Here is a 72089-nt window from a genome sequence, read left to right as displayed (position 1 = left end):
GGTGCTGAGGGCAAGGTAGATTATTGTGGATCAAGAAGTCTCAAAGGAGAAGATAGTCTTGGGCTATTTTGGCAAAGAATGTGGCTGTTTTATGCCTGCATTCAAAAAATCTTCTAGAGGCTAAATTGAGTTTGGATTAACAGCCTTGGCAGAGGAAATTTCTAGACAGCATAATCTTGACCACAATGCTTGGTGACTTCTTATATGTAGATCAATAGTGAAAAGGAGCAAGCTAAGAAAGGAAAAATACAAAATGTACAGTTATAGAAGAAAAGGAAAACCAGAAAGTGTAATGGAGTTAAGTCCAGTGTTGATTGAAATAAAAATTTAAAGAAAAGCCTGGTGCTAAATGGAGTAAAGAGAGTGGTGACTTCAGAGCACGACCCACCCAGGTAAGCCTCCAACTTGTGAAAAGGAATTTTAAAAATAATTGGGTGGACATGGTGGTGTGTATCTTTAATCTCAGCACTCAGTAGGCAGAGGTAGGCAGATCTCTGAGTTCAAGAACAGCCGGGTCTACCGAGCAAGCTTCAGGACATCCAACCTTAGGCACTGAAGAAAACCATTGAAAACAGAAAGCTGGTGAAAGTTTATCTGTATGAGGGGGCCATGATCCAGTTCCAGCAAGCATAATAATGTGACAACTTCAGCCATATGGTTCTGGTTTTTGAATTAAGGACACAGGAATGGAGTTGTGCATTCTCCCTCTATGGCTAAGGAAAGCTGCAGAGGCCTGGTGTGCATCAGGGGTCTCCCTGAATCAAAGACTACAGACACCATTGTAAGAAGCTGTGAAAGTGAATCCTGGATTTAATTGAAGAATCAAAGATGTTGGATATGTCAGATTCCTGCCAAGGAGATCTACAGACCATCATGACACTAGCACAAGAGAGAGAAGTGTGTTGTGATCAACAATGCTGAAAAGACATGGAAATCTGAAGAAAATTTGAAGAGTGCTTTGACATCAAAATGGAAAATGTAGAGCATGGAGTTTGCCCAGCTGGTTTTTGGTGTTGCTTTGGTCCAGTATTTCCTGACAATGCTCCTTTTCTTCCCTTTTGGAATGGTAATGTACATTCTGTAACATGTGCCTTTGTGTGTTGGATATGTGTATTCTACTTGATTTTATAGGTTATTACATTTTAGAGACTGCTGTTAAGTCTCAGAAGAAACTTTGAATTTTGTACTTTTAAACAAGGTTGATACTGCTATAGGTGATGGGGACTTTTGATGTCAAACTTAATGCATTTTTGCATTATTATGTTATATGGCTACAGGCCTAAGAGGGGAGAATGTGGTGGTTTGAATAAGAGTACCTCCCATAGGCTCATAGACTGGAATGCTTGGTAACCAGGGACCAGTTACATGATTAGTAGGAGTGGCCGTGTAAGAAGAAGTGCTTCCTGGAATTGGGCTTTGAAATTTTAAGGGTCTAAGTCAGGCCCCTTCCTGGTTCCCTTTCTGCTCTCTGTGGATTCAGATGTAGCATTCTCAGTTCCTTCTTCAACACCATTCATGCTGCATACTGTCATGTTACCTGCTATGCTGATAATAGGCTAAGTCTCTGAAACTGTAAATAAGTCCAAATTAAATGCTTTCTTCTATAAGTTTTTCTGTGGTCATGCTGTCTCATTACAGCAATAGAACAAACACTAAGATAAAATCCAATAGTCCTTCACAGTCTGAAAATGTTCAAGTTTCACTTGAAAACCCCAAATCTCTTCAAGACATAAGAAAAAGTTTTAATTCTAACCCTCGTGTAAAACCAAATGGTGAATTACATATAAGCTTAGCTGGTTTATACCTCAAGGTCACAGTCAACAATTGAGGGAAGTCAGGGCATGGAGGCAGAAACTGAAGCACAGACCATGGAGGAATGCTACTCACCAGCTCACTCCCCCTAGCTTGCTCAGATACCTTTCATATATAGCCTATACTCACTAGCCCAGGGATGACTCTGCTCACAGTGGGATGGGTTTTCCCATATAAACCACCAGTCAGAAAAATACCCCATACACATGTCTTCATGTCGATGTGATTGAGGTACTTTATCAATTCAGATTCTCTCTTCCTAGGTATGTCTAGGTTTATGTAAAGCAGACAAAAACTAAATATGCCACCCGTCCCTTCCATTGTATCTTTGCTTGAAGTTTTTCTCTGAGAGTCAAAAATGTCCATTTTACTAAATGAGATTTAGTTGCTACTTGCAGCTGAGATTAATTGGCAATTTAATATCTGAGCCAATGAACCCCGACTGCTAAGTTTTATGATTTTTTCCTCTACCATCTCATTAGGCCTCCTCTCATGGTGTGCATAATTAGGTCCTTAACAAATTGCCTCATTGCTTGTTCCAGATAGTGCCTCAATCTTTAAATTAAGTTTATCCTCTTTAGGATATATGTGTTTTATTGGCATGGGAAGAGCCATTATATTTTATTAGCCTTTGGGGATAAACCTTTAATCTTTTATACTATGAAATATATATAAAAGACTTTATTCCCCAGTGATGGTTAACTAGCTAGAGTGAAAGTTCTCTTGATTATAAAGGAATTGCAAATGTAATTATGGATGTAAGATATGCACTAAATTGGTGACCAATTTCCCAATACATCACTTCTAAAATGTTTCTCTGTATCTTTTGATAAACTTTTCATACTGTATTCTCTTACCAGTCACAGGCCAACTCATGGTCATTTTGTATACTAGGCAATATACTAGGAGTGTATGCTAGTGTACAGAGAGCATTGAGACATACCTTTTAACTTATGAAGTTTATAGTAGTTAGAGAATATGATTGGCTGTTAATAAAGGTGTATATTAAGTATACTTGGCTATAACCACAGTGATCCACTTCTCACAATCCAAGACATTCCCCTTAAGTCAATAAAGGCATTTGCAATGGATTGTGATAGATGCAACTAATTGCAGTAGACAATAGGCAAAAATGATTACATTTCAAGGGCTAGGATTATATTTTCTCACAGGTGTGCCCTTCCTTTCTGCATTTTAGTTAAACTTGGATGAGTCAAGGTGGCAAATATAAATAGCCATCACAATTCCACTCTTTGTCAACTTGATCCACACTAATATCTATTTATAATATATTAGCCAGGTCATAATAATGTCGAAACATGAAACAACTATCCAAAGTACAATTGTAAATGAAATATATGTTTAAACAGGCCACAATTATGTCTGACATGATATAACTATCCCTTGACAACCACAAACACATTAGAAATTTTGAATAGTTGGCAAGGTCCTTTGAGAGACATTCTTTTAGTTCATCCCAGTTAAATACAAGAAACTGAGGGAAGAAAACACAAATAACTGCCTAAACACATTCTTAATAAAATATGAGAGAAATGCTCATAACAATTATAATCTTCTTTTCTGCAACTGGTCATGTAGCCTTAGCTTATGTTTACAAATAGCTCCCTCTACTACCCATTCTGTCCTTCACCATCAACAAAAACCAGAAAATGTCTTGGCTCTTTTCCTGGAAGGGTGATCCATACCTGCATTCCTAACATGTTTGTACCCTTTGTCACACTGTATGGATTAGGCTAAGTCAACTTACCATTGACTTTAATCACAGAACATGGTAGCACCAAGAGATTCCCTAAAGGATCTCCTACATTCCAGATATAACCTTTCTGACCTCAACTGTGGAAAAGAAAACCAAACTTGCCATCATTATCTGGCACAATGATCAACCACCCCCTCCTAATACCATTATTTATTTCTTAGACTATATGTTTAAGAGCATTGGAAGCTCAAAGTGACCAAGGGGAAGTCTGAACTTCCAGTTCAATGAAATGTTTGTGTCACATCAGGAAGGGGGCTCCCCTTTTGTATCCAAAACTTCTAGGCCAGCAGAAAGGAAGGAAAAATATCTCTTGTGGGTCACTAGGGATCATAAGGAGTGGAACTATTACCTTTGCCATCCATTGATTCCTGATCCTAGGGATTCTGACTATGGGAGAAATCATATTGGAATATGGCTCAAAGCATATACCACCTTCTGAAGTATCCTGTCCTTAACCCTCCAGGTTGTTGCCACCTAATTGACACTATAACTGTGTCTCCAAAAGGCTATTACATCTTTCTACTTCAATGTGGTGGAAGAGCATGTTAAGACCACTGGATTCCATGGCTGGGAGAAGAGGCCAACTGTCCACAGAATGGTCATTCTATCTACCTGATTACTGAACTCCTCCTCAGCTTCAGTCTCCTCTTGATTAACATTTACATGGGATACAAGCATCTTCACATTCTTCGCACTTTTAGACAGATCTCGCTGTTAGTATTCATGCATCTGTGTTGGCCTGCCCTTGGAGTTCTCACAGGATATGCTGAAGCTGCAGCCACTAAAAGCAACACCTGTGCGCATTCACTGTGCTCCATTTTAAAAGGGCCCTATCCCCCTCCCATTCTCTGTCTCTCTGTCTCTGTCTCTGTCTCTCTCTCTCTTTCTCTCTCTCCCTCTCTCTCTATCGTAGTCTTTCTGTTTCTCCTTCTCCTCCTGTCCTCAGAGGCCAGTCTCCCTTCCCCATTTTTCCATTCACTGTCCCCTAATTAAAAACAAAAACAAAAATCTCCACCTATGTTCTGTTTCATGGACTCTTTCTCTTGAGCACTGTTTCTTTTCGTTTTTTAAATTACAACAATAGTCACATGCATCTTCTCCAGATGTCTTTCACAGCCATGTTCTAAATCTCTGACCATCTAACCAATCTACTGGTTACAGACCATGAATCAACAAAAAGCAATGCACCTGACCATTTCTCCTCCAAAACAAAAGGTATGACCATGTATACTGTCCAAAATTCTGCCCACTGAACAGATTTTTCCTCCCTGGTGTCTTTCAGGGTTGCCTCAGAAACAGGTTGTTATGCTGAAGCTGTCCATTTCTGGTTATTGCCTACAAAACATGTAGAACCATCATTAAACCAGGCTCTAGTCTTCTTTAGTCAATTGATCATAGGGAACAGTCTGTACTTTTAAACAATTTTATTTTTGTGTGTATGAATGTTTTGTCTTCAGGTATGTGTGTGTACTACTTGGATGCCTGGTATAGGAAGAAGATAGAAGAGGGTTAGAGAGATCAAAAAGTTGGAAATATAGATGGTGAAATGCCATATTAGTAATGAGAACTGAATCTGTCATATCCGGAAGAGCAGCCTGTGCTCTTAACTGCTGATGCATTTCTCTAGCCCTGAAATCAATATAATTTAAACATACAGAAATCTCTATAAGCTAATCTTCATAGCTATAAATTATTCTTTCAGCGACATCACATTTTCATTATATATATGTATTATATATATGCTCAATCATATATATATGATTGAGCATTCTTTGCGTATATGCCCAAGATTAGTATAGTTGGGAGTGAAGCAAATGCATTCGCGATTTTGAAAAACCACCATATTGATTTCCATAGTGGCTGAACAACTTTGAACTCCCACCAGCCGTTGAAGTGTGTTCCCCTTGCTGCCTCTACTCTCTAGCTTAATTTCTCTCTGAAGATTTGACTCAGACACTGCTTTCAAGCACCTTGCCAGGCATCATTTCCTCTTTGCTGCACAGTTCATATAGTTTGCTTGTTTCCTCCCAGCCATTGAAATATAAGTCTATTACTTCCAGTCTTACCTAGGGAGGGCTGAGAATCGCTTAAGCTCATTCTAGTAGGTCAAGTCCAATGAGGATGTTCTTATCTGTTTGTTTGAGTAAATGTGTGTTCCTACATAGGTATATGTGTCCCAGTTGCATGACGGTGCATGTGGTAGCCAGGAGACAGCGTCAAGACCAAATATCCAGCACTAGAGTAATAAGAGTTTAGGAGCCACCTTGGATGTATGCTGGGAACTTATTCCCAGTGCTTTGTAAGAACAATAATTCCTCTAAAGCATTGAGCTTTTTCTCTAGCTCCTCTTTCAACTATCTAAAATATGCACTGGAATCTGAATAATGTCTTTACCATTACTTATTTTAATTGGATAAAAAAGTACAGGTTACACACACACACACACACACACAAAGGAATGGATTACACAGGTGTAGACAGTAAGAAAGTTGTGGAAGGCATCTAGAATTTAAGTATTGTAGTAGGAATAATAAAAGCCCAGAGACAGATGCTGTGGTAAAGCTGAAGACCAGATAATCAGAATAGCTAGTCACTAGCTACACCTCAGACTGAAAGGGCTGTCCTGTCTCCAAAAATCCTCAGCATGCCTGCAGACTGAATACACCAAGATGTGACTGAATGTCACATGAGACCCTGACTTCCTGTCTTGTATACCTGTCTAGTGTGGGATTAAAGGTGTACATCACCACTGCCCAGCCTCTATGGCTAACTAGTGTGGATGCTGGGATTAAAGTAGGTACACCACTGCCTGACTTCTATGCCTGTGACTAGCTTTGCATTTTGATCTTCAGGCAAGCTTTATTAGATCATAAACAATATATCACCACAATTAACATTTACCTTAACCTTCTGTTTTTGTTTTGTTTTTATTATATAATACAATGTAATAAATATAATTTTTTATTTTTTGAGAGTGCCATGTATGCATTCAGTGCAGTTAATTGTATTCACTATCAAATCCATTCCAGCTAGCTTTGCCAAAAAAATCATAGGAAACTATCCCATGCCTCACAATGAAGTTTTTACTTAACTAATCATGTCTTGTGGGGTCAGCATTATCCACTCATAGCAAATATCTCTCTTGAAACTGCTTTTGGTTTTAAAGTTGTATTTTGAATTTACTTTCTTACTAGTGTTTTTGATGAGGCTTTCTATGCATCCTTAGTTTAGGTTAGCCTATCCCCAAACATCTAACTCTTCCTGTGCCTGCTGAGTCCTATAATCTAAAGTATTACTCCTCTTTTGTTTGTTTGTTTGTTTTTTGAGACAGGGTTTCTCTGTATTACCTTGGAGGTTGTTCTGGAACTCACTCTGTAGACCAGGCTGGCCTCAAACTCACAGAGATCCACCTGCCTCTGTCTCCCGAGTGCTGGGATTAAAGGTGTGCACCACCAACGCCTGGTTCCTGTTTTTTGTTTATAATATAAGGAATCATAAATATGCAATCATCTCTTAAGAATGTGTTAACTTTACCCAAACACATTTTCTTAAGTTCATTTTTTAATTTTTATTTGATTCTAGGGATGGAAAATATTGCCTTTGATTTTCGCAATGTCACACTGATTTGCCATATGTGCATACCTGCAGTCCTAGAACTTAGATTAGAATGCAGAGCCATATAGTATCACATAGTAAGACCTGGCCTCAAAACTCAACACACACACACTTCAGTTTTTTACATTTACATATTTTTTAGTTTCTTTTGCTATTGATATATAGATTCATTGAACTAAGATTGACATATCATTAGAAATTCTCTTTTTGTGTTTACTCAAGCTTGATTTGTGTCCTGGAATATGATACAATGTGGAAGGAATTCTATAGACCTTATAAAGAATGTGTAGTTCGATAAAATATGTAGAAACTTCTTAAATTCATTTGGCTTATTTAATTACTAAGTTTAACTTAACTTACTACTTTTATATTTATTTGTATCTTTTGCCTATTGATGAGAGTAAGATATAAAGATTACTCACTATCATTGCACTGTAACTATTCTCTAGATAGTCATGTTCATTTTTTGAAATTCAGTATCCATGTGCACTGCATATCCAATCCCAAATATTCTGTTTTCTTGATGACTTTCACTCTGCATAACATATAGACACCTTCTTTAGTACCTACGACTAATTTTGACTTAACATTTTACAAAGTCTGCTTTAAAATTATTCTTGACTATTCTTCCTCAGTTTTGATAACCTTGTTTGATGCTTTGTTTTTTTAAAAAGTGCTGTATGAGTGTAATTATCTCTCAATCTGACAAACAGGCTCACCTGGGCTTTTTTCTTGTTGACGGAGCCTAATTTTATTCTGCTTACTGAATTTTATTGAGTTTTTTGTTTCCTGTGCGTATGTTCTATGTTAGCATTTAAATTAGCTTGGTCCCTGCTAAATTTATCATTTAAACCCTATATTGGTTCCTGCAGTTCACTCAGCTACATTTATATCATCTTTAAAGTCACTGCTCATTTTAAAAATTAGACATTTGAATTCTTCTTGTAGTATTTCACTCATGTTGAGTATCTGAGTTCTGATTGAACCACTATGAACTTTTGGCAGAGTCAACTTACCTTGATTTCTCATTCCTTTCAATATTTTGAATATTATTGTTCCATCATCTTTGGGATGGATGTCCTTCTACTTTTATATGAGGAGATTCTTATAGCATATCCTCATTATGTAACTCATGATGGAAGAAAAAATATGGCATCATCAACCTCAAAACAAACCAAACTAATAATTAGGGTGAAAGCTTTGTAAGTATCTAATATATCTACTGTAACAGAAAGAGAAGCAGCACATTTAATATAGGTCAAACTAAGAGACTTAAAAGGCATGATGTTGATAATATGATAATTAAAATAAAAACTAATAATAATAAAATAATAAGGAAAGCAAGGAAAAATAAAGAAGTAGTAAAAGAAATAAAGGATAAGCTATGATGTACATGTACAACATAAAATTTTGAGGGGAAATACAGTAATATAAACCCAATGAGTAAAAAATATAAAGAAATGCAAAAAGTTAAAAATTTCTCATTTGTGATTAGATCTAGTCATGATTTTCCCAGGGATCTGGGTTTATTGCTTACTAGGTGCTTTACTTACCTTTCTATTTCTATGATAACACCATGAGCAAAAGTAACTTGTGGGAAAATTATCCATTTCATCTACCACTTCCTGGTAGTCTATTAAGGGAAGAGGGAGATCAAGGCAAGAACCCAAAGCAGAATATTAGAGACAGGGACTGAATCATAGGAAACAGTGGCTTGCTCTGTTTTGCTTGCTCAACTTGCTTTCTTATATAACTCAGGGCCACCAGCCCAGGTTGACACTAACTCTAGAGAGCTGGTCTACTGCAATGATTACTAACCAAGACAATTCCCTACAGACTTGCCTACAAGCCAATCTTATGAAAGCGTTTTCTCAGCTAAAATCCTTCTTTCCAGACACATCTAGGTTTGTGTCAAATTCCAAGTAAGGGAGGGAAAACACTTTAGTTTTTCCCTTCTTAGTTTGTGTACAGTATGTAAAATTAAGCTGTGACAGAATGAAGACTGACTCTATTCCTTTTATGCTGCTTCCATGAGCTTTATACACATCCTGAACTTGTATATGCTTTCAGGGGGACACATCAACATACAATATTGTTTCACTCACCGAACACAAGGGCTGTTCTGTTGGGTGCCCACGTACACCCACTATAGTGTGTTACTACATGTCAGGGTATAAAATAATAAAGTAGGGGCAGCAAAGCCTCTAAATGTTTTCAAGTCTTTCGGTGTAGAAGTGAGCAAACCACAGATCTACATTGGATAACTCTCTATAGTTATTATTTATCTTATTCAAATTTATACCAAATTTATCTTGCTTTTCCTCTCAGATGTTGGAGAGTTGATTTTATACAGAAGTACCTTTGGCTTATCTCTGAAATGCAAACTGTGCTTCCTGCCATGAAGATTTATGTTTAAGAACTATTGCCTAAATCACTTTCAGTTTGTGGGTAGATGTTGGCTTTGGAGTGAGGAAAGGGACCAACTGAGTGAAGATGAGAAGGTGTTAGAACCCAAGGACATAATAAAGTCAGACTGCAAGGCTTCTTATAAAAGCTGGTGGTTATAGAACCTGTGGCTAAGCTATGTAAGTGACCTCCTTACTATATACAGGTTTACTGCACAGATGGCAGATCTCTTACCTTAGATGCATGAAGAGAAATCCTCCATTTGTGGATTTATGTTTATTTTTAAATTTTAACTTATTATTATTATGATCATTATTATTGGTGTATATATGATATTTTTGTGGGTATGTTTGTATGTATGTGCATGGCACAGAGTACACATAGTGGTCAGGCGACGAATTTTAAGACTCTGATTTTTTCCACCTTGTTGAGGCAGGATGATACTTGTTCTCTAGTGATACTCACAGCAGCTCTAGAGATTTTCCATGGTGAGCTGGGTAAAGAGATATAGCACATGACCCTCACTTTCACTACATCTGTAGTATACACAGTTGAAAAGCTCAGGTGTCAGTAAATTGTGTATTCTGACCCAGAGCTGTCGGAGACAGATAACTTCATTAAGTCATTTGAACACTTGATTAGTACCTCAATCATTTCAGTACATGTCATTATTATCTTATCAGACTTTAGGTATCTATCTGTTATGAACTGATATAAAGCCACATTCAAAATCGAAGGCCACATGCTTCTTTTCTACATTTCGTGAGAAATTTGAGTATTTCAAAGAAGAAGAAAGAAAAGAAAATGGAAAGAGGAAGGGAGGATGGTAGAAAAGCCTTTCAAGGCAAAAATGGGACTTATTTTTTCTCTTGTTATGCTCAGTTTATGATTTTGTAAAGAATTATAATTTTTGCAATTTTAGTCTAAATAAATTATAGTCAGAGTCCCACTTAAAAAATGAGGTGTTCTTCCAGACGGTAGTGGTGCACGCCTTTAATCCCAGCACTGAGGAGGCAGGGGCAGGTGGATCTCTGTGAGTTCGAGGCCTGGCTGGACCAACAGCCTCAAAACAATACAGAGAAACCCTGTCTCGTAAAACCAAAAAAAAAAATGATGTGTTCTCTTACAACAAGAGTTAATGCTGATTTCTTCCAGCCATGCTCTCTCTGTAGTGACTATCCAAAAATGTTGAGTGTTAGAAAACATACCTTCCATTCAATTCTCTTTGAAGAGGAAAGACTATCCAGATTAGTAAGAAATTTGGTTTTGATCAAGAATATCTGTAGCACTTGTAACAGTAAAGTGATGAGTGTCACACATGGGGAAGATTAGTAGGAGATTCCATGAATGTAGAGTACTTTTTTCCCAGCTTGTTATCAGTTGACAGCCTCATTTTAAGTTATGGCTGATTATATCCAGCATGAGCAGTATTCCATTTATGGGAAAGTGAGAAAAGCTTCTCATGGCCAAATTTCCATAGCATCTGTGAAAGGGGAGTCCAAGAACAACACAGTGCTCTGGGAATGCATTCTATATGCAGATAAAACAAACTTTCCTTTATTTCTTATTTTGTTGTTGTTGACAGTGTCATGTACTTTATAGATATATTTAGAAAAACATATTTATATCTTGGGAAAGCATTTCACAAGTAACAACAGTTACTTTTGCTCAGTAAACCACTTTAAAGGTCAGAAGAGTTGAGGATACTCTGACTTAAGATAATAAATGGCATTATATCAACACTGGGACTTTTGAGCGAGTTTGGTATTCTTATAAGCACCATGAATCCCTAATAGAAAGAGAATTCCCTCAGTTATTAATCTCTGAAACCCATTTTGTACAGAGCATCTGTGCTGTGAAAAAGATTCCTAGAAACATTTGAGAATTACTTTTACGCAATTTCTATAGTCACTCCCAAAGTGTCACTATTGAATTATAAATAGTAACTTCAAAGATAAAATTGGAGTTTTATGTTTGCTATAAGTTTATGAATCAGTAGATGCTGAGGAAAGCAGCAGGTATGAATTTATATAGGTATAGTTTAACACAAAGCAATTTAATCATGGTGGGGATTACAAAGCTGAGTAATAATGTGGGAAAGTTGAACAGAGCTCCAAAGAGCATAAGAAAGCCACAACTACTCAACTGAGAAAGCATACCCATGAAAGACCTCCTAAGGCTGAGAGCTTTATTTCAAAGGACTTATTCCCACTGAAAACAGTCCATTGTGATTAGGGTGTGCAAGAAAGCTGCTCCAGAGAAAGGTCATTCACAGAAATGTTCAACTGTGAAGCAGTCTGGAGGCTAGAGTTGAAGGCTTTGGCTGCTGTAAGCTGCTGGTTTGTCACGTGCAAGAATGGAATGCAAAAGAATTTGTGGGCTGCAAGAACTGGATACCACAGTTGAGAAAGTCTCTGTACCATAGTTTCTAGGGGCAAAGTCAGTCATATGAATACAAGGAAACCCAGACCAAGTAAAGCCAATGCTCTTTCTCCTGTAAAACCTCTCTAGTGTCAACAATTGACAAGGATTACCAGCAACTATCATTTCTTCAAAGTTCCAGACCTACTTTTTTATAACAAGTAATAAAAAGTGTTTCACAGTAAGGGGTATTAAATTGATAACTACCATAGGACACATATACATATATTCTTATTTAAGTTTTTAATTTTTTAAAATTTGAATTAGAAAAAAATCTTATTTACATGTCAATCCCAGTTTTCTCTCCCATGCCTCCTCCCTTGCTCGCCACCAATCCACTATCAAATGCAATTTCTGCTCCACAGGGAGGGTGAGGCTTTTCATGGGGGATCTTAAAAGTCTGTCATAACATTAAGAGCAGGGCCTAGGCTGTCCCCCTTGTGTCTAGGCTGAGAGTGTATTCCTTTATGTGGAGTGGGTTCCCAAAGTCCATTTGTACACTGGGGATAAATACTGATCCACTGCAAGAGGCTCCACAGATTACCCAGGCCATCTCACTGACACCCACGTTCAGGGGATCTGGATCTGTCATATGCTAGCTTCCTAGCTATCAGTCTGGGGCCCTGGGGTCCATGAGCTCCCCCTTGTTTTTGTGGGTTTCATCAGCCTGCTCATCATTCCTCCCTCTCTGCAACTGGATTCCACATTTCATCTTAGAGCTTATCTGTGGTATCTGCTTCTGCTTCCATCAGCTACTGTATGAAGGCTCTAGGATGGCATATAAAGTAGTCATTAATCTCTTTATAGGAGAAGGGCATTTAAGGTAGTCTCTCTACTGTTGCTTAGATTCTTAGATGGGGTCATCCTTGTAGATCTCTGGACATTTCCATAGTGCCAGATTTCTCTTTAAACTAATAATGTCTCCCTCTATTAAGGCATCTCACTTTGTGCTCTTCGATATTCTTCCCTTGACTCAATCTTCCTGCTTCTCACGTCTTCCTTATTCTCCCTTCTCTTTCTCCTAACTCCCTCTCCATTCCTGTCATGCTCCCAATTTGCTAAGAAGATCTTGTCCCTTTCCCCTTCTCTGGGGGACCATGTATGTGTCTCTTAGGGTCCTCATTGTTTCCTAGCTTCTCTGGAGGTATAGATTGTAGACTGGTAATCCTTTGCCCTATGTCTAATATCCATAAATGTGTGAATACATACCATGTTTGTATTTTTGTGACTGGGTTACCTCACTTAGGATGGTTTCTTCTAGTTCAATCCATTTACCTGCAAATTTCAAGACTCCACTGTTTTTTCCCACTGAGCTGAGTAGTACTCCATTGCATAAATGTACCACATTTTCTTTATCCATTCATCAGTTGAGGGGCACCTAGGTTGCTTCCAGGTTCTGGTTATTACAAATAATTCTGCTATGAACATGGTTGAACAGATATCCTTGTTGTATGAATGTGCATCTTTTGGGTGAAATTGCTGGATCTTGTTGTAGATTGACTCCCATTTTCCTGAGAAATCTCCATACTGATTTCCATAATGGCTGTACAAGTTGGCACTCCCACCAGCAGTGGAAGGTAGTGTTCTCCTTTCTCCACATCCTCTCCAGGATAAACTGTCATTGGTGTTTTTCATTTTAGTCATTCTGCCAGGTGTAAGGTGGTATCTCAGAGTTGTTTTGATTTGTATTTCCTTGATGACTAAGAATGTTGAGCAATTCTTAAGTGTCTTTCAGCCATTTCATATTCCTCTACTCAGAATTCTCTATTTAGTTCTGTACCACACATTTTAATTGGATTATTTGGTGTTCTGATGGCTAGCTTCTTGACTTCTTTGTATATTTTGGAAATCAGCCCTCTGTCAGATGTGCTGTTGGAGAATCTCTTTTTCCATTCTGTGGGCTGCCATTTTGTCTTGTTGCCTATGTCCTTTGTCTTACAGAAGCTTCTCTGTTTAATGAGATCTCATTTATTAGTTTTTGTGCTCAGTGTCTGTGCTACTGGTGTTATGTTCAGGAAGTGGTCCCCTATACCAATTCCTACAAGGGTACCTCCCATTTTCACTACTAAGAAGTTCAGAGTGGCTGGATACATGTTGAGGCTTTTGATCTGTTTGGAATTAAGTTTTATGCATGGCAATAGATATGAATCTATCTGGGTCTTCTACACACAAGCATCCAATTATGCCAGCACCATTTGCTGAGGATGCTTCCTTTTTACCATTGTATAATTTTACTTTTTGTCAAAAATTAGGTGTTTGTCAGTGTTTGGATTACCATCGGGGCTTTTAATTCTATTCCATTGGTCTATCTGTCTATTTTTGTGCCAATACTAAACTGTTTTCAGGACTATAGTTCTATAATAGAGCTTGAAGTCAAGGACGGTGAAGCCTCCAAGAACTTCCTTTATTGGACATGGTTTTTTGACTATCCTGTGTCTTTTGTTTTTCCATATAAAGCTAAGTATTGTTCTTTCAAGGCCTGTGAAGAATTTTGCTAGGATTTTAATGGTGATTGTATTGAACCTGTAGATTGCTTTTGGTAAGGTTGCCATTTTTACTATGTTGATCCTACCTATCCAAGAGCATGGGAGATTTTTACATTTTCTGGTATCTTCGCTAATTTCTTTCATTAAAGACTCAAACTTCTTGTTTTACAGGTCTTTCACATTTTGGTTAGTGTTACCCTAAGATATTTTAGGTCGTTTCTGGCTATTGTAAACGGTGTTGCTTCTCTCATTACTTTCTTATCCACTTTATTGTCTGTGCGTAGTATGGCTACTGATTTTTTTGAGTTAATCTTGTTTCCTGACACTTGGCTGAAGGTGTTTATCAGCTGTAGGAGTTCCCTGGTAGAGTTTTTTGGGTCACTTATGTAAACTATCATATCATCTGGAAATAATGAAAGTTTGACTTCTTCCTTTCCAATTTGTATCCCCTTGAACTATTTTTGTATTATTATTGCTGTAGCTAGAACATCAAGTGTAATATTGAAGATGTATTGAGAGAGTAGACAGCCTTGTCATGTTCCTGATTTTAGAGAAATCACATTGAGTTCCTCTCCATTTAGTTTGATGTTGGGTGTTGGTTTACTGTATATTGCTTTTATTATGTTTAGATATGTTCCTGTTATTCCTCATCTCTCCAAGACCTTTATCATGAAGGAGTGTTGGATTTTGTCAAAGGCTTTTTCAGCATCTAGTGAGATGATTATGTGGTTTTTCTTTCTCAGTTTGTTTATATGGTGGATTACATTGACAGATATTTTGTATGTTGAACCATCACTGCATCCCTGGCATGAAGCCTACTTGATCATATTGGATGATTTATCTGTTGTATTCTTGGATTTGATTTGCCAGTACTTTGTTGAGTATTTTTGCATCAATGTTCATATAGAGAATAGTGGTCTGTAGTTCTCTTTCTTAGTTTTTCTTTGTGTGACTTGGGTACCAAGGTAGTTGTAGCCTTGTAAAAAGAGTTTGGCAATAACCCTTCTGCTTCTATTGTGTGGAGCACTTTAAGGAGTATTGGTGTTAGCTGTTCTTTGAGTTTCTCCTAGATTTTTGCAATGAACATTTGTCCCTGGGTTGTTTTTTGGTTGTGACACTTTAGATGCCTGCTTGTATTTCATTAGGGGTTATAGGGCTATTTAAATTTCTTATCTGTTCTTGATTTAGTTTTGTAAGTGATATTCATCCACAAAATTGTTCATTTTCTTTAAATTTTCAAATTTTGTAGAATACAGGTTTTCAAAGTATGACCTGAAGATTCTCTGGATTTCCTCATTGTCTGTTGTTATGTCCCTGTTTTCTCTTCTTATTTTGTTAAATTGTATGTTCTCTGTCTGCCTTATGGTTTGTTTAGATAAAGTTTTGTCTATCTCGTTGATTTTCTTGAATAACCAACTCCTTTTTGCATCGTTTCTTTGTATTGTTTCCTTTCTTCCTACTTTATTGATTTCACCCCTCAATTTGATTATTTCCTGGCATCTACTCCTCCTGGGTGCGTTTGCTTCTTTTATTTCTATACCTTTCAGTTGTGCTGTTAATTTGCTAGTGTGACTGTTCTTCACTTTCTTTATGTGAGCACTTAGTGCTATGAACTTTACTCTCAGCACTGCTTTCAAAGTGTCTTATAAGTTTGGGTACGTTGTGTCTTCCTTCTCATTGAATTCTAGGGAGTCTTTAATTTCTTTCTTTTATTTTTTCTTTGACCCAGGAATGGAGCAATTTCACATTGTTCAATTTCCATGAGTTTGCAGAGTTTTTGCAATTTGTGTTGTTGTTGAATTCTAACTTTAAAGCATGGTGATCTGATAAGATACAGGGTATTCTTTCAATTTTTTGTACATATTTAGGTTTGCTATGCACTGCTGAATATGTGGTTGATTTTAGAGATGGCTCCATGTGGTGAGAAGAAGGTATATTGTTTTGTGCTTGAATGGAATGTTCTATAGATGTATGTTAAACCCAATTCTGTCACAACTTCGGTTAGTTCCTTTGTTACTTTGCTAAGTTTCTGTCTGGTGGTCCTGTCTAGTGGTGAGAGTGAGGTGTTACTGTCTCTCTCTGATGTGTATGAGGTTTTATGTGTGATTTCAGTTTTAGTAATGTTTCTTTTAAGAACATGGATGCTTTTGTATTTGGGGCATAGATGTTCAGAATTGAGACTTCATTGACAGGTTTTTCCTGTGATTAACATGAAATGATCTTCTTCATCTCTTTTGACTGTTTTTAGCTTGAAGTCTAATTTGTTAGATATTAGTATTGCTACACCAGCTTGTTTTTTGGGTATATTTGATTGGAAAATCTTTTCCCATCCTTTAACTCTGAGGTAACATCTGTCTTTGAAGTTGAGGTGTGTTTCTTATATGCAGCAGAAGGATGGATTTTGTCTTTATATCCATTGTGTTAGCTGGTGTCTGAATTTTTTTATCTTTTCCTAAAATTTAAATTAGAAACAAGCTTGCATCACATGTCAATTCCAGCTCTGTTTCCCTACCCGCCTCCCTAGCCTGTGTCTTTTTATAGGCGAGTTTAAACCATTAATATTGAGAGATATTAATCACCATTGATTGTTAATCATTGTTGGTTTGAGATTTGTTGTTGGTATTGTGTGTACATTTTTATCCTTTTTCTTTTGGTGTTGGTATAGTGGGATTACATATTGCCTATGTTTTTGTGAGTGTAGTTAAATTACCTGGGATGGAGTTTTCCTTCTAAAATTTCTATATGGCTGGATTAGTAGATATGTATTGTTTAAATCTGGTTTTGTCATGGAACATCTTGTTTTCTCCATCTATAGTGATTGAAAGCTTTGCTGAGTATAGTTGTCTGGGCTGCTATCCCTGGTCTCTTAGTGTTGGTAGAATATCTATTTAGGACAGAGTTTCCATGAAGAAGTCAGGTATAATTCTGATAGGTTTGTCTTTATTTGTTTCTCGGAATTTTTCCTTTGCTGCTCTTAATATTCTTTCTTTTTTCTATATGTTTGGTGTTTTGATTATTCTGTGATGAAGGGGTTTTGTGGTTCCCTCTCTTGGGTGTTCTGTAAGCTTCTTCATTGGCATGTCTTTCTTTAGAAAGTTTTCTTCTGTGATTTTTGTTAATAAGTTTTCTTCACCTTGAGATGCGTTTCTTCAACTTCTTCTACGTCTATTATTTTTAGTGTTGGCCTTTTCATGGTGTCACATATTCCCTGGATATTTTGTCTAAGGCATTTGTTGGATCTCAGATTTTCTTTGGTTGATGAATCTATTTCTCCTAGTGTATCTTCAATGCCTGAGATTCTCTTTTGCATCTCTTGTATTGTGTTGGTTATATTTGCTTTTGCAGTTCCCGATTGTTTACCCACTTTTCCTATTTCCATCTTCCCTCAGAGTGTGTTTTATTGTGTCTATTTCTGCTTTCAAGTCTTACACTGTTTGAATTGTTTCCTTCTCTTGTTTTGTTGTTTTTTTTCTTGGCATTGCTTGTTTTCTTGAAATGATTTGTTTATTTCATGCAGTTTTGGTTTCTTTTTTCCTGCATATCTTGAAAAAACATATTTTTGTTTGTTTTTTCTTCCATTTCTTTAAGAGATTTTCTAATTACCTCTTCGAGAATATCTATCATCTTGTTAAAGTTGTTTTTCGGGTCATTCTCTTGAGATTCATCTGCATTGGGACATTCAGGTCTTGCTGATGTAGAGTCCCTACTCTCTGGTGGTGTCATAGTGATCTTTTTGTTGTGGACTGTGTTCTTATACTGTCGTCATCCCATCCCTTCTTTCAGTGGGTGCAGGTTGGGTCTTTCTCTCTCCTCTTATGTCCCTGTGTGTTGTGGGCCAAGACTTTGATGCTGAAAACTCTGGATGATCCAGCCTTGCCTGGTGTTCTCCTCATGTAGAAGGCATAGTGGTCCAAGACTCAAGCTCAAGTTCAAGCTGAGATACAGGTGCAAGCAGACTGTGGATAATCTGGGTTGCCCTTGAAGTATGATTTTACCTAAGTTTAAAATGAGTAACTGTTACCTTTTTTCATTTGATAATTCACATAGCCATCTAAAATGATAGTCTAATTAAAAGTAGAATTTAGAAATCAAAGGTTCATATTAGCCAGTCAAGTCACTTGGATGAAATGAATGTATTAATAGAGGAAATATTAGTTAAAATCCCATGAGGTCATAATAATTGTCTTTTCCATTAGAGAAGAATCTAAAAATACTCACAGTAGTTACCAGTAAGTGGTGACTTAATCAAATATTAAATAGTACATTCAAGCATAGGTGCTTTCTTCTGTATAATTTTTTATCAATCTGCTAAAAAGGCAGGAAAATCTATTTTAAGACTTGAAAGGAGGAATTGTCACTTCACTTCTTTACTTGAAATTCTCACATTTTTTTAACCTGGTGAAAAAGAAAAGGTTTATAATGATCAACTAACACTAGATTAGTAGTTTCATTGGGGACTTAATCTCTTTAAAACATAATTAAGATATTATTGAAGGACACAATAATTTATTATTGTAGTTATAATCGCAACCATTTTTGCTAAGCAAAAGCACTGATTTTAGGAAGATAAAAGCCAGGTATGATAGTGTATTCCTATAGTCTCAAGCAACTGGGAGTTTAGGGTAGGGAGATTGTGAGTATAAATCCAGTCTAGGCTATAGAACAGGATTATCCCTAATCCAAACTATATTCAACATAGTACCAGCAATGAAATAATCAAATAATACAGTCATCGGTGGCCTTATTTCTTGATGTGTATTGTTCATGGTTGCCTTTGTCTTTAATTGTGGAAATGGCCCTGACGTATTTGACCCCCAAATCATAACCATTCAGTACCAACTTAAACATACACAAACATGAGATTCAGCACCCATGAAGAAGAAAGCTTTGCTTTCACTTCTATGGTGACATACCAGGAAATGTTTTTTTTCCATTTTATATTCTGTTTTCATTTATGTACAGGACCTTTCACATAATCACACCACCAGCTTCATCATAAGAGTAGGGAAAGCCAGTTAGACACAAGCAGAAATGGGCAGGTATAAAAGATGGGTCTTTACTTGATTGTTATTAATTATTGAATAAGAAGTTTTTCATAATTATTCCCTAAATGTGTTTAATGAAATATGTTGATATTCTTTCCTTCAGTAAAGTATATTTAGAAGACTAAAGGGAAATTTGAGACCAAAAAGCAATGCTTTAATAAAAGAAAATTTCTAAACTAATTACTTCCACACTAATAATAGTATATATTTTCCACTAACTTACATGAAAGAATTTAAAACTTAAACTCATTTGTCTAAAACACATACATTAAGACTTTCATATGATTATATTAGATTTTATTGTTAGCAGAACATGATAACAAAACAATTTAAAAGGAAATTTCTATGGTCAAATAATTAAAGTTAAGGCACCAGTGGTTGATTAATAGCTCTACTGACAAGACTAGGCTTTTTTCTTATTTCAGTCTTCCTTTGTCTTTTGCAAGAATTGTAAGTGTTGATATCTATGGAAAATGTCCAACTAACCAAAGATTTCAGTTTAGGAAATTTCATCCAATAACACTGAAGCGTGGTGATTCGTTTTCATTTCAAACCTAGTACTCATAAAAACAAGCATTAAAAACAATTTTCCAGAAACAATAAATATTTGAAAATGCAAATAATCAATAACAAAATTGTAATGGAGGTACTTCTTTCCTATATATACAAAAGTCGCTTAATGTATATGAAATGTAGTATTTTTTCTTAGCAATATGTGAGGAATGCATTTTTAATTTAAGTAATATTGCAGTGGGCATCATTTTATATTAACATTGGCAACCAATATCTTTTGTGTGATTTCTTTTTTTCCAGTTTCAGAGTAATTTAATCTTATTTACACAGTTAAAGGACAGGCAACACATTTTCCTGAATTAGAAACTGATCTTTCTATAACAAAATAGGTTTTAATTCAGTGTCATTATTACTGCTAAGGAGATCTTAGCCCTTGTCTGCTTTCAACACTTACTTATTGCTGTGTAGTCACTGCTTTCTATTAATTCAAGTCACTTATATGGTCCTGTTTTTCACTTAGTAGTCTATGGAGTTTTGAGGTTCCTATTGCCAATGGAAGGTAAATTAATAGCATTTTTGTCCTGGTTGTGACAATTATGGGGACCAAAAAAAAAAACCAAACAAATAAAAACCTAACCACAAATTTGGTTAAATTACTTAAAATGATCACCCAATTATGCTTACAGCAATAAAGTGAGTAGTAGGTGCCAATACTTCAAATAAATAGTTCAGTTCTAGGTACTTAATTGGGCATTAGCATCTAAACAACGAAGTAATTTCCCAAATGAACAGGAGGAAGACAGCCTCTATTGCTCTACACTAAACTATTAAAGACCCCAAACACTTGCCTCAGTTGTAACTACATCAGGCACTGATTGAGTACATAGAGAACTCCACCCAAGAGCTGCATCCTGTACTCTCAACTATCTCTTAGGAGGTAACACAAAATTTAATTCCTCACAATAGTGATTTTATTAAATTAGTTGCTTTATAAAACATTGCAGATGCCATAATTATTAACTGGTACAGTTTCCTGAGCATGTTTTATAAAGAAAACGAAATGCCAAAACCCTGGGTAAGTTTTTCCATTGCAGCCTAGAAGAACAAAATTTGTTTCTCAGACACTTGAATCAGGCAAATAAAAACATTTCCTTCCCCCATCTAAAGTCCTCCATCAGTAGAAATAGTTGATAAATACTTGGCCGTCAACGCACTGGAGCGTCCACCACTTGCACTGCAATAATGGAGAGGTTTACCTTCTTCACTTCAAAGCTGAAGGGTTTTGGTCATTAAAATCTTAAGTATCAAACTAGTATTTTTCAGTCACAGTATTTTCACTCTGAGATAAGCAGTCTTCTTCACATGTTTTTAATATCCTCAGCTCAATTTTAAAACAAAGACATTTTAATACTAGGTGCAACCCACATGCCCTTGCTTGCTGTAAACCGCTTTTCTTGACAAGTTATGAAGTAGTTCAAGGTGGTTTGGTTAATACTGTATTACTGAATGGTGCTGGTAAATACTACACATTTTTTTTGTCATGTTGCAACCTTTGTTTCCAATTTTGTGACTGCTGCTATGGAATCAGATAGCAACAATGAAAACATTATTAGGTTTGTTTTGTTTTTAAACTGTGATTTAGTAGCAACTGATGTTCCCAATTTTAACCCCTTGGCAACAAGATCCAAGTTCCCTCATTTGCTCTTTAGTACCTGAGTGTCAAGAGGTTAAATAACCAGCACAAAGATACTGCACTTCTGATTGTAGCATTTGGCAGAACTGAAAGGAAAGAAAGTTTTGCTACATGTTGAAGGGATTGTAGGCAACAGAAAGAAGACATCAGGACAAGATAAGAGATCACATGAAGTCTTCATAGTCTTGTACATATCCTCCATCATATCCACCATAATCAGCCAGATCGGCTTTCATGGTGGCCTTTAATCTCCACACCTTTCTTCTTATTTCTGGCTGCTTTGCTTTTCTTGCTTCTGTTTTTCACTGCAAAGCACAGTCAATGAATTTGTAATCTTTTTCAAGTCATCAATTTCCAATGAAATACAGACATCTCGAAATAGGGCTTCCAAAAATCTGGCATAATATAGTGATTTTTCCTATTGTGTGATTTTATCTTTTAGTAATTTTCCAAATTCTGTGAAGTCATCTCTTGAAGACGGGTTCATAGCATCTATTGCATAACCTGTATTCATACCAAAAGTTTCTTTTGCTAATTCAAGGTCCGATTCTTCCTTTAGCTTCTTTATCTGAAGTTTATCTGCTAATTGCTCTTCAGGTGTTAGCACTTTAGGTCCTTCAGGCTCCTCTGACCTATTTCTAATTTCTTTTTGCCTTTTCTTCTGCTGCTGTTCTTTCTCTTTTATCTTTTCTGCTATTTTTTTCATTTTCTGAAATTTTTACTTCTGGTTTTACTTCTCCTCTTTATTTTCATCATCATCATCATCATCATCATCATCATTCCAGTTATCCTTCATGTCCTCTTGCTTGTCCTTACCCTCTCAGCGGTCCCTGCCAGCCACGCCACCACCCGCGACCTTCAACATCGGGTCTCCAAGGAGAATGTGTGTGCTTCCCAGGAGTCTGAATCCCCTGACTCAGCTGCCGCAGCCTCTGCCATCTCGACTTGTGTGATTTCTTAAGCCAGAGTTTCAAAAATGTTACTTAACTTTAAAACTCTTGGGACAGGGAAAAAATGGGTACACTTTAATTTTTTTGGATATTGTGGATTGCCAACAATAACAACGATGAAGTAATATTATAAGATATTAAAACATCTAATATTATCATCCTTTGGTTCCTTGATCAAAAGGCACATTGTAGTAGAAACAAACCAATTGGGGTAGGAGATAAGAAAAGTACAATTTTTAAATGTATTAACTAAATTTTATACATTCTTGTGACTGCAGGTATAAGAGAGAGAAAAGCACACACACACACACACACACATATATAATTTACATCACTGTTGTCATCTTTCAATCTTGTGTTTGACAGTCTTTTGTCAGCTAAGGAGTTTTAAATTGATTTCAGTTTCTTACAATGTTATCTGTAGTATCCTACATTTTAGTTACCAAATTATACTTTAAAATTCTGTAAGATATCACCTCTCAACATTCCTAATTCTGTGACCTTTTAAAAGAGTTCTTCATGTTGTGGTGAGCCCCAATCATAAAATTATGTTTGTTGCTACTTCATAACTGTCATTTTGCTACTGTTATGAATCATAATGTAAATATCTATGTTTTCTAATAATCTTAAATGACCCCTATGAAAAGGTCACTATATGCCCAAAGGGGTAGCACCTCACAAGCTGAGAACTCCTATAAGTCCTACCCCTATCTGAGAGTATGACCTCATTCATTTAATAATTAAGGAGCACATGGAAATTGGGGCACTAATATCTTCATTTGAATTGCTGATACATTTAAAGCATTTGTCAGAAATAAATATCTATGACAGAGTATGTTTGTGTTATGCCATCAAACTGGAATACATAGATTGTTTTGTTACTAAATGTATGTACATACTAGTAAAATACTCTGAATGAACAATGTAGCTAAGTGTCTGTGCTACAAAAATTCATCAAATCTACAAGTCTTGACACAAAATTTATGAACTCCACAATTTTTGCCAAAGTACATATTCTGCAAATGAGAAAATTGAAAATTAGTCAAATGGACTTCACAATTCCACTTACAAGTGAAAGGTAGAGGAATTGTGGCTTGTGAGAACTATTCAAACTTAAGACCTGTCTACCTTGTATTAAAGACAGACTAATTGTGGAAGGAAATGATACATATTCTATGAAATAAATTCTAATAAAAATGAATAAATCCAGTCTTTCTTGATAAATGCTCCATTCTGAAAAGATTTTTAAGATGCAAAAAGTGTCCCTGTATAAAACACAGTAAAAATAGCTATGATAAAAAGTTACAATAATACTATGGCTGATTTCTTTTAATATTGAGAGTTAAGAGGGTCTATAAGGCTTTGAATATTGTTTTCCACAATTCCTGACACTCAAGCTATTGGGCATCTGGAGAAGAGCTCACCTGTAAAATCATGCACTCGGCTGCATGGTGTGTGCATCCACCCTGAGCCTGTCTGCAAAAGCTGAATCACATCTGGAAGGATGCCCAGAAAACATTGTCATTAATCCTTCTTCCAGTCCTTCAGGTATTTCTGTCTATATGCTGATTGGGTTGGCTATTTTAAATAATTTTAAGTCCCGAAGAAGACTGAGTATGACATATCTACTTATGTATCTTCAGATCATATATAAATGTGATTTTCATGGTATAAATTATCCGATGATATAAAGTATCCAATCATACTTACAGTTTGTCTGGCCAGTATAAAGTAACTGATCATGAGTAGATTTCATTCCCTTCCAGATTCTCAGTTGGTTATAACTCAACTTTGAATCCATCTGCTATATAAATGAAATTTTCTGGAAAACAACAAAACAAGGAATTTAAAATGTGGAAGAAAAACTGAAGACAGTCTCTCATTGCTGTTTCTTCCTTGGCTTTTCTTGCACTGACTTCATAATGTTGCTATAACACATTGTCACACACTGGGTGATTTAGAATTACAAAATAAAAGCTTATCCTGCTTGCCTTCCTAGGAATCCATGCCACCAATAATAATTGGTCAAGTCTTTTCTTTCTTCTCTCCCTCCTCAAGACCCAATTCATGTCCTCTCTCCTCCAGGAAATATGTACACACACACTGATAAGTAGTGCTCTTTCCTAATTCTTACTTGGATGTCCTAACCCCACTTTCCTTCCTAAGGCTCATGTTACTCTCACTAGAGATAGAGCTCTGGTGCTTTCTTCCCTTGGGCATTCTAATTCCACTATTTCAGGACTTTAATATTTACCTTACAGATCTGTCTCTGGCCTTCTAAATTTAAACCTCACTTCCCACAACCTCAATCACTCTAGTCTTGTCTTCTGCGGAGCTGAGTTAATATTCTGCTTGCTAGGAGGAGAGATCAGCCACCCCTCTCACAGTGATACCTAGAGATGTCTATCTTAGGACCAAATTGGAAGGCCTGCTTACTTTGCAGGTAGTGAGAGTCATTACCTATCTTTCCCTCTGATACATTATCCCCACTGTATGATGTAACATGAAAAGTAAAAACCCAGAGAGAGCTACTGCAGTACAAGCTTCAAGCTGAAAATAAGAGAATCAAAACGGCCAATCCAATAGATCTGATCTCTACCAAGTTGAAATGGCAATCCTGTTTCCATGAATCCTCAGAAGCAAAAGACTTCCTGTCTCCTCCTCCTTATATTCCTTTCTCTACCCAGCAATATCATTCCTTTCTTCACTTCCCTAGTGCTGGGATTAAAGGCATGAACTTTGTTACTCTTCACTCTTGTGTAGGCCAGGTTGGCCTTGAACTAAGAGATACCCATCTGTTTGTTTCCTGAGTCCCAGGATTAAAGGTATGAGTCACCTCTGCCTGGCTATATAGCTTGCTAGTACAACTTCTGTGATTAAAGTTGTGTATCACCATTTTCTGCCTGTGTAACTTGTGGCTAGCATTGCATTCTGAATCCTCCGGCAAGCTTTAATAAATCATATATCGTATGCTACCACAGAATGAACACTTACTTTCTCCTCTTACTTCTTCACCCTTCTGACACACTGGCCTCAGTCTCGCAAGACCTGCTTATAATAGGAGGTAGCTTCATATATCTCCTTCCTAGCACCTAAACTCACTGCATCAAGACATCCCATTGCCCCATACAAAACCCTGTAAGTTAAGACCCTTTGGAGCCCAGTCATTACACCAAATCAGAAGTCACAGTTCACTACACATCTACCTCAGATACTCCAGTCATGATTAAACAGAGAACTACAAGACTGAGATCAAAGAATCTCCTAGATGACCCAAAGCCAGGAAAGCCAGGGTCACAGTGAGTATAAAACCAAACACCCACTAAACACAGGTGGGTCAGAAATTCATGTTGAGAGACAGTTAATGACCTAATATTGGATTCCCATGTCCCATTGAAAAACACAAGCAATATGAAAATCCAAAAAATGTAACTCCTCTTAAGACAAAAATCACATAGTAATAGGTAGTTGTTAACATGAAAGTTAGAAGAAACTAAAAACACAAAATTCTTAGAAACAATCATAAAATGTTCAAAAATTTAAAGAAAACGTAAGTAAATACCTGAAAGAAATACAACGCACACATACACACACACACACACACACACACACACACACACACAAATAAAATAAAGATAACAAGTATGGATATGAGAAGAGAATTAAATAAAAAGTAATGTTGAAAAAGGTCCCAATTAAAATGACGTTGGAAATGAAAATTCTGTTAAATCTCATAAAAAGCTCAATGAAATGCCTCCAGAAAAGCAAGACAGCATGTGTCACGTGAAAAAGAGAATGCCAGGTATTGAAAACAATGCATGAAATTTGCATAATTTAACCAAAGAACATTATTTTTTAAAAGTTTTAAATGCATTAATAAGATATGTACAATTTATGGAATGCCACCAGAAGGTGCACAGAAGGAGAGACTAAATATATGAAACAAAGCACATTTGAAAATTTGCAAGAGGGAAATCCCACGTTAAATGTTAAGAAAAAATCAATTCTGCAGATGATTTCTTAGCAGAGACATTACAAGCCAGAAGAGTTTGGAGCAATACACTTCAAGTTTTAAAAGACAACAGCTGCCAACTCAGACTTGTTTACACAGCAAAACTATCTGTCATAATTGAAAGAAGCAGAAAAGTCTTCCACAGTAAAAAAGAAGAAAAGAGGAAAAAGAGCCATATTATCATCAAGCTAGCCTTGCAGAGAATACTGAATGTATGATTTCTCACAGAAGTTGATAAGCATAGGTAGGACTAAGAAAACATGTAATGTAGGGCTAAGAAAATATTACAAATCAAAAAGACCCTAGCAATTAACATGTATATTACACTAATAACTTTCAACTTTGATGGAAATCATTCTGCAATCAAAAGACACATGCTAGCCAATTGTATTAGAAAACAACCAGCTCTTTCCTTACTATAAGAAATATATTTAACCTGTAAGGATACACACTTCTTGGGCATGGAAGCATGGAAAATTCCTGGCAGACAGGACCCACTGTCATCCTAGGATCCAAAAAAAAAAATGTGAAACTATAAAAGAATAAGAACAATGAACAATCCACCAGGAGGACATTTTAGTTCTAAACATACCCAAAAAAACTTGTGTGATACCAATTTCATAAAAAGACATTAGTTGATGTAAAAAACGCATACTAATCACAACACAGTTTTACAAGGGGAATTCAATAATCCACCTTTACCAATGTACAGGGCACACAGAGAGAAAATTAAAAGAGAAATGTTGTAATTAAATGCTTTTCCTGATCAACTGGACCTAATAAATACTCATAAAATATTTTAGCCCTAACACTACAAAATTGCATTCCTCTCAGCAGCCTATAGAAGTTTTCTAAAACAGATCACATATGGGGAACTGAAATAAACCTCAGTAACTATAGGAAAAAGTAGGATAATTCCTTATATTCTATCTGGACACAACGTAATAATGTTCAAAAACAATAACAAAAGAAACTATAAAAACCCATGAAGATTAAAGCAGCACACTACTGAATGGTAAAAGGTCATGAAAGAAAAACCACAAACAAATAAAAAATTCTTAGAAGCAAATGAAAATGAAAAAACTTTACAAAATCATCTGGGAAAAAACAAAAGAAGTTTTAAAAAGGACACTCAGAGCAACAGCTGGTTTCCCTATTGCCAACAGTTCAGATTAAATCTTAAGATATATGAAGCACCATAATAGAAAACAGAAGGAAAAAAGATAAAAGCAGCTGTATTTATATGAGAGAGAGAGGCCTGGGGACTGTGCACTGGGGTACCTGTCCCCGTGGTCTAGTCCATCCAGAGTCTGCCAACACTGAGGTGCTAGTCCTGCCTCCACCCACAGGAAGAGGAAGCCATCGGAGTATTGAACCTACTTGCACCCACTGGAACAAAACCTTGGACCTCTACTCACCAGGAGAGCAAGAGAACCCACTGGCAAAGGACACAATCAACAAGACAAAATGGCAGCCTACAGAATGGGAAAAGACTTCCACCATCCCCACATCTGACAGAGAGATCATTTCCAAAATATACAAAGAACTCAAGAAGCTAGTCAGCAAAATACCAAACAATCCAATTGAAAAGTGGGGTACAGAACTTAATAGAGAATTCTCAATAGAGGAATCCAAAATGACTGAAAGACAATTAAGAAAGTATTCAACATCCTTAGCCATCAGGGAAATGCAAATCAAAACAACTCTGAGATACCATCTTGCACCTGTCAGAATGACTAAAATAAAAACACCAATGACAGATTATCCTGAAGAGGATATGGAGAAAAGGGAACACTCTTCCACTGCTAGAGGTAGTGCAAACTTGTACAGTCACTTTGGGTATCAGTATGGCCTTTCCTCTGGACATTGGGAATCAGTCTACCTCAAGATCCAGTAATTTTACCCTTAGGCATATACCCAAAGGATGCACATTCATTCAACAAGGACATCTGTTCAACTATTTTCATAGCAGCATTATTTGTAATAGCCAGAACCTGGAAGCAATCTAGATGCCTCTCACCTGATGAATGGATAAAGAAAATGTGGTACATTTACACAATGGAGTATTACTCAGTGGAAAGAAATCAATGAAATATTGAAATTGAAAGGCAAATGGATGGAACTAGAAGAAACTGTCCTGAGTGAGGTAACCCGTCACAAAAAGACAAAGATGGTATGAATTCAGTCATATATGGATATTAGACATCTCTGCCCACCAAAGAAGATATAGTTCTGTGTTTTCTTTAAAATTAGGCAATAATTATGTCACACAATCTGGAGAAATAGTTTCTTGTACTTCAGGATGTTTAAGATGTGTGAACTTAAAAGAAGTCAATTCTAAGAACTAGAAACAAGACTACAATCATAGAGTATCATTCTTGCTTGTGTTCAAACTTGATCTTGGTTTCATCTCAACACTACTGTCATGGGTAGTATTTTTGTCTTTAATCCTCTAATATAGGCATTACCTTGCTATGACAAAATGCCCAACTATTCCAAAGAAACAGTGAAGGTTTCGGGTTAGAAGTTTTAGTCTGTCACTAGAAGAAATGTGGAGATCATGACAGTAAATAACTTGCTGGGGATTAAGAAGGATAGAGGAAGAATCTCGATGTCTGTAACCTTTCGTGCGTTCCCATTCAGTTTCATCCATGCTCTCAGGTTGATGGGTGAGGTGGACCACTTTCAGAGCTGGTCTTTTCTCTATAGTATAGTCTTTGCTGAAAAAATCCCACAGTCTTATCCAAGAAATGCTTTGCTAACATTTGAGTCAAAGTAGGCTTAAAGTCAAGCATAGCCATCACAGACTTACTGTTGTTAACTTGATACCAAAATTCACCTATTGAAACCAAAGTGTTATACTCATGTTCATCCAAAAGCTCCTGTATGCCTCATACTAAATAATACATTTAATTCATCTCCAAGAGTTCCCATATTCTTATCATTTCATCACACCAGAATACATAGGAAACCTTTCCATTCTAAAAGGAATAATGAGGGTGGTAGCAAAGAGAAATTGGATGAAAACTACAAAAATCCAGTTAAACTGTTAAATTGGAGTACAAGTGGCATTATTGGAGCTCTAAAGTCTTGGAAAGCCCCACCTTTATGATCTGGGTGGATGTAAAAACAATGATCAATTTAATGAACTGTCTCTGGAGCCTGCCTCTTTTTGTTAACAGATCTTCCACATTTTTGGCATCTCTAGCTTCCTGGAGTTTCCACTATATCATTGTCTTTACCTTCATAGCTTAAAACTACTCTGTCAAGGGCTGCCTAAAAGAAGCATGACCATGTCATGTGTGACCTGACCTCTAAGCTTTTCTTTAAAGCATAGTTGGAAGGTTCCATGTGTCCAACAACTCTTGTGTTCTTCATGTATAAAGACCAGAACCATATGGATGACTCCAAAATCATATGCTAGTCTGAGAAGGAGCAGGAATAGGGGGGAGGAGGAAGTGCATGGGAGACACTTAGAATTTCTCCAAAATTAAGGAATAGATCTGATTTCATATACTTCCAGGGAACAACATGAAGTTCCATGGCACACTTATGTGCGAAGAAGTCTGAATTAGTCATGTAGTAGATGGAACTAAAAATTAAAGTCATGCTGTGAAAACAACACAGCATGACTTCATAATTCTCTGTATAAGACTAAGAGCTTCAGGGGGACTTGGCCTGATTTCTTTCAGGCTGGAGCTCTGAATTCTCAGAGCAACAAGTACCATAAAGGGTTAGGCCCATGTCCAATCATATTTAATTCCTGTAGGAAAGGATTTTTTAATGGCCATTTCTAAAATTTTCTAAATATCCATGCAAAGAAATGTCGTGTGTGTGTGTGTGTGTGTGTGTGTGTGTGTGTGTGTGTGTTTTCATATGTGGATAGGGTGCACATGTCATGAATGCATCAATGCTAAAGGAGGATCCCAATGATCAGATCCATCTCTCTTTATATTATTCCTTTGAAATAGAGTCTCTCTCTGAGACTGAAGCTAAGCTGATAGATAGATAGCAAGCCCTAGCAATTCTCTGCATCTGCTCACTGATGATGCCCAGTTTACATGCCCATGAATAGCTAAACTCAACCTTTTAAATATATAATAAGCAGTGAAATCAGGTCCTCTTGCTTCACCTCAACTACTCTTACCAGTAAGACATCTTCCCAGTCTCTTTAGACAGTTCTCCACTCCATTATCATGTGTAGCAACTGTGTTGATCCTAATTTTCTAATGATTATTTTCCATGTTGGGCTGACTTTTTGTCGCTTTAGCAAAATCCCTCAGAGTGACAACTTGGAGAAGGGAGGAATGGTTTATTTTGTTTAATGGATTGAGAGGGCTATGTTCATCGTGGTGGTGGGAAGATTGAGTACAATGAACAAAGTTCATATTTGGTAGGCAAGGATCAGAGAGAGAATCCCTGTGCTAGCAGAATTTGTCTTTTACTCTTCCATGGAAACACTTTCAAATTAAGCCTATCGTAGTGCTATACTAATCAATCGGCATTACTCATCAGTCAAAATTAACCTTCACACTCATTCATTTAAATATGATACATCTGAGTAATGCATTGTTTCAAATCATGTAAAATGTAAGTCACCTTAACATTTGAATATTGCACCTAAGTACAGGAGGATTAAATTACTTCCCTTCTTTATAGAGAAAGTAAAACCACAATTTAAAAAGATTTGGTGAATTATTTTATGGTATTATAGCTTCCTATATAATCATAGATCAGTGCAGACATTTCCATATTTAAAAAAATAATAGACTTCGAATCCATGGTCATGGGTCCAGATGAATGGGTCTATAAGCCACCTTTATTCTTTTTAAGCTCAGAACTTTATCTTCAAAAGTGGGGAACGTAAGGTTAACAGTGAAGTTTAAGATCAGGATATATACAAAGTGCACTAAACTTTCTGGATGCTGTTTCCCAAACCTGGTTTCCATTAAAAATTTTCCCTAAGTGCTCTGGGACCCTTGCCTTAGCCTCTATTCTCTACTCAGAAGAGTGGAAGAATTCTTAGCCTATGTTTGGCAAGGATCTTATACAATCAACAAATGTGTTACCTGGTTGGAAGGGAAAGACTACTGGGAATGAAGAAAGGGGGCCAGTTTTATGAGCAATAAAATGAACATGGCTGTGTGTTTAAAAGACTCTCACTTGAACTCCACTGAGGAGAGTGACTCAAAATTTTGGTGTTACTTTCTGTGGGACCAAGTACTTACTTTGGATCACCACAACAGAGGAAACAAAATGGAAGATTCATATGTAGAAGAACTGAAACTCAATTAGAATTTGGAACTTGAATTTCCGTATTCTGGTCTAATAAAAGAGTCACTTTGTTAGTGGAAACTTGTTGGGTAGATGTTTGTGGATTAAGTATGTGGCCACCTTATATAGATAAGTTTGCACGTGTATAGATGGCCCTTAGCCTAAATAAAACGTAAGGCTAAGGGAATTAGTGAAGTTTTATATGTACACCTTTATAGTCATATGGCCATATGGCTGTGTTGTATTATTTTATAAATATGTGTGAAAAGTTCTAGTTCTATGACTAAAAGAGTTTGAACACAGCAAGATCATGAAGTTTGGTATTTTCTAGACTAAAATTATAGAAAGAATAATTTTGTGTGATACTGAAAGTAACCAGATTTGTGTTTAGTTAATATCATCTTACAACAATTGAGATTTCATAAGCACACTTGTCTTAGTCTGGGCACTTTTGTAGTCATCATTCTAGATAGTTGGATGTGTAAGAATAAACAACTAAAAGTGAGTTAGAAAGATGAGAAAAATATAAAGAAGTGTCATATGAAAAAATTTAATAAACAGAAAATATAAATATTCAAAAAACTGAGAAAATTAGATTAAATATAAATTTGATATGTTAAAAAGATTATAAAATTCCACAAAAATATATAACAAAATAAGGTTTTGAGGGTTGAGATGGCATATAGTAGGATCACTTCAGTTAACAATCATGTTTTAAGAAAATATTGTTTATAATATGTGGAATGAAGAGTCCAAATAAAGAAAACCACACACATACATATCACATACACACACACACACACACACACACACAAAGACAATGACAGTTTGAATCCAGTTGGCTCACATAATACTTTAAACATTTTCAGTGTGTAATTCCAAAAAAAGGACACTACTGGAAAATGATAATAGTAATAAATATATTCAGAACAAAAGTAAAGAAAACTTTCTAGACAAGGAAAAGAGGTTCGTTACAGAAACATTATGGAAGGAAAGCAGTGAAATTAAGTTCAAATATACAAATTCAGTTGGTCCATCCCAAAAGGAATGAAAGAACAGTAACAGAAATAAAACACTGGCTGTCTGTACCACAGTAGAGAAATGCATGGCACAGAAAATCTATTTAAAGAGTTGATCATTAAAGTGTCACGGAAAAGCTAAGACAGCCAAGGTCATGGTTTTATTCCACCCCTATCAGTGAAGGTAGATAAGTTTCACCAGTAGATTAAGTTCAGGATGTGTTGTAGGTAACTCCCCAGGAAATACAGATGAGAACAATTCAGCCTTTTGCCCAGCAGTCTGTTCTATGAGATCTGAGTTATTTAAAAGAAAAAGAATTCTCATTTAATTTAGTATCAGTACACAAAGAACAGTGTGTGTGTATGCACGCACGCATGTGGGGAGTTCAGAAATTTAAATAGATAAGTGAGAGGCAAGCATCCCAGCTTCAAGTTGATGACCGATATTTTCACAGGCTAAAGAAAAGTAATAAATGCTATCTCTTTAAGGAAGATGTAGCATTATAATTCTCTACAAATATAGTCCTTGCAGATTATGAAAATGAATTACTCCCATAGATATTGGGTCCACAGGTAATGTTGAAAAGCCATGGCTCCATTTAGCTGCTATAGGGCATAAAGAAGTCAAACCTCTGTCTATCAAACCTCTGTCAGTTAAGAGCACTGAGTTCAGAGTTGCATTTTGTGGCAATATATTGAAATTTTCAATGAATACAGTAGGAGAAGCACTTTATTTTCTAAATTCTGTGGTGGTTGAGCAGGACGTGATATCTTGGGAGGCGGTTGGCATTGAACTCAAATAATTAAACTACATTTGGAGAATAGAGCATTATTCAGTCGCAGGAAAAAATATACAAGTATGTTTAGTTTTAAGACTCTCTTTTGCCAAGACTTAACAAAATACAGAAAATGGGTGTATAGATGGACTTTAAATCTCTTTGTATTTACTTAGTGAGGTAATGTAATACTTGACTTTAATTACTTTTAACTTTGTAGCAAATGTTTCCCTTGAGAATTTGTTAAGGAAGACATTAGTAGTCTTCAAATGGGGTATCTTTGCGAAGTTTATTTTAAAGTTATAACTTTTTTTTCTCATGATCTCATGTACCCTATGGGAGAAAGTAGCCAGCTATAACAAGGAAGGGAAATAAAATGTCAAACTTATTTTTAAGTTAGGGTATAAAGAGACCTTGGGAATAATTTATTTTATGTGCTGTTCTTGTTTATTTTATAATTCAATGGGGCATGACCCTGCTCTTCCCATCAGAAGTTGATATTTGGGAGTTACTTCTGAAAGACTGGATGAAAACTGTTAGGGAAAACTGTATACTCTTTTAACTCATTGACTCATACTTCTGGTTGACCATTGATTAAGTGGTCAAGCTCAAGGAGTTGAAAGAATAAAATTCTGGTAGAGATAAGTGACTCTTCAACTTAGTTTTTATAAAGACGTTTACTGAACATCCTTCCATTCATTCCACACCTTCTCCACTCTAGAGAAGATGATAGGTTTGTTGAAATCAAAGTTGACAATTCTCGACAGGATGTTTATTCTTTTACAAATTCTTATATGTAAAAAACATGTTTATCAGAATTCCTCCTCCTCCACCCTGAATAATAAGACACAGATCATTTAAAAGATAACTTTAATTTGTGATTAGAAGAACCATGAGTCCATTTTCATAGTGCTAATATACCATATTCTACAGCAATAACTTTAGCTATCACAATGTCTTTTTGTTAGTATTTCTTACTGTTAACATCGAAATGAGAAAGAGAAATAGCATGTGAAGTTTAGGGTTCCCTATCATTTACTGCATATCACAAACCTGAATGAACTGTAAAAATTTTTGTATATAACTTATCTCCTATTATTTATTTAATATTTGCTATATGTGAGAGACAGAATTGTGTGTCAGTGACTTATTTACATATAGTTTCATTGTTGATAACATGGATGGAATGTCTCTAACAGGCCCCTATTCTGAATCTTCCAAATCATCAACAGCCCTCTTGTATCTGCCACTTCTAATTATGATATCAAGGATTACATAGCTTACATTATCAATAAGATAGGATAAAATATGAGACAATAAATGAGGATTGGTTTTATTTTCTCTAAATTAAAGCATCAAGACTTGATTTTGTACATCTTGCCTGTTCATCATTGATAACCAGGGAGGTAGCACTCCCTATAGATATTGATGGACACAGACTGATGAATGTTCCATTATAGCAGATGCTTCTAAAACTGCAAAGTCAAGGGAAAAGAAATGTCCTAAACCACCTCTTGCCTTTAAAAATGTTAATAGTGATATGATATGACACATGTCACTATCAGTTACATTGCCTTGCCAAAGCAAGTCATGCTTATTTCTATCAGGAAAGGATCATCAAAATCTCCCATTGGGAAGAACACTCAATATATTTTTGAAGAAATTTATGAAATTCTTTCATCCTTTGATATTGACCACTTCTACTTCTGACATCCGTCTTCCTTTTTATTGTATTTTGAACTGGAGTGATGAAATTAAATTTTGTTGAAAGCAGTCAATAATACCCCTGCTACTATCTGAATTCTGTGTTTCCCTGGCATTGTCTCTTTCAGTTAATCTGCTTCTACCACATATGTCTTATTCATCATGTATCCCAATTAATTAATTCCTTGAGAATTAAAAATAAACTCTTAGCTCAATATCCCCCCTCACACTAAAGTCATGTATTTTTCCACGTGAAACCTCATGAACATAATCTGATCTGTTAACATTTCTATCACTGTTTTTATGGTCATCTATGCCATCAATAGAACCACCCAGGAATCCACACTCGTAACATTATAGATAGAGCATTCCCTAGTCTGCTTCATCCTATAAGCCAATTCCAAACCATTCTGCATCATACCATCAGGTGTGTTCAGAGTAATTATTTCATTTCTTACTACATAGGTATTCTGGTAATCCATTTGAGTTGATATATTAAAATGCCTGAGATAATCAAATTTAAAAGAGGAATTTGTAACATGAATACTAAAACCCCACAGACAGATATTGAGATTCAAGCTGAATATCAGAGAATCAAGGCATCCAAGCCACTAGCTCTTATCTCTGTCTGAGATGGAAATGGATGATTCTGTCTCCACGAATTCTCAGAGACAATGCTGTCTCTCTGAAACCTCAGACTGAATGCTATCCACCATACCTCAGATTGCAATCCTCTCTTCAATGTGGCTGGAGACTAATTACCTAAGACGGACTTTGCTTCTTCTAAATATACCTCTCTATAGCTGGGATTAAAGAATGGGATCCTAAGTGTTAAGATCTCCTTTGTGTGAGCTGTTTCTTTTTTAGACTGATTCACTCTAATATGACCATGGGTGGCCTTCAACTCATCCATCTGCCTTTGTCTCCTGAATCCTGCCACCATTGCCCAGATTCTATAGCTAATTAGTGTGACTGGTGGAATTACATAAGGTCCCACTATGAACAGGTTCTATATTTCCTCCCAGGAGCACAAACTGAGGTCTACGACTAATACATGGGCCTCTGGGGAATGGTGGCAGCAGAGGCATTCCACATACCAGAAGTTCATTTCTATTTTCAAGAAAAGTGTACTTTAGTGGTGATAACACAGAATTACTCTATTTGTAAAAAAATAAAAATAAAAAGTAATGTAACCTGTCTCAGTACAACAACAGCATGGTTTCATCCCATACCTACAACTGGTCAGTTCATCTGATAAATTCCATGCTTGTGGTAATACTGTGTTTTGTGTTTGTTTTTCATTTTTTGTTGTTGTTATTTTGAAGACATGGTTTCTCTGTATAGCAGCCCTAGCTACCTTAGAACTCACGCTGTAGACTAGTTGGCCTGGAACTCAGAGATCCTCAAGCCTCTGTCTTCCAAGTGTTGAGATTAGCAGTATGTGCCACCATATTGTTATATTGTGTTTTGAAGAATTGAATCCATTTGGACAATGTATTCTTGCAATGGTAATGTTTGAAATCAGACAAACCTTTGATGCTTGCAGAACACAAAATGTTAATGCATTATATTCCTTTCCACAATAAGATTGCAAATAATTAACTATGCATTTTTGTTTACATTCTTCCTCCTCATGATAGCTATACGATTAATTTTGAGACCTTCCATGTCATTTATTATTGTTCATTTTAACCAGATGACCTAAATAGATATCTGAGTCCTTTAACTGATGTGTCTGCTTTATATGGATGTTTTGTTTCTATTGAAAATATTGAGTTTTATTAATTCGTTACTGTACTTAGGCATCTAGGTATCAAAAAGGAATATTAATAATAGTATCAGTATATCATTAGACTGCTTTTGAAGTTTGTTATGGTCTTCAAAAGATAAAGTTGTCTCTTCCAAACTTGTCATGAACCAAGTGAAATGCGAAAGTTTCAGAGAGCTTGTAGCTGTTGGGAGGGTAAGTTCTAATGTCAAAGGTGGGAGACACTAGGCAGAAAAGGATATGGTTCACTATTGAGGAGAGTAGACTGGAGAAGGAGCACCTCAAAAGAAAGCAGTGCCTAGTTGGACTAGATAATTCCATCCAAACCAACCATCACTATGGAGGGACTCTGACTACTCAGCGAGAAATCACAGAAACAGGCCAAGACCTCTCTGCTCCCACTCAGTCTAGAAAGCTGTTCTCCAGACACAAGAGAGATGTTTTAACTCTGATGAAGTGACAAGTTTGGATTCAGAACAACAACCTCAAGTTTTAAGTGGCTGGCCAGGAGCCTTGAATGGTAATATTTTGCTCTTTTCACAGTTAAAGGCTTTTACGGAAGCATAAGCAAAGCCAAGTACTTTTTTTTCATGTTTTCTCTCTGTCATTAAAAGGAAGAGCAGTACACCTTATTAAAGATAGAACTTTTTCTCAGATCTTCTTTCAAGTGTTGTTTTCTGAACTGCAGATGCTGGCAAGACGTGATTAATGTATATTGTGTATATTTATTCAGAATGCTGTGCCTAATAAAGTCTGGAATGTGATATTATTTTAACTCGATCAAGTTACACCACTCTAATATCAATTAAATTGCAGTGAACATTGGTATGATTTCTCTAAAGGTGTAAGTAATTAAGCAACACAGGTTCATAAAGAACCTAACCATTACACCTGTGATTAGAAAATTGGCCTAAGAGATAGTTTCAATTCTATAAATAATTCTTAATGCAATTTTGTCATGAAAATATAAGGAAAACTAATTTTATCCTCATTTTTCTTCATAGTGATCAACATTGTGTATGCTCACTCCTGCTGAGATGCAAAGGTCATTACAATTCTTGAAGTTGAAGGCATCGTGTGACTACAACACTTAGTTACACCAGTACTCAATCCCACATTTAGCTCAAAGTCATTTGGAGATATTTTCTTTCAGGGATGGGGATAATATTTTTCTATTCACTTTTATTTATTTTTCCATAAATGCTACAAGATGAGCAGGGAAATATAAAACAGACAGAGCAACAACAAAAGCATTAACTACAGCAGGGTCAGAAGAATTGGATGAAGGGAGTTGGCGCTTATTGAGAAGTACTGTTCTTGTATGAAATTCATTCATTTATCTGCTTGTGATGTCCTGAGAACATGTGGACCGCTAGTTATTTTCTCCAAGATAGATGTTATGATAAACCCAGTCTTTGAGTTCCTTAGTTAATTCTAAAATTAATATTTCGAAGTAGATTAGTAATGCTGCTTCAACCTCCAAATTAGAAAAAAGAGGTAAATTCCTGCATTCTGTATTATATAAATATAGAAAATGAAGTGGTATTATGGACCCAAGTGCCCAATAATGACTTGCTGCCAAATAAAGAAATAATAAATAACCCCATGTAGAGAGTGTATCCAAAATATGAGCCTTATATTGCCGTACTGCAATTGTTAACTCTGTTAGAATCGCAATCTGGATCCAGTGCAAGCACATACACTTTCAATGTATATGTTTAAGATCCCTCTCTAAAGATACTTGGGGCAACAAATGGGAATTTGTGTTTCAGTGGGTTTTCTATTTATTTTCAGACCACCTAATTTTCTGTCCTCTGCAGAAGCAAATTTAAATGGCCAGGAGATGAAAATAGGTGAAAAATTAAGAGTCCTATCATTAATAATGACAAAGTAATGTAATGAAAGGAGATAGTGGATCTCTGTGGTGTATTCTTACACCAATTAATTTGAAAATACAATTTAATGCAATTTATGGAACGTGTAGTTTTTATAAAGGCAATTTAGGGCTGGAGAAATGACTCACTGGTTAAGGCAACATACTGTTCTTTCAGAAAACAGGTATTTACTTCCTGTTATATACAGACAAAACTGCCTGTAACTCTAGTTCCAGGGATCTGATATCTCTGACCTACTCCGGCATGTGTGCTTGCAGTCACACACTGTAAACCCCCACATGCACATAAGTAAAATTAATAAATATAAATATTTTAAAGAAGCAGGAAAACTGCACCATTAATTCATTTGGAAAGGAATTTTTAAAATATTCATGGATCTTTTATTTAAATGGAAATCTTTGGTTGGTCAACATTTCATTGTTTCTAATGACAACTTAGCATAATTCAAAATCAGAGCATTCATATTAAAACTAGAACTTACTTTGATTTGAAAATATAAAAGTATCTGCCATCTACTCTAGATAGTATCATTATATCTAGTGATTTAGTATGAATATGCATGTTTAAACATGGCCCTCATGGCTTGCTTTTCACTGTAATAGTATTATAATGTAATTACATTTTAGTAAAATAATTTGGAAATGATTCAAAGATGTTACCATCTGCTGTGGTATTTAAATTTTGGAGGAAAAATGAATCATTATGAGGATATTTTGCCTCAAGGCTTTCAACAGTAGCCACAGCTTTTTAAAAGTATATATTTAAACAGAAACTTACAATACTCAACATTGCAAGTTTGCTACACTGCAAGAGTAAAATATTTTCATTGGTCAGAATAATCCCCAAAAGATTAGTGTAATAGCTGATAATCTGACTGCCTCATGGTTAGGCCAAGGCACAGTGAGTGCAGGATTTCCCAGTGCTTTCTACTTGTGTAAGGAAAGCCCACTTATCTATCAAGTAGAACTCAGGAAGATACTCAGGTAGATAAGCTACAGGGCAAAATAATTGTGCCCTCGATTTTACCCTTTCAACACATGGGTTTCTTTTAGAAGGAGGTTGGATCAAAATACAAGTGATGCTGGGCTTGTCTTTTCTCATTATCATCATAGAATTCTTGAGCAATAATGAATTGTCTGTGTTAAGTGAAAGGATATGAAATTTATACAATACAAAGTATGACATTTGAACTTATTTTATTTAATTGGTCACAAGGTTTTTGTTGTTGCTGTTGTTTTATTTTTTGAGACAGGGCTTCTCTGTGCAACCTTGCTGTCCTGGAATTCTCTTTGTAGACCAGGTAGACTTCAAACTCATAGAGAACTGCCTGCCTCTGTCAACTGGGTGCTAGGATTAAAGGTGTGTGTCACTACCATCCAGCTGTGGCAACAAGATTTAGGCATTTCTAATTATTTAGCTTTAGGATATTTTGGTAATATGGTGACCTCTGCATTTATTTAAATCTGACACCATCTAAAAAGTGGGCATTTGTATTAATTTTATAATCAAACTATAGTGGCAATGATTATTCATTTAAACGTAAATTCAAAAACTTTTTATATTTCTAAAAAGTAGGAAATTCTATTTGAAATTTAATGTAGACATAATGCTCAAGATTAGAAAAGAGTAATCTAAAAGCTTTTAGAAGGGAATGTATCCAAAAGATAAAAGCTACTGGGAACTCTCATGTTCTTTAATTATGAAACTGACTTGGAATATTCTTTGTACTAAACTAAATGGAACATAGATCACACTATATTAAAAGTAAGACAATAAGTAGTGTATGGATATCAAGTTAATTTTAAGACTTTGTTTCTAAATAGATTTTTTTTCAGTTTAAATTTAGATAAGAAACAAGGTTGCTTCACAAGTCAGTTCCAGGTCCCTCTCCCTTTCCCTCCCCTACTCCCGTGCCCTCCCCCCAATGCCCCCATTATCCCCTCATTTCCCCAAGGAGGGTGAGACCCTCCATAGGGGTGTCCATAGTCTGTCATTTCATCCAGGGCAGGGCTTAGACACTCCCCCAAGAGTTCAGGGTGAGAGTGCACCTCCAATTGTTGGATGGGAGTCCAAAGTCCGTGTGTATACTCGGGATGAGTACTGATCTGCTGCCCAAGGCTCAATAGATTACCTAGGCCTCGTCACTGACACCCACATTCAGGGGGTCTTGATCAGTCCCATGCTGGATTCCCAGGCTGATGCCTGGGATTCAAGAGTTAACCTTTGTCAGGTCAGCTGTTTCTGGGGATTAAACCAGCCCAGTCTTAATCCCTTTGGTCATCAATCCTCCCTCTCTGTTACTGGCTTTCTTGAGTTCAGCTCAGTACTTAACCGAGGGAGTCTGCCTCTTCTTCCATCAGCCACTGAATGAAGTTTCTGTTTCCCAGATCCTCTGGCCATGGGATTATAGGCTGGATTCCAAATCACCTATGAAAAGTATGTGTCTCATGTGTATTCTCAAGATTTATATTTAGCTATTTCAATCTTATAACTATTGAATTAACATGTTCGGTATGGTTTTTGTGTTCTCAATTGGTGACATTATGTAAACTGTCTATTTATTTGATTTGTGAGTACTGGCAAAATGGAATTATCTTTCTATTGATGGACATTAGAGTTCTAAAAGTAAATTATATGACTTGTAAATGAGATAGTCTAGAACATGAAATGCTGAGAATCTAGGCTTTCCAATGCTGTTCCACTAACAGAATCCAACTAGGTGACAAATCTGGACTATCAGATATTTCAGTCATGATCCATATCCATTTAAGCTTGTCACTTAGCATGAATTAGCATGCTTTCCATATTGATAAAATTTAGGGGAGTAGACACTTTTTTCTCCATTTTTAATCTTGAAACTAGAGGTTCAATTGCTATTTCTAACTACCACTCAGGGAGTTCTATTTTATATATTTAAATTAAAATTATGTTAGTTCTATTTTTATAATTAAATTCAAATAACTCAGAATGTATACAATTAAAATAAAAGTAGTTTATTAATACCATTTAAAATCTTTCCATTTTCAGTCATGCATATGTGCTCATTTAAAAATTAACGCAGTTTTTAAAAAGGCATGATTATTTTTTATTGTATAAAGAAATAAAGATCAAAAGCCAGCATAGTTATGACAACATATTGACTTGAATGAGAATGGTTCCCATGGGATTGAAATTTTAAATACTTGATTCAAATTCTGTAGAAATGTTTGGTGGGTGGTTGTGTCACTGAAAGCAGGTTTTGAGGTTTCAAAAGACTCATGCCATACTCAGTATTTCTCTATATTTCCTGCTTGTGAATATCACATGAGCTCTCAGCTATGCCTGTCCCCATGATTTCACTGGGACATCATGGACTCCAATCTGAAGCAGTAAGCCCAATGAAACGATTTACTTTATTAGTACTTTGGTTATGGTGATTTGTCAGAGTAGCAGAAATGTAACTAAGACAAGACAGAATTGTGATTCAGCATGAAGCTGAATAATTTTTTGTTTGAGTGGCCAAAAAGTCTAAGGGAGCCAAGCCAGAGGGAACTAATTTGTGAGGTTATCTGAGCAAAGATATCAGAAACCCACAGAAACAGTGGAAGTGACATGCTCAGACTCCACAAATTGTAGAGTCACACAGAGAGAAACTGAAGGATGCTTTCCCCCTGATGCCATTTGTTACTTGTAGACACAGCAAAAAGGTTGACTTAGGGTTTCCACATGAAAGGATCATGCTGAGAGCCAGAATAAAATTGCAGAAATTGTGTCTGTGACATGGGGTATACTTCTTTCTCCTGTCATCCATCACTTTGCCAAGCTGTGTGGAACAGAGGCAAGAAATTTGGTACAGAGTGAAGTTTTTAACAATCTTCTGGAGCTAAAAGTGACAAAGCCGACAGATGGCACCCATTATCCAGAGGGAGTCAAGATGTTGACTTAAAGGGAAGAGAAATAAATGAAAATAATCCCCTAAGTTGAAAACACCAGGCACTTTAGACATAGGACTTAACTGTTTGATGTTGGATTTGATCCCAAATCCTTGTCCTTCCAGGAGACTATGTTCCATAATATTGGACATAGTCATGCAAGCTTTCAAGGGAGAACAGCAGTCAATAGTCCCATATGTTGTGATAATCACAAACTACAAGAGAGAAGAGCATTTTGGGTACTCTTTGTTTCCTTTGAGGCAGGCGTTTCGTTATGCTGGTAGTCAGAAAGCTGGGAGACCCCCTGCCTCTGTCCTGTCAGTACTAGAGTTCCAGGTGATCATGGGCTGATGACCAGATTTCACTTGTGTCCTGAGATGTGAACTTTAGTCTTCAGGCATGTAGTGTTTATAAGCTATTACCTTTCTCTTCAGTCCCTGATAGCACTTTTTTTTTCTTTTTAATGGAAGGGAATCAATGTTGGACACATTTTATCTATTTAAAAATACATCAGGACCCATATATTTTGGAATTATTTCCCTCTAGCTATGAGTTCTGGAGAACCCAGAACTTCTATTGTCTTTGAGATGTCAGCTGATAGCTGTTGAATATCCTAGCCTCGAGGAATTGCTCCTATTCTAAATAACAACACCTTTGAGCCAGAGTGACTCTATACCCACCCTGAAGGCTAGTGAGATGTGCTGGTGTGGAGTGCCTGAGGGCTTGAGTACTTGCTATAAAGGAGTGTCTCTAGGATTAAGGTAAATAATTGCTCTCAGGCAACACATGATATTAGATGTCTTGTGCCATTGCCCCCACCTTTGGTTGGTTACTTAAGGTGATGATTCAATAAACTGTGGCATTCAGTATTAACTGATAGCCCTCCTGATATGACCAGGTATCTCTGTCTTGTCTTTAACGTGGTTGGATAGTTAGCTTTCCCTTATCCACCCACCCCCACTTTGGGTCGGACCCAGGGTTGTTTAGCTGGTTCCCATTGAAGCCCCTGAAGCCCCAAAGACATCAGTCAATAATAAATGGCCCCTGCAAAGTGAGGCTAATAGAGATCAGACCCAAAACAAATAGTCATATACATGTATGAACCTGGTAGAAAAGGGGTCCTTTTCTATAATGTTAAAAATAAGTTTAAATGATATATAAATTGTCTTTTGTTTGTTTCAGTCAAGAAATGGCTATAATTTGTTAAAAGGAAAAGAAAACTGAAATTTCTGAAAATATCTGATCTCTTGCCTATCATGAGAGAATATAAAGAAATATAATGCAATAAATTGAAATGATGAAGAACAATTTTTGAGGTGCTAACAAATGCCTGCCATGAGCACTGAAGTTCATGGATGGTATGGAAAACCATTTCACTCCATATTTTGTCATTTTCTGCAGATCTTGTGACTAACTCATCTCAAATGTCAGTGCTCATCAATTGTAGACCTCCCTTCCTTTGTAGAAGTTAAATTCCTAAAATAAGCTAAGATTGTGTAAAGAAGTATATAGTTTTACAAATTTCTTTAAGAAATGCTTGGCTGAGGAAGGTTGAAAACACATGCTCTTATACCGTTGGGATCACTCAGGCAAATAGAAAAGACTCAATTCTTAATATTTCCTTAGAATTTGGTATTTGTTTTATTTAATTGGATTTCATAAGGTCTGTGTAACCTTGAGATTTGTAAATCCTATCTAAATTACTTGGAGTTTATCTTTTCCTGAAGATTTGATTACAGGTATGACACCTTTTGCTTTGTAGACCCAAATTTGAATTTAATGTAATAACTATATTAAGCATTTCAGTGGGAAAATGTTGTCTATTTCTACTGAGTTCTAGTTAGTTTTCTCTTTGCAAGTAGCCTGATAGTATTCAGACTAAATAGGCAGTCAAGTAGAAGATGTATTTATTGGCAAATTTCTCTAATTAGGTTTATTTTATTTGTATAAATAAAAGGTGCTTGTCTATGGCCATACCTTCCTGAATGCTCTCAATCTCTCCTCTGATCTCTGAAACTAAGAAGGCTAGGGCCTGTTTTGTACTTGGATGGGAGAAATAAAGGGTACTTCAAATAGGTAAAACTTTACTTTTTATTTCTACACCACATTTTAATAGGAAATGTTTTGATGTCATTTTATAATTCAGAAGCTCCTGAAGTCAATGTTCTTGTTGCTTAATAGAGGTAAAGTAAGTAAGTGCTCAATAAAAATTAAGAAACAATATTGATAAGTAAGAGTTTTTTGTTTTTTTTGAGAGGGGTGGGGATTACTCCTTACTAGGTTAGACTGCCAGGCACCTGGGAACCTCTTATCCTAGGTATTAGGAAACCAGTTACCAATTAGGTGCCTATAAGGCAATCAAGTGTGGATTACTGCAATGCTTGGATGCTAGCATCCCTTTGCACTTATAGTACCAGGACAAGCTCTTTCTTTTCTGATGACCAATTTAGAAGTACAAAGTCTTGGTTTGGGGATATTCAGCACTTCACTTTTATATCTGCTATGTCTCTGGGCTTGGTGAGGGTTTTGGGGGTATGTTACTGTTCTTACTTCTGATCCTCTTCACAAATCCTCTTCCATTTGGTTCCAAATAAAAGGCATGCCTTCATTTACTCATTATTTGTGTATGATTCAAGTGCTATAATCGCATATTCATGTGAGTTGAAACCAAAATGCAGTGAAACAAAATTGTTTAGTGTCAAAATTATATTGCTGGTGTCACCAGTGTCCTGCTCTTTAATATTCCAGCCTGAAAATTCATTTGCAAAATGTCACTTCCTAGATTTCTTTGAGGATTTCTCAACACATTTCATATAGGGTATCCCTAAGTGGTGAGTTTTCTATTATTTATTAATTGATGTATTTAGGTAGGGTGCCCATTTTGAGACAGAAAATTATACATATATAGATATTATATATTATAATATACGCATGTAATTAGTAAATCATCAATAATTTTATTTATAGAGCTTTATACATATATATTTCTTTTGTTATAATTTATTTGTTTTAAATTATATATATATTATTTATTAAAATGAACAATTTTTCTACATTTATTTAAAAGTACTTCTATGAACAGTAATTGAATACATGTATATTAAAGTTAGTTTCCATTGTCTTTTAGTTTCTTAATATTGAAGTGTCTCAGTAACATGTAAACCTGAGCAACTGTATATTATTTGATGTTTCCTTATCCTTATGCATAGAGACATTCATAAACAAATGTGATTAGCAAAAATATTTCACCTTCTGTGAAAGGATAGATCACAGATATTGACTACTATTTCATATCCTGAACACAGATATTGTTACCTACCTTATAGTGTTATTTACTATACGTACAAGGCACAAATACTTCCTCCATTAGGTTTAGTTTACCTAGGTTCACTTTGCTCTAGAAGCCACTGACATAGTTTGACTTTATTTTTTTTCAATACAAGTCTTTTATTGTCCCAAAAGACACCACAAATAATTATTGAATTCAGGATCTTGTTTCTGGAACTGGGTAACTTAGGTCTTACTCATTAGCCTGCTGTACTATTCCCTTTTCAGATACATGGATACCATCCAAAAACTTCTTATCTTTGTTTTTAACTGTTGAGGCTTGCTGAATCAGAACTTCTGAATTTGAAACAAATCATCCTTTTGGGCTTGAGAGACAGAACAAGCAACACCTGTCCTCATCTGAACACTGTGGATGTATTTTTCACTCAAAATACTTTCACTCAAAAGATTTCAACCAAAGATCCATTCTCCTGAATAATGATGTTGTTGGGGGGGGGAAGTGAGCATACACAGACCTCATCTTGTAGTGAAAGTCCAGTGTGACTCCCTTGATCATGTTCTGAACATGACTGAAGATGGTTTGGACAGTTGCCAGTTCCTTTCTGTTACCCTGCTATTTGTCAATCTGGAGCCCCTTCTTCCCAAGGAGACTCAGTTCTACATTGATGTGATTGAAGTCCCTCCAGAAGGTTCCTCTGGGGCCATTCACAATGACTGTGTGACCCTTCAGAGTGATGTCCACATTTTCTGGAATGTCCATGGTCTGATTGTTGAGAATGTTCTTAATTCTCACTGTAGATGGGGCAAAAAAGAGCCATATTTTGACTCTTTTGGATATCAAAAGTAATCTAAAAATTGAGGACTTGGAAAAATTACACCATATTTATTGTTATGATCCATTAAGCCAATGGTCAAAGAACCTCTGTATTTCCGTAGGAAATTACCATTCAGCAATAACAATCTCTTTCCCCCAAAAAACTCCTTAAATTGAGGCTTGAAGACTTTAAATAAATAACGAAGGGACTTAATTTAATTATAATGGGTAGTTTGAATTTATCTCAAATAATATGTTTGTAATAATGGAGCATCATTACCTTGGACTAAGTACACAAAATACTACACTGTATGCTATGACCAACCCACAAGCAGCATGCTGGACACAGGGCAACTGGCAAGTTTTCTGAACTTCCTACAGGAAGGAAGAAGGAATAGTTACAAACAATAACAGAAACCTGTAGTAAGCTGTTGTTCGGTTATGGGGCTACAACACTTCACAACGATGTGAGTTAAGGGCTAAGGATGTAAATAAAGACAAAGACAGTAGCTCATTCTTACAAGGAGAATGGCGTTTATTTTTACAAAGCAGAGCTTTAAATACTGGTCAGGCACAGTGAAAAACCATCAAGGTCAGAAGCCTACCTTCCTGGGGCCCTCCGGCAAAAGATGGGCCAATAACAGGAATTAGTATTTAGACAGTAAGGATGGGCAGAAAACAGGAACTTGCATACAGGCCTTACTTGGAGGAGGGGACAAGAGGTATTTTTCTAGAAGCTTCTAGTCACAAGCTGGTCAGCAGACACCCATGGGGGAAGGGTGCAACAGAAATCATGGTGATTGTCTCTTTTATAAAGACACTTCTTTCTTTCTCCATGTAAAGTTCACTGAGATTTTTTAAAAGAATAAATCCAATGACTCATTGAGTGGTACTCTTTGAATCCCAAGACTTTATGACAATTTGTATTAGATTAGTATTGTTTACATCAGAGTTCAGGTAATTGAAACCAAACCCACAAAGCTAGTAGTTATCTTTCTCCTATCTATGCATCATTCATTAGGAAAGGGTAACAATGAATATAGTAAGAACTCCACTATGACATTCATATAGGGTGCAGTGGAATGAGTTGCACTCAGTAGTCCTACCTATCCCCAAGTTTGAAATCCTTCTCTTAAAGGTCATGAGGGAGCCTTCTTATCTTCAAGAGAAGATGATATTCCCAGAGTAGTGCTTAATTATGTTTTTGAAGAGTGATTCCTTCATAGTGTTTGGATCCTTTCTCTGTCAGGTGCTGGAAAAATAATTGAAGTTATCATTTGGGGAAATCAATAGCATTCTCAGTCTTGTTCTTATGCCAATATTTGGAATTCTAAGTTATTTTCTTTTTAGTAACCATGCTCTGAGATTTTTTTTTGGTTTTTACGAGACAGGGTTTCTCTGTATTGTTTTGGAAGCTATCGGTCCACCTGGCCACGAACTCACAGAGATCCGACTGCCTTTGTCTCCCTAGTGCTGGGATTAAAGGCGTGCGCCACCACCGCCCGGCCTGCTCTGAGATTTTTTGATGGTACAATTCTGAAGTTGTTTTTAATTTATGTGCCCAGAATTTGTCAGAATAGAGTCTTTTCCTCTAGATTTAATGTAATAATAAAAACATACCTCACCTTTCTCTATTGGACAAGGAAATCCCACACCATAAGAGGAATACATGACCAGGAATTCACTGCCACAAGGTATTCAATATTCTGTTAGTAAAAATGACAGTCATTCCTGATGTCTTTGCTGGGGATCATCCCACTTTTACAGGTTTTCATACAGTAGGAAGCATGTAATTAATATCATCCATACTTGCTTTACTCCCACATAAGTAACTATGAAATGACACTCTTTGTGTCAAAACAAAAAATTCCATTTATGCAATGAGAGAATTAGTTTAGGCTGTGGTGAGGGAAAGGAATGTAGTCCCAAGGCTTTTAGAATACACACAAACCTAAAGGGTATTGAAAGGGCATCGTTGACATGATTTATGGGAGAAACATACATTGTTAAGACTTGAAAGAAAAACAAGCTCACAAGGTAATACAGAATCTTTTAGATGTAATCTAGTCTAAATAAAATTAACTACATTTACTTAAGACATGACTTTGACTTTCACCCTTGCTTTAAAATCCTCTTTATGATACCTTCAGCTTTATAAGTTCAACTCATTCTTACTCTAAGGACCACCAACTGCTATTCTGTGCTCTCTCATTCTCTCATGCCACTAGAGTCAGTGTCTAATTCTACAAATAAGTGACAGTATGTAAACTAAGTCTGACAGAAAATAAGGTTGGATGACTTTTTAAGAAAAATACTTTTTTTCCTATTTTTGTTATCAGTTAAAGAATACTTCATGACACAAGTGTTTTACATATAATGATTAAGTCAAAAATGACTATGCAAAGTTATTCCAGAATACTCATCTCTTGTTTTCATTTTGTACCAACGTTGCTATATTCTATATGGAAAAAATTCATGTATAGTTTCTCAAAGACTTCTTGTCGTGGAATACTGTAGATAAACACCAAAAATGACCAATTTCACATTGAATTTTATGCATAAAAGAGGGAAATTAAAGGCTAGAAAGATGGCTCAGCTGTTTACAAAGCTAAGAATGCATGACACAACTTACAACAGTTCTTAGCTCTAGTTCTAGAAAATCCAGCTCTCCTAGTCTCTGTGAGCATAGGCATATACATGGTACACAAATATACATGCATGTAAGTACTGCCACACATAAAATAAATAAATTTTAAAAAGTAAAATTGGATTAAATATTGTATACCATAATAGAACTTTTAAGTAATGTTCTATTCAATAAAAAGGCTACTTATCAGCAAACACAGGCCCATATTTTTTTATTTTTATTTATTTTTGTTTTTTCGAGATAGGTTTCCTCTGTAATGCTTTGGAACCTGTGCTGGAGCTGGCTTTGAACTCACAAAGATCCTTCTGCCTCTACCTCTTGAGTGCTGGGATTAAAGACATGTACTACCAATGCCCGGATAGTGGCCCAATTTAATTAAAGTGACATAGAGAAAGTAATTATGGTTTATTTCTAAATAAACTACATATATAAGATTACAAAGTTAACATGAATTGGAACAATGGGTAAATAAAAGGTTAAATTTTTAGGATTATATTTCTAAGAACTCTAAGTTCCCTTGGAATTTGGACTTTAAGTCAAAACTTGGTTCACATAGCTAACTACTGTAGTAGAAATATATTGTTTACTTGTTTTTAAGAAATATAGGAAGGGTTGTTTGAAAATAAAGCACCAGATGCTTAGAATAATAATCTGAAACATTAAAAAAACACATTGTGATTGCTTCTATGCCATTGTCTTATTTGAAAACGTAATAAGATAGAAAGAAAGACAAAATTCACACAAAATGTGAAGAGATCTCCATGTAAATTCTGAAGTGTTTTACAGAGCATTGAATGCTGCTATTGGGAAATTTGAAGCGTGCATGCTCTACACTGAGGTTGACAACTTAAAGATTTACATTCAGCCTGCTCCTTTCATTGGGATATTTATTTGTCCTTATTTGCATTGCACATTGTGATGGTGATGGGGAGTGTAAGGATAAATACTGCAATGCCATTGGCTGACTTTCTGACAACAGGGGTCCTGGCTTCAGAATAAAATCCTCTGGAGTTCTGTTCCGATCTTTCTTGCCAACTACAGAGGCTGAAAGGCTGGCATGGTAGAGAAGAGTGCTTTTATTAATAGAGTGCTTGTATGGTCTTCCCCAAGGTTATGTAGAACTTATCAAAATTCATTGAAGAAACTCCCTTTATTAATTGTCTAGTCTCTTTTAAAGCCAGCATATCTGATGTGAATATTTTTTGTAAAATCTTAATAATTCAAAGTTTTAATGGAGAATCTGAATAAAGAAGCTATGTGTGGGTTCCCTGGAGAGTTAGCAATAGTTTCTGGAGTACTCTTCTGTAATACTAAAAACTTACGATTCTAGAAGTGTATTATAAAAGAATGTCTTAGAATTTTCATGAATATATATTAACAAAAAGAATAAAGATGTGCTTGTGAGGAACTAAGAACAGTATAAAACCATAGTTGTTGCTTTTACAGGAGCCTCATTTCTAACATTTTAAATTTGGGATTCATATTTAAAATAAATAATGAAATAAGCACAATATATACGTGTGTGTTTATGAAAACGGATGTATGCATACATGTCCACCTCTTTTTCTTGTTTACTTAGAAGATAATTGGTTCTGTATTTTTACTTGTGTTTTTGAGACTTTCATGTCACATATTTTGGTAATATTATTTTCTTTCCTCTAACTTCTTTCAGATCCTTGACTGCTCCTAATCCACACAAATTTATGAATTTTTAGCTGTTAAAAATGAGACAAAAAGAGTATGCTGGTCATTTATGTTTGCTAATTGACAACCATGGAAGTTAAGCTCTATGTTCCCATGGAATCCGTGTCTTCCTTTGTAAATATATTTCAGAAATGGACACCAGGAAATTTGAAGGCAAATGCATGCAATTAGAAAAAATCATTCTGAGTGAGGCAACCCAGAAAGAGATAGATAAACATGGAATATACTTACACATAAGTGGGTATTAGCTGTTATATAATGGATACAATCCACAGACCTAGAGAGACCTAAATAACAAGAAGAGTTCATGGAGGACGATTGGAACTCCTAAGGAAAGGGAAAATAGAAGAGGCCTTGTGAGTGGACCTAGGCACTCCACATATATGTCATAGTTGTATAGTTTGGTCTGCTTGTGGCACTCCTAACAGGACAGGTGCTGTCTCCAATTCTTACTTGATTTTTGGACCCCACACCTCACACTGGGTCATGTTACCCATCTTTACTACGTGGGGAGGTGTTTAGTCTTACTGCAACTTCATATGCCATATTTTGTTGATACTCATGGGAGACCTGCCATTTTCTAAACCGAAAGAGAGGGGTGATTTGGGGGGTGGGAACAGTGGACGGGTGTGGGGGAAAGGAGGGGAAACTGTGACCAGGATATAAAACAAGCAAATAAATGAATAATAAGTAAATTTTTATTTAAAAACTATCCAAACCTACTAATTTTTTCAGTAGATCAAATTAATTATTCAACTCTTCACTATAGCATATTCACCAAATCAAAGTTTGGGATTGTAATGTTTTTACTTACTTGTTCTACTTCTATTGTGTCTACATAGATCCTCATGTTTATTCCCTCTCCCCGATACTCTCATTTTTGTGTTTGTGCTTATGGAGATTATGTATTTGAACAACCTTTATATCTTTCTTGTTACTAATGATACATATTCAAAATAGCATTCACAGTTTTCTTGATCTTGACTTTTCTGAATCATTTTGTTACTTTTAAAACACCTACCAAACACTTCCAAATGATGCAACTAAAGATTGTATGTTTAAATATAAGAATGTGTATAAAATTAGGAAACAGCATAGGAAAAACAATTGTAAAGAAATGAAGACATTTTTACCTTATATCGAAAGATCTTATTTTCTAGCCAAATAACTGAAATCCATTTCATCAAATGTATGTTATTTCCTGACTCTGAAATTGCAATTCTGTTTTGAGAGCTTTGAATGGAAAATGAAGACTGTAGAGAACCACGAGCCCGTTATGGGAAAGCTAAAGCCATTGTTGTATTACTCGATTATCCCCCCAAAACTCTGGAGGGATTGCCAAGGGTGATGGGAATGAATGAAACTGATCTAATCTTGCCATATGAAAAGAATTTCTTGGAGTGTAACACTTATTTCATAAGGATTCCTCTGGGAAATAACTGGCAAAACCATCCCTTTTTTCATGGAAAGAAACTTATTAACATGACATCTAAAAGAGAAACATGGGCATTTTCATCTTAAAGCTAGACTTGTCTATTCCTCACCACAATACTAGCTTCAAGACGGTTTGCTAGGTTGTAAAGCATCTTGAATAAGTGAAATGTCATCTTTTTTGTCCCTATGAATCTTATTCCTAGGCAATTTTTGTAGTTCTTCATGTGCGGTAACATAAAATTTATTTTATGATTTGTCAGATATAGGCTTCAAGATGTTAATCTATTTTGAAGGCTGACATTAATAAATGAAACGGTGATTTCACTCATAAAACAAGAATACTGTGGGGATCTTACAATATTTGACCCAGCAATGGTATATATCTCTAGGGCACATATATATGTGACACGTTAGTAATTTTAGCAACTGTTATAGCAACTGTAATACATTTTAAATTAATTTTGTCACCTACTCCTCTATGATAGCAGCCAAGCAGAGATATAGAAAAAATCTTTTCAAAGAAAGCCAAAGAAACATATTTTCTGATTTCAAATTAAATTCATGACCTAGAATTTTGGTTCCCTCTAGCACTGCTAGGTGATTTTATCATATTGACTTAATGATGGCACTCTCTAAATTTTTGCACAACTGTTTCACACATCTTTCTTATCTTTATTATCAACTGATAATCTTGGTTCTTATTCATTGAAATATTCAATTAGAAGAAAAATATTTTAAAACATTACCAATAAATCAACAACTCTTTGTAAATGACGATTGGATTTATATATTTACTTAGACTCTCTTCAATGGTTCTACTTTATTTTTTTCACTTAAAAATTTTCCCTGTGACAATTACATACGTTATAAAATGCAACCCCATGCTCTCTCTGAACCCTTTAACGTCTTTTGCATAATATCTTTCTACACACATCTTATCCCATTCATGTATTTCTGTTTCGTTCTGTAACTTACAGAATTTAAACATGAGTTTGGAATTACCCATAGGATTGTGATGGAATCATCAGTGGGTAAAGTAATGAAGATAATGTTTTCCCTTCCCCCAGGAACTATCAGTAGTGTGCAGCTCAACAGGAAAGTTAATGTTCTAGGAATTTGTCTCTAATCCTCGATTGACTGGGAAGAGTTTCAGCTTTGTACAGGTTTATATCGGGAAGCTGTAGCTGCTGGGAGATTACATTTGCATTTGCTGTGTCATGGTCAAAAGATAGCATTTCACATCTGTAACATGAATAAATAAATGATCCAGAGACTGATACTGGCGTTCAAGCTTCAAGCTGAACTTCAGAAAAGCATAGCAGTTGGCTACTAACTTCTTTTTTTTTCATTTAAAAGTGTTTATTAAGAAAAAGAACAGGCAGCAATTTCTCTGTAGCTTCTATACTTTTAGACTTTGGAAAATTGTAAACATTCTCTTTTTCTTTAGATTTGTCAATAAGACTTCTTCAGAGGAGAGGGGAAGGAAACCATGCTATGTGGTTAGTTACTGAATTGTGCTACTTTGTTCACAAATTGAATGCTTGTTTTGTTGCTTGTGGAATTTTGGAGTTCTGGGGGATGCAATTACTCTTTTTTATATTTTATTTTTAAATTTAAATTAGAAAATTAGAAACAAGATTGCTTCACATGTCAATTGCAGGTCCCTCTCCCTTTCCCTCCCTTCCTCCCGTGCCCTCCCATCAACCCCCAATATCCCCTCATTTTCCATGAGGGTGAGGCCCTACATGGGGGTGTCCATAGTCTGTCATTTCATCCAGGGCAGGGCCTAGACACTCCCCCAAGAGTCCATGGTGAGAATGCATCTCTCATTGTTGGATGGGAGCCCAAAGTCCATTTGTGTACTCAGGATAAATACTGATCTACCACCCAAGGCTCAATAGATTACCTAGGCCTCCTCACTGACACCCACTTTCAGGGGGTCTTGTTCAGTCCCATGCTGGATTCCCAGGCATAAGTCTGGGATTCAAGAGCTAACCCTTGTCATGTCAGCTGTTTCTGGGGGTTAAACCAGCCCAGTCTTAATCCCTTTGGTCATCAGTCCTCCCTCTCTGTCACTGTATTTCTTGAGTTCAGCTCAGTGCTTAGCTGTGGGAGTCTGCCTCTTCTTCCATCAGCCATTGAATGAATGTTCTGTTTCCCAGACTTTCTGGCCATGGGATTGTAGGCTGTGACTCCCCAGATCTATGTCTAAAATCCATATATGAGTGAGTACATGCCATGGGTTACCATACTCAGGATGGTTTCTTCTAGTGCCATACATTTGCCTGCAAATCTCAGGATTCCATTGTTTTTTTCTGCTGAATAGTACTCTATTGTATAAACGTACCACATTTTCTCGATCTACTCTTCGGTTGAGGGGCATCTAGGTTGTTTCCGAGTTCTGGCTATTACAAATAATGCTGTTATGAACATAGTGGAACAGACATCCTTGTTGTATGAATGGGCATCTTTTGGATATATGCCTAAGAGTGGAGTTGCTGGGTCTTGTGGTAGATTTATTACCATTTTTCTGAGGAATCTCCATACTGATTTCCAAAGTTTCTGTACAAGTTGGCATTCCCAGCAGCAGTGGAGCAGTGTTCCCCTTTCACCACAACCTCTCCAGCATAAATTGTACTTGGTGTTTTTTATTTTAGCCATTCTGACAGGAGTAAGATGGTATCTCAGAGTTGTTTTGATTTGCATTTCCCAGATGGCTAAGGACGTTGAGCACTTTCTCAAGTGTCTCTCAGCCATTTTAGTCTCCTCTATTGAGAATTCTCTATTTAGTTCTGTACCCCAATTTTGATTGGCTCACTTTTTAATTGGATCCTTTGGTGTTTTGGAGACTTGATTACTGAGTAATTGTCAATTTTGGAGATCAGCCCTCTGTCAGATGTGGGATTAGTGAATATCTTTTCCCAATCTGTGGGTTGTCTTTTTGTCTTGCTGACTGTGTCCTTGGCCTTACAGAATCTTATCAGTTTCAGGTGGTCCCATTTATTAATTGTCCATCTTAGTGTCTGTGTTACTGGATTTATGTACAGGAAGTGGTCTCCTGTATGAATTCATTCAAGAGTGCCTCACACTTTCTCTTCTAACAGGTTCAGTGTGACTAGATTTATTTTGAGGTCTTTGATCCATTTGGACGTAGGTTTTGTGCTTGGCAATAGTCATGGATCTATCTGCATTCTTCTACATGCCAGCTTCCAAATATGCCAGCACCATTTGTTGAAGATGCTTTCTTTTTTCCATTGTATATTTTTAGCTTCTTTGTCAAAAATCAGATGTGTATACATGTATGGGTTAATACCAGGGTGTTCAATTTGATTCCTTTGGTCTACCTGTCTATTTTTGTGCCAGTACCAAGATGATTTCAGAACTACAGCTCTATAATAGAGCTTGAAGTCGAAGTCAGGGATGGCGATGCCTCCAGATGCTGCTTTGTTGAATGAGGTTGTTTCGACTATCCTGGATCTTCTGTTTTTCCATACAAAGTTGATTATTGTTCTTTCAAGGTCTGTGTAGAATTGTGCTGGGATTTTAATGAGGGTTGTGTTAAATCTGTACATTGCTTTCGGTATGATTGCCATTTTTAATATGTTGATCCTACCTATCTAAGAGCATGGGAGATCTTTCCACCTTCTCGTGTTGTATGTAATTTCCTTCTTTAAAGACTCAAAGTTCTTGCTATGCAGGTCTTTCACTTGTTTGGTTAGCATTACCCCAAGGTATTTGTTTGTGATTATTGTAAAGGACGATGTTTCTCTGATTTCTCTCGTAGCCCATTTATCATCTGTATATAGTAGGCTAATGATTTTCATGAGTTATCTTATATCCTGCCACTTTGCTGAAAGTATTTATCAGCTGCAGGATTACCCTGTAGAGTTTTTTGGGTCACTTATGTAAACTATCATATCATCTGCAAATAGTGAACATTTGACCTCTTCCTTTCCAATTTGTATCCCCTTGATCTCCTTTTGTTGTCATATTCCTTTAGCTAGAACTTCAAGTACAATATTTAAGAGGTATGGAGAGAGTGGACAGCCTTGTCTTGTTCCTGATCTTAGAGGAATTGTGTTGAGTTTCGGTCCATTTAGTTTGATGTTAGCTGCTGGTTTTTGGTATATAGCTTTTACTAAGTTGAGGTAAGTTCCTGTTACCCCAGATCTCTCCAAGACCTTTATCATTTTGGGGTGTTGAATTTTGTCAAACGCTTTTCAGCATCCAGTGAGATTATCATGTGATTTTTGCTTCTCAGCTTGTTTATATGGTGGATTACATTTATGGAATTTCGTTTGTTGAACCAACCCTGCATTCCTGGAATGAAGCCTACTTGATCATGGTGGATGTTTTCTCATGTGTTCTTGCACCCGATTTGCCAGTATCTTATTGAGTATTTTTGCATTAATATTCATGAGGGAAATTAGTTTGACGTTCTCTTTCTTAGTTGTGTCTATGTTTTGCTTGAATATCAAGGTTGTTGGAAGCCTTGTAGAAAGAGTTTTGTAAAGACCCTTCTGCTTCTATTGAATGGAATACTTTGAGAAAAATTGATATAAGCTTTTCTTTGAATTTATGGTAGAATTCTGCACTGAGGCCATCTGGCTTTGGGCTTTCTTTGGTTGGGAGACTTTTGATGACTGCTTCTATTTCCTTAGGGTTATATGTCTATTTAAATTTCTTATCTGTTCTTTATTTAATTTTGGCAAGTGATATCTATCTTGAAAATTGGCCATTTCCATTAGATTTTCAAATTGTGTGGAGTACAGATTTTCAAAGTATGAACTGATGGTTCTCTGGTTTTCTTCAGCGTCCATTGTCATGTCCCCCTTTTTGTTTCTGAGTTTGTTAATTTGCATGTTCACACTCTGACATTTTATAAGTTTGGATAAAGGTTTGTCCATCTTGTTGATTTTCTCAAAGAACCAACTCTTCCTTACATTGATTTTTTGTATTGTTTTCCTAGTCTCTGCTTCATTGATTTCAGCCTTAAATTTGATTATTTCCTGGCGTCTACTCCTCCTGCATGAAATTGCTTATTTGTGTTCTAGAGCTTTCAGTTGTGGTGTTATTTCTCTAGTATAACTATTCTCCAGTTTCTTCATGTGGGTACTTAGTGCTATGAACTTCCCTCATAGCACTGCTTTCAAAGTGTCCCATAATTTTGGATATGTTGTGTCCTCATTCTCATTGAATTCTAGGAAGTCTTTAATTTCTTTTTTTTTTAATTTCTTCATTGACCCAGGAATAGTGCATTATGCATTTTCAACTTCCATGATTTTGTGGGGTTTTTGCAATTTGTGTTATTTTTGAATTCTAATTTTAACACATGGTGGTCTGATAAGGTGCATGGAGTTATTCCCCTTTTTTGTACCTTTTGAGGTTTGATATGTTGCCAATTATGTGGTCAATTTTTGAGAAGGTTCCTTGTAGCGCTGAGAAGAAGGTATATTCTTTTTTATTTGGGTGGAATGTTCTATAGATGTCTGTTAATCCCAAATGGGTCATAACTTCTATTAGTTCCTTTGCTTCTTTGTTACGTTTCTTTCTGGTAGTCCTGTCTAGAGGTAAGAGTGGGGTGTTGAAGTATCCTACTATAAGAGTGTGGGGCTTTTTATGCTAGTTGAGTTTCAGTAATGTTTCTTTTATGAATGTGGGTGCCTTTGTATTTGGTGCACAGATGTTCAAAATTGAACATCTTGTGGATTTCTCCTATGATGAGTATGAAGTGTCCTTCTTCATATCTTTTGATTGATTTTATTTTGAAATCTAATTTTTTAGACATTAGGATTGCTACCCCCTCTTGTTTCTTGGGTCCATTTGATTGGAAAATCTTTCCCAACCCTTAACTCTGAGGTAATGTCTGTCTTTGAGGCTGACGTGTATTGCAGCAGAAGGATGAGTTCTGTCTTTAAATCCATTCTGTTAGCCTGTGTCTCTTTAGGGGCGAGTTAAATCCATTAATATTGAGGGATATTAATGACCATTGATTGCTCATTCTTGTTTGTTTTGTAATAGTTGATGGTGGTGGAATTATATGTGGATTTCCACCTCTTTTCTTTTGGCTGTTGGTAAGGTGGGATTATCTATTGCCTATGTTTTTCTCATTATAGTTTACTCCCTTGGTTTGGGGTTTTCCTTCCAGGACTTTCTGTAGGGCTGGGTTAGTGGATATGTATTGTTTAAATCTGGTTTTGTCATGGAATATCTTGTTTTCTCAATTTATAGTAATTGAAAGCTTTGCTGGGTATAACAGTCTGGGCTGGCATCCGTGGTCTCTTAGTGTTGATAGAATATCTATCCAAGACCTTCTGGCTTTCAGGGTTTCAATGCAGAAGTCAGGTGTGATTTTGATAGGTTTGCTTTGTATGTTACTTGGCCTTTTTCCTTTGCTGCAATTAATATTCTTTTTTATTCTGTATTTTCCAGGTTTTCACTATTATGTGGTGAGGAGACTTTTTTTGTGGTCCACTCTGTTTGGTGTTCTTTAAGCTTCTTGTACCTTCATTGGCATGTCTTTCTTTAGGTTGGGAAAGTTTTCTTCTGTGATTTTGTTGAATATGTTTTCTGCCCCTTTGAGGTGGATTTCTTCACCTTCTTTTGTATGTATTTTTCTTAGGTTTGGTCTTTTCATGGTGTCCCATATTTCCTGGATCTTTTGTATTAGGGATTTGTTGGGCTTAAGATTTTCTTTGGGTGGTGTGAATGCACACAAGTTTTCATGAACATCTGAAAGTGTATGTGTAGAGGACAGAGGTCAACCTCAGATGTTGTTCTGTAGGTACTTTCTACATTTTTGTTCTTGTGATGTCATTGGCTTGGAACTCAGAATAAGCTAGCCATTGAACCCCGGAGAATATTCCTTTTTCTCCCAGTACTGGTATTATTAAACCTGCTTCTTTTCTAGTTTAAATTATGACTTCCATACAGATATTTTTAACAAATATTTGCTAATTGAATGAACATGGTAGTATTATGGACATGTTCTTGTTTTTTGTCCCCCTAGCCATTTATCACCAAAAGTAGACTATATTTTCCGCGTAAGATTAGGCTTTATTTCTGACTTGAACTGTGTCCTAGTGTTTACTAGGTTTTGCTACATGGTCAGTAGGAATCAACACATCCTACAAAAATGACGCAACAAATAATAATGACCTTTTATGCTCAGAAACTAATAACTTGCTTCAATCTCCTTTCTACCTAACTTAAATGAAAGGAGCGAGAATTCAGATCATTATTTAGAATCTGGCTTCAATTTGTATTTTCATATCATTATCTACCACAAAGCTTTTAGCATCCGTATGCAATCTATAGTTCACCGAACTACATCAAATACTATTACCTAATCATAACAGAAAACTTTGCACCTGTTTTTCAGATTATCACTTCTTGCTCACAAGCTCTGCCTTTTCTGACTTCTTATTAATATTTTATCTCACAAAGCAAATTCACACGTCAAACTCTGTGAAACGCTTCTAGACTTCCTTATACAGAATTAATTACTTTCTCCCCAGGAATTTCTTTACCCAATTATAGATACATTACACAATTGTTTATTGAAATTTTCAGTCAGCACACTAGGCTGAATTTTCCATGCAGTCCCTCTCCTATCCCCTTCCCATTCCCTCTAAAATTCATGAACTCTTCTTCCCTCTCTCTCTCTCTCTCTCTCTCTCTCTCTCTCTCTCTCTCTCTCTCTCTCTCTCTCTGTCTCTCTCTCTCTCTCACACACACACACGCATGCATGCACACATGCTCATATACATACTATAGAACAATTTGATGAATCTGTTTAGTATTGCTGATACATATATGTTTTATGGCTAATCCTCTGGTATTGATTACCAAGGGAACACTAATTCTCTCCTTCTCAGTATAGTCAATTGCCTGTAGCTCTTCATCTATGGGTGGGGCCTTGTGAGATTTCCCATCCAACTAGGTATGTCAACCAGTATTATTTTCTAGGTCTCATTTCGTTGCAGCTTCCCTGTCATATATAAATAACATAATTTTATTGCTAATGACCTTATTATCCAGTTGTTACAATTTTTCTGCTCCCTCTTCTGCCATATCCCCTGAGTGTTATGTGGCAGGCTTGTGTTATAGATATATCAATTGTGACTAGGCATGGCATTGTCAGTTGTTCTCTGTACTCTGACCATTTATGGCTTTCTATAATGATCTCCATCTGTTGTAAGAGTAAGTTTCTCTTATTAGTGGTAAGAGATCCTTATCTGTGTGTATAAGTATTAAGAAAACTACTAGAGAATACACTGGTTTCAGAAAGTGACATTAGTAGCTAAAAGTGCTCTGAATGATTTTATATGGTTTCAGTAGAGTTGCATGTTATGAATAAAATGTGTGGTGGTGGTGTGTGAGTGTGTGTGTGTGTGTGTGTGTGTGTGATGTCTACCACCACAAATTTTCTGTGAACCAATTCCATAAATCATCCTCTTTGTGGTTGCTGTCGTTCTGAATACTATTTGATATGTACCAGAGTCAAAGAATGTTTGTAGAAATTAAATTAAAATGTCTATTCACTTTATATCTACATGCCAAAGCTTCCAGATTTCCTATTATATGCATTATTCTTGGTTAAAAGGCATACCTAATCCTTCCACCCTCAAATCAATTGGAGCACCATTTCAATAAATTTTATGCTACCTGATCTCTACATCTTGTTCTTATAGCGATTGGCTGGCCCTTCAGCAAAATATTTCCACCATGATTTCTTTTTAAGTAAAATTGTGTATTCATTCACTTGGAGACACAAACAAAATGTTTCTCAACTAGAGATTTGGTAGAGCTCCATCTTTGAAATATTTAGTTACTTACTTTATAATTATCTTTTCTACTAGCTACAACCCAAATTTGAGTTGTTCCAAATAGGTTTTAAAGTACTATTCATTAGCGTTCTCTTGCAAGCATCTTACACTTGCAGTTTGATTATTTAGAATGACCTGTAAGTCTTCAAAGGGAATATCAAAATTCTCACTCCCTTCATAGAGATTTACAGTTGTTCAAATGCAATTTGCCCAGCAGGTAAATGTAGGCCCATGCTTACTCTTATCTGCAAAACCTTTGTGCTGAATAAGCCTCCTGAAAGATATTGCCTCTAGGGACTGCAGAGATGGCTCAATGGTTAAGATAAGAACACTGGCTGTTCTTGTAGAGGACCCAAATACAGTTCTCGACACCCAGATGGAAACTCACACTTATCTTTAATTGCAGTTCCAGAAACCCAGTGCCCCTTCTGGGCTCCATTGACCCAGTTATGCATATGGTATATATATATATATATATATATATATATATATATATATACAAGTAAACCAGCCATATACATGAAAGAAGAGTAAGCAAATCTTAGAAGAAAAAAAGAATCTGGGAATCTGAGTGGGGATTGGGTGGGGTTTGGTGAGCCTGGTTGGGGTAGGAAGGAGGGGAGGAAGAGGGTGCTGGGATTGACATGTGAAGCAAGTTTGTTTCTAACTTAAAAAAAATAAAAAAAATCAATACTTTTAGTACTTGTGACTTGAGTACCTCTTGGCTGCTTGTCACATTTTCTATTTCTGTCCTTTCTTGCAGTGTCAAGACAGCTATGCATGATTCTTCTATTACACTCAGCTTATAATTTCAAGAAAAGCAGCCACTACCAACATCTAGCTGTTGTAACTGAGATAACTTAATATTTCTTAAAGCTCTTTAGATTTCATTAACATGTTTTAGACAAAGTTATTTTTGAGCATTATAGCAACATCACTTTCAATGTTCTAACAATATGATTTTGTGAGCACATTACAAATTTAAAATTTTTACTCTAATGCAATATCTGTCATTGATGAACACTTGTTTCTGTTAATGACAGATATTACATTAGAGAATAACAGGTATGAATAAGCACAAATCATTCTTTTTATAAAAATCAGTGTTAATGTTAGTAATGGTCTAATGCTCTCTCTCTCTCATACACACACATATATAGAGTTTGTGAATTTTCACATATTTTGATTACGTTCAACTACTTTCCCAATATTTCCCAAATCCATCAACCCTTTCCTAACCACCAAACCTTTGTTTTTAGCCTTCAAGACCAATTTGTATCACCCAAATACTCGATGTGTGGCCATCCACTGTAGAATGTTGATTTACCAGGGGCTACACTCTTAGATAAAAATGGTCTCTCCGTCTCCCAGCACCTAACAACTGCAACTAGTTCCAAGGTTAGGGATTCTGTACCCACCTTCTTACCATGATGGAACTGCACGTGGCTTGCATTTACACTTCTTTTAATACTGGACCAACTACTATGACTCCATATGTGCATCTGTCCCAGTGTGTCAACAAGGTACAAATGATGAAATTAGCAGAATGGTGGTGGTATATGCATTTAATCCCAGTACTTGGGGGGGGGGCAAAAGCAGGCAGATCTCTGATTTTGAGGTCAAGTTGGTCAACAAAGGGAGTTCCAGGACAGTCAGAACTGGTATACAGAAAAACCCTGCCTCAAAAAAACCTAAATAAATAAATGGTGCAATTGTATAACTTGATGTACCAGAAAATGTAGATACAACAAAATCATTGCTAGGTAGAGAAATAGTTTGTTGAAAAAGTACTTAGGAAAACTTCAGAGGTAGCAATAAAAAGTCAAAGCGACAGATATGATGTACATGGGAATTAATCACAATGGTACTGAATTAAGTACTTATGCATGTTTTGGTGTTAGAGTTGAGATTCATCTGTATAGTAGCTTTTGATTTGTTATAGAGGAACACTGAAAATGGTGCCAGGCTGTTTTAGTGACCAACTTATTTTGTTGTCCTAAGATTTGTGATGGATTGAGGAGATCAATAAACTCTTTTGCATTCATTCTTTATGTAAAGAGCTCATCTTTCCAAAATTCAAAAGAGCAACAATGTGAAAGGTAGGGACATGGCTAGTGCATGACTCTGAAGATAGGAAAATACTAGGGAGTGAATTGAGTCAAATACGGTGGGTGGGACTTGGTTTTCTTGAGGAAGTAGAGAAGGGTGTTATGACTGAATGGATTTAGGCTTTGATGGCAGGAAATGTTTATCACTGCTTCTCTAATCAACAACAGCAAACACTATACTCCTATAGAAATTTATTTTCTGCATCTTCATTCATTTCTTTATTCATTTCAAGACAGTGTTGCCCTATGCTGATCAGGGTGGCTTTGAACTTGTATTAAAAGCTCCTGCTTCAGGCTGAGGATTATAGATATGACCTGCACACAATCTGTCAAGTTTCCTTACATTTAAATCAGGGCAGGGACATCCTTAATGCAGCATTTTCCAAATTCTCCAATAGTTACATTTGCCCTGTACTTAAAACTTTTATCATGTTCTTAATTGTAACGTCTTTTCAAAATCTTGTTATCAAAGAAATTTTATTCTGTCTAGATTGGTTTCCTCATGATAGGTGCCCTCCATTGCTGAATGTTATGCTCTTAGGACTAAACACATATCTTATCATTAAGAAATGGAAAAATAACCACTGAGTATAGGAATACTAAATGCAGTAACAGTTTTCTTGCTGTTGTTCAAGTTACTGAATTTCCCCTATAATATTTGGCATATTCAAACTGCATGTTCCCTTCTCTTGTTCAATACTGTATTATAATATCCACAAGAGGACCCTTTGCAGAACAAGTCTTCAGTAAATACCTTGGGATATATAGGATCTTTTGATATTGTCCCAAATTGAAAGCCTCTTTGCTCCGAAATTGAAGTCAATATGGAAGTGTGAAATACATAAAGGAGAATATTTTTCATCTATGAGTAATAAAATGTATTACAATAATATAAAAATGAGATCCATTGTCTTAATTTTGCTTTTCAACCATAAAAGTAAAAGTATGTCTAACAATGAAAAACAACTGTTAAATATTGTAAAGAATAAATTTTATTTTATCCTCACACAGCCTTCTGAGGTAGAAAATGTGGCTGTTGTGCTAAAATTCATAAATCTTAAAAACAAAGATTCACTTAGTAAAATCAGTAGTGTATGAATTCAAGACCAGAAAATAACATGTGATTACATGATAATCTTGAGGATATTAATCAGTGACCACATACATCTCTAAAAACCCTCAAAAAACAACTGGCAGACAACTCCGCTAAGGAATTATTGAGTCCTAAAATGATGATATAGTTCATACATTTCATAAATGCTTAATGAGCACCTGTTACTTGGCTATCTTCTGAACTAGTTAAACAGACAATATTCTCTGGCTTCCAGAAACATATTTCTAGGAAAAAGCTGAAAATAAGCATACAAGATCATTTCACAGTAATTATTCCTAGTAAAAGAATTCAGCAGGTCTTGACATTCCTGGGACATGATTTCTAAATCTTTGGAATGCCTGTGCCATTCATGTGCACATTTTACTAATAAAAACTAGACACAGAACCTTGGGACAATCTACTTTGTTGGTAATGCACACTGCTGTTGTGAACTACTGACTACTTCTGACTCTAATGGAAGATGGAAATAGTTGGTTTGCATTTGAGATCTTGGGGTATCCTGCCCTGTGCATCTCTCCATTTGGCTGGATTTATTTGCATTCTTTTTGTTACAATAGAACTGTAGCTTTCTGTGTAGCACTTTACTGAATCCTATCATATATTCTAGTATATTAATCCCACTTTACAAAGTAATGAGGACTCTCTAGATAGACAACAGGTGATCTGAATATATATATATACACCTTAGCGGCCCCTAACCTTAAAGCTGAGGTCTTTAATGGCAGTCTTATGATTGGCTCTGCTTTTATTCTCAGAAGTTTTTTTTGAAAGTTGGTTTTTATATCAATGAAATAAAATAATACAAGGAAAATTCTGAGTAGGTATTCAGAATAATACATTTCAAAACATGACTCCCAGAATTGAAGATAAAATAAAAATCAAAATATCAGCAGGAAATGCATAATCTAGACCGCTATAGTCAAGATAAGAGAAAAACATCAAATTCAATGACATAAAAATGATTGGGGTGGAGTAAGGGCCTTGGGGGAGAGTGGAGAAACTAGTTGAGAATGCTCAAGAAGGAAATGAATAGAAGAAAAAAGAGAGCTGGTTATAATCATTAAAGAATGGGTTTCCAAGGAGCCTGCATGGGGCTGACCTAGGTGCTGCATATATGTTACAGTTGTGCATCTTGACCCTCTTGTGGCGCACCAGCAGTGGGAGCTGTCTCTGACCCTGTTATAGGCTTTGGGGACCCTATTCATCATTTTGAGTCTCCTTGCGCAGTCTTAGTACATTGGGGATGAGGCTGTGCTTAGTCTTGCTTAGTCTTACTGCAATATGATATGCTATGTTTTGTTGGTACACAGGGGAGACCTTCCCTTCCCTAAACAGAGATTGAGAAGTAGTGGACTGAGGGACGGGAACAGGACAGGGGGCTGGGAGGAAAAACTAATGCTAGGAGGTAAAATAATTAAAACTATTTATTTATTTATGATAAAAAAGAATCGAGTTTCACAGTATGGCAGAGCCTGTTTTCTGTTCACAAAATTAGTTCTCTTTATTCTATAAGGCCATCCATTGATTTTCCAAGTAGTTTTTTTCCAGAAAGAATGGGAATTCAAATCTGGATGAGTTTGATAAAATATATGAGTGTCTAAAAGCTTTCAAATGGTGTTTTTAAGAAAATGAACACTTAGGCAATGCTTGTTTTTCTTTATTCTTCTCTCATAGAATAGATTCCAACACAGCCTCTCCCTTCTTCTAGAACCCTCCTCCTCCCAATACCCTGTCCTCACCTGTCCCCTCTGTCTTCCTTTTCCCTTCAGAGAATATTAGTCTCCCATGGATATCAACCAAACATGGCAATTTCAAGATACAATAAACTTAGTTACAAGTCTTCATATCAAGGCTGGACTAGGCAACCCAGTAAGAGGAAAATGGTCCCGGGGCAGATTAAAGAGTCAGACACATATGATTTCTATTGTTATGCATCCAACCAAGACACAAGATAATCAAATAGCATTTATGCAGAGGCCCTGGTGCAGAGCCATGCAGTACTTCAGTCTCTAAGAGCCTCCAATGAGCCTCCATGAGCTCTGCTTAGTTGAATCTGTGGGCTGTGTTCTCCTAGTCTCCTTGACTCTACTGGCTCCTACAATCCTCCCTCCAATTTTTCTGTCCCTAATGTATGGCTCTGGGTCTCTGTATCTGCTCCCATCAGCTACTGGAGGAGGCGGTGGGTCTTTGCATCTGCTCTCATCAGTTACTCTCTGATGATGACTGGGTTAGGCACCAATCTATGAGTATGACAGAATATCTTTGGGGATCATTTTATTGACATACTTGTTTGTTTATTATTTTGCTCAGTCCTGTTCCATTTTATCCTAGGTATCTGAGGCATTCATCAGGAGGCTGTTCATCTAAGTGATGTTGAGTAGAGGCTCCCTCTCCTGGCTAGGGACTCAAGTTAGACCAGTCATTGGTTGGCCACTCCCACAAGCTCTGAGCCATCATTGTCCCAGTGCATCTTGCATGCAGGATAGGTTGTGGCTTGAAGATTTTGTAGCTGAGTTGGTATCCCAGTCTCATCACTAGGAAACTAGCCTGGTTTCAGAAGATGTAGTTTAGGCTCCATAACCTCTATTACTATGAGTCCTTGCTACGGTCACCCTCTTAGATTCCAAAGAAGTTTCCACTGCGATGGCTCCCACATCACCCCTAAATGCCCCTCTATTCCAGTCATCACTCCCTGTACTCCATCCTTCCATCTTACCACTACCTAATCCCTTCTGTTCCATGCCCACCTGCCCCCAGGCAATGTATCCACTTAGGGAATGTTATAACTCAAAGGTTGGAAAGAACAGCTTTCTGAAATCAATATGGAGAAGAGAATAAGTTTTTCATCAGGTAAAAAAACTAAGTATAATCAACAACAACAAAATATTTCCATTGATTAAATTGATTACACATTTAAGAAAGTATGCTACCATAGGTCTAAACTTAAGTGGGGATTTTGTAAAAATGTTTTCAGGCTAGAAGGCTTCAGGTAAGAAGAGATTTAATAGTTGGTGTTGAGAGCAGGACATTCTTAATCTCCCAATTTAAAAGGAATTACTAAGCAATAAATTTTAGTAAGTGTTATGAATCGTTGCCAGTAACAGAAGAGTAAGAGTAAGGGTATGAATGCAATGGGCAATATGACAGCAAAATAAGATCTAATCTGGGAGCCAGGGTTTGATCAAAGCTAGAATAAAGAAGGAGGGTGTGAACAATGGCAGTGCTGCTAGAGAGGCTCAAAAACCCCTGGTTTGTTATTCTTGGCTTTGGGATGCAGAACATTTTTATATCTTATACATGGAAGGCTTAGTTATGACATAGGATTCTGAGAAACAACAATAACTAACAAAATTTAATTCAGTTATAGACTTTTTAAATATGCTACTAAAATGTTTTTTCTTTTTTAAAATTTAAATTAGAAACAATCTTATTTTATATATCAATCATAGTCCCGTCTTCCTCCCATCTTTCCATGCCCCCCACCGAACCCCATACCTTCCCTTTTCTCCTCCACAGAAAGGGTGAAGCCTTCCGTGGGGGAATCATCAAAGTCTGCCACATCATTTGGGGCCCAACCTAGGGCCTGTTTGTGTCTAGGCAGAGAGATTATCCCTCTATGGGGAATGAACTCCCAATATCCATTCATACACTAGGGATAAATATTGTTCCATTACCTGAGGCCCCATAGATTTCCCAGGCCTCCTAACTGACACTCACATTCAGGGGGCTGGAACAGTCCTATTCTGGTTTCCTAGCTATCACATGGGGTCCATGTGCTCCCCCTTGTTCAGTTCAGCTGTTTCTGTGGGTTTCCCCAGCCTGGTATTGACCCCTTTGCTCATCACTCCTCCCTCTCTGCAACTGGATTCCAGGAATTCAGCTCAGTGCTTGGCAGTGTGCCTCTGCTTCTGTTTCTATCAGCTACTGGATGAAGGCTCTAGGATGTCATATAAGGTAGTCATCAGTCTCATTATAGGGGAAGGGCATTTAGGATAGTGTGTTCAATATTTCTTAGAATCTTAGTTGGGGATCATCCTTGTATATCTCTGGAAATTTCCCTAATGTCAGATTTCTTTTTAAACCTATAATGGCTCCCTCTATCATGGTATCTCTTTTTTTGCTTTCCTCTATTCTTCCCCGACTCAATCTTCCTGGTCCCTCATGTCTTCCTCCGCCCTCCTCTTCTCCCTTTATCTTTCTCCTAACTCCCTATCCCCCCATGCTCCCAATTTTCTCAGGAGCTCTTGTACCTTTGCCCTTCTCCAGGGGACAATTTTTGTCCCTCTTATGGTCCTCCGTATTTCCTAACTTTTTAAATCTTAATTGTCTAAAACATGCTATGTTTTAGTAACTATGGTAAATATTCAAACATAATGCAGAGATTGGAAATCTGTATTTAATGAATAGTGTTGGTATCCAGCAATTGTAAAGCAGGGCAGAGGTGAGAATTTGATTCTACAAACTTCAATACCTTCACTTTGTTACAAATTAGCTACGCTCTAATACACAAATGGCTAAGAAATAACTTCTTCCGAGTGATGAATCAGACAACCGATCACTTGAATCTCTCAGTGTCAATACCTTCAGTGTCAATACCTTGGCAGAAGAAAACATCAAGAAGATTTATCCCTAGTGCTTGAACCGGGTTTTTTGGAGCCCATTCACTTTGGAGGGATACCTTGCTTAGGCTAGGTACAGGGAGCAGGGGGGATTAGTCCTGACTGAAAGTGATGTGCCAGACTTCACTGATTCCCTATGAGAAGGCTTACTGTCTCTGAGGAATGGATGGGGGGGCAAGGTGGGGAGGAAGAGAGGGAGTAGGAATTGGGATTGGTATGCAAAATAAGAAAAGATTCTTTTAAAATAAAAAGATAAAAAATATCAGTAGTCACGGTTGCATTTTCCTATTTACATTTTTTATTCTATTTGTCTAAAATCAGTTAAAATTTCACTAATGGAAAAGTTGAAGTAGCTTGCCCTGTGATATTAGATATTTACTTAACAAAACTTTTCCAAAGTGATATTTGCAAAACAATGAATATTCTATGACAGTACATAAGTTCTTATTGGTATAATTAAGCAAGACACAAACTTCAAAACTAAAATACATCAATGCTAAAAAGGATTATTATGAAAGAATGTATCAGTTTGAATATGATTTTTTATTGTTTATGCAATAGAGTGGTGTAACACAGCAGTTATACACTCAAGACAAGGATGTTAACAAGGATTGTCTACATTGGGTTGGCTTATGGTTATGTCTGTGGAGATTGACTTAAGCTGATTGATGTGGGAAGTCCCAGCATACTCAGGGTATCAGCATTCTCTTGGCTGAGATCCTAAACTGACTAGAGATACCAAGCATGGCACAAATAAACAGGCAGATGAGCATGAATGCCTTCATTCATTTTCTGTTCATGACTGTAGGTGTTGTGTGCCCAGACGTTTCTTGCTCCCGCAACTTTGAATTCATGTGTTGGCAGAAGTTTCTGCCTGGACCAGCAGCCATTTAGTCCCAAATAAATAAACAAAGGCTTATGTTAATTATAAACTGCTTGGCCAATGGCTCAGGCTTGTTTTTGACTAGCTCTCTCTAAATTATTAACCCATTTCTATCTGTGTATCTCCACAGGGTCTTGGCTCACTGGTGATGCACAGATGTCTGTCTCCCTTAGCAGTGACATGGTGTCACACTGGCGACTTGCTCTCTGACTTTCTCTTCCCAGCTTTCTCCTAGACTGCTAGCCCTGCCTATACTTCTTGCCTGCCTACATCCTGCCTGTCCATTTTCTGAAACAGCTTTATTCATCAACCAATAAGAGAAACATATATTCACAGCATATAGAAGGACATCCCCCATCACCATGCAATGGTAGACTATACCCTGAAACTGCAGGAAAACCAAACCATTACTCTTCTAATTTTCTTTCAGTTGGGATATTTCCTTGCAGCTACAGAAAAGAAACAATAATATCCATGTTAATCTGTATTTTCTCGAAGGCACGTAAAGTTGAAAAGAGACAATTGAATACACAAAGTTGTTCTCTGACGTCCATTTATATAACATGGATGTATGTACACACACACACACACACACACACACACACACACAAACACAAACACCAGGAGTTACAGTCACACATGGATTTTAAAAGGAAAGAGAGAATATATCAAAATTTTGCATCCATTTAATTTTTTTTTGGTTTTTCGAGACAGGGTTTCTTTGTATTGTTTTGGAGGCTGTCCTAGAACTAGCTCTGTAGGCCAGGCTGGCCTCGAACTCACAGAGATCTACCTGCCTCTGCCTCCTGAGAGCTGGGATTAAAGGCATGCTCCACCAATGCCGGGCTCCATTTAATTTTTTTTACTAACAATAAGAATTCCCCAGTATTTCTGGGACAAAAAATAATTAACTTATGTTTGAGCATACATTTTGCCAGGTCCTCTATAAGAGCTTTATTTCATAGAAAAAAAGTTAAAGTTTGTGTTTTTAAGTTTGGATTTATTTTCAAAGCTTTATAATAGATGTCAGATTTTCTCTATTGGTAGATTGAACACTGGAGCAGCCACTGACAAGAACTATGAGAAGAATATAATCCAGCTGTAGCACTTCTTGGTCAAAAAAGTCTCTCACAGGTGTATTTTCACATTGATGTTTAATATTGCTTTATTCACTGTAGAAAGGAAATGGAATAAGCCTCAGCATCCGTCAACCTGTGAGTGGATGAGGAAATAATTACACACACAGTGGAATTTTATTCAGCCATTAAAATTCAAAGATATGATGTTTTTATAAGTAAAATGATAGATTTAGAAAAAGATTAATTTAGGTAACCTGAGAGCCAAAGTTACATTTTAAACTTTAATTACTGTGCCTAAGTGATCCATGAAACAAAAATGCCTCTGACTTGCAAGCCTTTCACCCAAGGACCAGTAGTTCCTGAAATGCTCGAGGCTATTGTTTATGAGAGAAAATAAGGCACATGTTTCTCATGACCCTAAAAAAGCTTGCTTGACCCATCTGTACTGGATGTGCTTGATCATATATGGGTGGGGGATTCACAGGATGGAGGTT

The 72089-nt window shown here is 36.4% G+C and overlaps 2 pseudogenes; both read right to left on the bottom strand.

Annotated features, from left to right (window-relative positions):
- Positions 1 to 21932: 21932 nt before the first annotated feature.
- Positions 21933 to 22707, bottom strand: LOC101841327 (annotated as a pseudogene).
- Positions 22708 to 46597: 23890 nt separating this feature from the next.
- Positions 46598 to 52380, bottom strand: LOC101839270 (annotated as a pseudogene).
- Positions 52381 to 72089: the final 19709 nt, after the last annotated feature.

This window comes from Mesocricetus auratus, unplaced genomic scaffold, assembly GCF_017639785.1.
Source record: "Mesocricetus auratus isolate SY011 unplaced genomic scaffold, BCM_Maur_2.0 Super-Scaffold_100011, whole genome shotgun sequence".
Taxonomy (NCBI): domain Eukaryota; kingdom Metazoa; phylum Chordata; class Mammalia; order Rodentia; family Cricetidae; genus Mesocricetus; species Mesocricetus auratus.
Note: the sequence above shows the minus strand (reverse complement) of the source record. Positions and strands in the feature narration are given on the sequence as shown.